General features: G+C 42.9%; 1 long non-coding RNA gene across 1 annotated transcript; it reads left to right on the top strand.

Annotated features, from left to right (window-relative positions):
* Positions 1–12,797: 12,797 nt before the first annotated feature.
* Positions 12,798–71,220, top strand: LOC310679461. The gene is made up of 3 exons (XR_014512278.1): positions 12,798–12,834; positions 23,802–23,931; positions 71,061–71,220. It is a non-coding gene; the product is annotated as an uncharacterized lncRNA (long non-coding RNA).
* The last annotated feature ends 869 nt before the right edge of the window (positions 71,221–72,089 follow it).

The following is a 72,089-nucleotide window of genomic DNA, read 5'->3' as shown; positions in this document are numbered from 1 at the left end:
TCTGTGACTCATCCTTTTGGAGAGCACTGGCTGCAAATAACAATGAAGCTGCGATGGTACCTCTCTGCACATGGCATGTGAGAGAGGTTCGCAGCCAAGAGGCAAGAAGTCTTTCCACTTGGATGGGAACAAGGGAAATGGACCTCCCTGCAAAGCTGGACTGAAGGTCATTTCAATATCCTTTTTCCGCTGAAGTTCCCTAAGCTGCTGCTCCTGTCCTTCCTTGGCTGACCTTTGGAACACAAAAATCAAGTTGCTTCCTGTTCTTAAAGTCTCAGCACTTGCTGAGTTAGTCAGTCTAGACTGGGTGTGTGTATAAGGTGAATCTGGACCTGGTTCAGCCAGGACTATCTCAATTTTTTGTTTCCATCAAAAAATAAAATAAAATAAAAGCTCTCAGTTCCATTCCTGTATTTGCTGACATATTTCTTTTCTTTCTTTCTTTTTTCATTTTGGTCTTTCTGTTTAAATGATTGTGCTGAAATAAGTAGCCTATGCAACATGGGGCATGTTTGCTCTCTGAGCAAAATCTGAAAGTGGTCTGGGTGATGCAGAGATGAACAATCTGAAGCCCTTCATCCATTGCTGGACTACAGCTCTCATCACTGCTGAACATTGGTCCTGCTGGCTGGAGTCCAAAAACATCTGGAGGGTCCAGGCTCCCCAAGGCTGGTATAAAGGAAATAGCCACTGTGTACCAAAACCTTCCCAGTAGTGATGTATGGAAGTGAGAGCTGGACCATAAAAAAGGCTGATCGCCGAAGAATTGACGCTTTTGAATTATGGTGCTGGAGGAAACTCTTGAGAGTCCCATGGACTGCAAGAAGATCAAATGCATCCATTCTTAAGGAAATCAGCCCTGAGTGCTCACTGGAAGGACAGATCGTGAAGCTGAGGCTCCAATACTTTGGCCACCTCATGAGAAGAGAAGACTCACTGGAAAAGACCCTGATGTTGGGAAAGATGGAGGGCACAAGGGGAAGGGGACAACAGAGGACAAGATGGTTGGACGGTGTTCTCGAAGCTACAAACATGAATCTGACCAAACTGCGGGTGGCAGTGGAAGACAGGAGTGCCTGGCGTGCTCTGGTCCATGGGGTCACAAAGAGTCGGACATGACTGAACGACTAAACAACAACAACCAAAATCTTCAGAACTGTTCCTGACTGTATATGCTGCTGCAAACTAAAGAGATCAGCACCTAACATTTTTTCTTAAAAGTATGGAGTGGTGCCTGACCTTCATTTAAACCTGGATCCTGTGGGAAAGAAGGAGGGTTTCATCTCTGAGTGACACACAACTGCTTCATTGTCTACAGCAGCTTGGACATTAATTCTGTGTATACTTTTTCAAACATTCTCCAACATTTAATACGAAAAGAAAATGCATTTGAAATTTAATAGAGGGGAGAGAAAATTTCAGTAAAATTCTTGAGCTCTGAGTGCAGCGTTTTTGTGATTTGCTTGCTTTTGAGGTGGTTGAGAGATGTTTGTGATTGTCCCTTTAAAAATTCTACAAATCATCTTATATGTGGCCTGCACAATGCCGGCTTCCTGGGTGTTCGTACTTCAAGCCCAGGGGAAGGCACCATGAGACAAGTCCCACTATGAGGTGGGGGTTGAGGTTCAGGCCAGGAAGTATTGCCAGCCAGGGAGGTTGCAGACTGCTGGAGAAATGTTTCCTGGAAAGTAAAACAGGCACACCACCCTCAGCCACCTCATAATAGCTTTGGGCCATTAATTTCAATGGATCTGCTCTATGAAGAACTAGCATTGTCTACAAACTTTAATGTTTAAATGTTCTCTCATGTGAATGCTCAACCACTCTAGCTAGAATGTTGTATTTACATGCTAGAAGTGTGTGTGCAGAAGTTATTTGTTTTTAATATCATGACTGACTATTCAAACATTTGTGTCCCCATCTGCATTCTGAAGTGGTACAGTCCAGCAAGGGAGCATCATATTGGTCATGTGCCTTAGCTCACAGTCTCCATTGGCTAGAATTTTTTTTTAAAAAATAACCTTGGGATACAGACATTAAGAGGTAAAAGGTAAAGGACCCCTGGATGGTTAAGTCCAGTCATAGGCGAATATGGTGTTACAGTGCTCATCTCACTTTCAGGCCAAGGGAGCTGGCGTTTGTCCACAGACAGCTTTCTGGGTCATGTGGCCAGCATGACTAAACCTCTTCTGGCGCAACAGAACACCGTAATGGAAACCAGAGCGCATGGAAACACTGTTTAACTTCCTGCCAAAGTGGTACCTATCTATCTACTTGCACTGGCGAGCTTTCAAACTGCTAGGCTGGCAGGAGCTAGGGCAGAGCAATGGGAGCACACCCCATTGTGGGGATTCGAACCACCAACCTTCTGACTGGCAAGCCCAAGAGGCTCAGTGGTTTAGACCATGGCACCACCTGCGCCTATCTGATTGCCTTAATCATAGAAAGTTGAAGTCCAATTTATATGCCGAAACCAGTGCGCTTAAAATGTGGGTCAATCTCAGTGTGTCTGTGGGGATTCCTGTATTCAGTTCATGTGGTCATGCTTCACCAGGATATATATATATTTCCTGTGCTCACTCATCTCACATGTACAAAGTTACCACTCAACATATTCCTTGGGTAGCGTTATTGTGCTGCGGTGAATAAAGGTTGATGCTGGGCATATGGTGGATCAAGCACATGACCACTCAAAAATGTACTGCATTCCGCAGGGATCCTCTCAACCTACATTCTCAACATGCCCAACTAAATTGTGTGAACTGGCCTTTGAGAAATCTGCTTTTCTGTTTTCGTTATTAGCGACTTGACAATACGTTGGGCTGCCGGTGTGGGATCCAATCCTCCAGGGTGCATTCCCGATCAAACAGTTCAGATAACACAAAGACTTGTGTGCCGTTGATTTCTCAGGGACACCCTTGAAGTCCTGAAACCTCAGAACTCTCTAAGTACAACACTGCTATGCATGGACACACTTTCTACTAATCTCAGCACATAAACACTCGGGGGCTCCAGACGCTTGGAGAAATAAACACACTGACTCAGTATTAATATTTTATTGCAACACACTAAAGTTAAACCTCGCTGATCCAGAGTGACCTGCAACCACTCAAGAAAATGTTTCTTTTCTTTTTTAAATAATTTAGCTCTTTATGAGGGAACAACATAAAGCGGAAATGGTCCCCTGCATGGCAGACATAATGCAGATAAGCAATGCAGCCTTAGCCCCAGCAAAGTCGCTTGTTTACGGGGATGTTACTTTCAGCGAGTTCATGGAGGACAGCTTGCAAATGTTGGGTCCAGGGATGCAGTCTTGTATTGCCAAACAACGTGTTTTCTGATGCAGTAAGGAGAGAGTATTGCTACACGTTTAAAGGGTTTCGTTCAATCAAATATTGCCAGCTTGTCATTAGGGCTAGCTTATAGTAAAAGGAAGTTGGATGTAAATTAATGACCAATATCATTCAAAAACAACACCAATAATGTTCCTTTGCATGCTCCTTCCTTTCAGCTTGGAGCTGGATCAAAAAGGGGGTTCTTTCACAGATGAAAGGTTTGCACTTTGAACTGCCTATGAACTGCCCTTTCCACAAGCACTGCAAGCAGAAGGTGGGTACCTGGCCCCAGAGGACACTGCCCCTCCTTTGAGTAGTCACCCCTCCCTCTGAATTTTCACAGGTGTCAAACTGTAATGGCTGTTGATTTGTTCTATTTTTAGAACAATGTATTTATATGCTCTCCTTGTGCATTTTCTATGACCCTGGCTGTAGCTCCTTCTCCCCTTGCTTCCTCTAGTGTTTTTACAATTCCCTCGCTGTAATTGATGGCCTCTCGGTACTTTCCAGCTCTGTCATTCTGGAACTCTTGCCTAACAAGACACACAACTGGCCACACATTGGAAAATATCTCATTTATGTTAATCTCCAGCAGGTTCATTTAATATTGTGTGCAGCGAACAGCACCAGGGAACAGAGCTGGGTCCAGAGACGGCCCAAGGTATATATTGGCACCGTAACAGAGATATTAAATGTTACACACATACAAAACTACTGCTTCCCCCAGCATAGAAACTATTTTCCACCAGCTATTTTCCACCAGCAGCAGTCTTTTGCATGGACAAATGTTTCCTAAGTACTGTGCTTAGATCTTTAATCACTTCTCCTTTACAGCTAAGTGACATCTTGACTTCAGGTTGGCTGGAGCAAAAGGTCAGGCCAATAACCCTCCCACTTCATGGAAAGTTCGAATGGCAACTCTCCATGGTGTGTGTGTGTTTTACATTGTGGCATGCAACCAGACGTGGGTGAAGTAGCTCTCCAAAAGGCAGGTATTCTCCACCCCAACCCCAATATCTTGGGCCAATCAGATGGGCAGGCAGAAGAGGGCCACAGGTAGTTTTAGGGTAGCACAACCGGTTCAGCAACACTGGGCACTGGCGCCACAGGGGACGCTGCAACAATGATGTATAATGGAACGTGAGAGTCAGGGGACACTGGATTCTAGCATCACACAGGTTTCCACCAAAATTTGAGAACCCAAAGTCTGTCACTGAGAGGGTGGAGTTTGTCTGGGTCTCAAGCTCAAAGCAGGCCTCAAATTTAGACGCTTGTTATTTTTTTAGCATTTGATAATCCCTATGCACATATCTCTGTTATTCATGTTGTCCCTATGGATGGCTTGCATATTCTGGGTATCTGTGCATATAGACTCTGGGGAATCAGAGACAATGAACAAATCTGAGCCAAAAATTAATGGTGTGGAGATTTGTTTTAACATTAGATTCTAACATGCAATCTTCCTGTTCCATTGCCTCTTGCTTCTTGTGCTTGACATCTCAGTGAGCCCCAAGCCATGATTGCTTCAGGCTCCCAGCATGTTCTCATGAGCCAGTGTTTCCTCTGGTGCCTCCCATAGCAAAATGTCATTGTAGGCAACCAACCACCTAGCTGGCCCAGAGTAAAAGAAACTGTGATCCTACAAAGTGGGGCATCTACATGGGTGGCTGAACATTTGGGGGGGAAAGGTGGTGGTAAAAATGTTGGGCTTCCTATACCCTGTGTTTTGAATGTTCCACATGAAATCAGTGCTAGGCAAACAGTAGCATGAAGGCCATTCCATTATTTGGGGTAGGCAAGACCTCTCTGCCCCAAATTAAACCTCTGTATCTGAGTTTCAACCATTGCTTCATATTTAAAAGTGAGCCGGTCCTATTCTGGCCCACAGAGAATTTAATGGAATTCAGTGCAAGAAAGCAACCAAGATATGTACATTGTCCACAGCAAGGAACACATAGAAAATTAAACCGTAGGCTCCAGTTGTGATCCTGTGCCAAAGAGTACTTAAGCATAAGAGTTAATCCAGCCCTGGAGGAATGCAATCCCTCTCCTAAGAGTCTGCATCTGCAATGGTCAGTGGGGATTCTCCACACTGACTTCAGTTGGCATCGCATCAGGCCTGAAATGAACTTTGCCTGCAGGAGTGTCTTTTTGAGTCATTCTGGATATAATCATATCACGCAGAACACAGAGACATCAAATCTCTATTTGGCTGTGAAAGTACAGAAAGATGCCTTCTGAGTCCAGCTATGCCGGGAGAGTTCCCAAATAATTTTTAGAAATCCTCCAGTGTCTCACCAGTAGTTGGCAGACACACCAGTTATTTGCATGGACAAATGTTTCCTAAGTAGTGTGCTTTATCTCTTTAATCTCCTATCCTGTACAGCTAAGTAACATTTGGACATCAAGTTGGCCAAGGTGAAAGCTCAGTCCAATAACCTTTTTGCACATTCCTGCATCCAGGAGATGAACCTGAAGGGTGAAAAAATGTAGCTTATTCCTGGTAACTGGGTGAACCTTTGCCACTTCTGGCTTACCTTCCCAGTTTTGTTTGTTTGTGTTTTAAATCAGCCCTTTAAAGAATTATTTCAATTTCCCTTCCTTTGTAATTTATGTTCTTTTATTTTGTTTGGTTTTAATGACTGCTAAGCGCTCTGACATATGCACATGAAGAGAGCTACAGAAGTGTACAACACTGATTGATTGCTGGCTGACTGGGGGGTAAGGAAGAAGAGGAAATAGCTTGTTCTAGACTGGGACTGTTCCTATAGTGATGCCACAAGGGGCAGCAGAGAACACTCATGAGAAGTGTGATGGATAGCATTACTGTTATCGGTACCAAAATTCTAACAGGGTGTTCTTACAACTAGGGAAGAAGAGTAAGTAGAATTTTAATGCAAACTTTTAGGAGTTAGCTAAAATCAGAATGGTGTGGCTTCGATTGTACTTCGGATTCATGTAGTGAAGAATATTTACACGTTGCTCATTTTGGGCACAAAGTAAAGGTAAGAGCAGCTGTGCTTCTAAAATTGCTCTCTGCTTCTTCATTCAAACCCAGTGAAGGCTCAAAGGAAACTGGATGTTTTCATTAACAGTGGAAACATGTACTGATCGTTGTTGATGTATACCACACGGGGCCACTGATATCTCCTGAATGATTTCTGGAAAAGGTAGCTTTTTCTCTTTTTTTAAATGGAGGGTGAGTTCACTCTCTCTGCAGTGCTGCTGCTGATTTTTCACAGCTGTCTGATACACAACTCTCTCACACACGCAGTTCAGTAGGCCTTAATGGGATGGCGGGGCCTATCACCATATCCAGAGCCCTGCCACACATGGCAGTTGGGGTGGAAAGTGGTGGGTGGGGGCAGGCAGATTGGTTTGGGTCCAACGCTGTCACGTGGCTGTAGCAGGCTTCCACTGTGTTTTTAATGAATAGCTATGCTGAATATCTCTGTACGTCTGCATTCACTTATGATCCTTCCAGACCTGTTAAGCATAACAGTATTTGCACCTTTCCCCAGAATGAGGTGCCTTCTTTATAGGCATGCATGCAGATCTGAAATGAGGGTGAGGATTAGAATAATGGCTGTTAATGTCACAAAGACACAGATGTTTTCCATAGGCAGGAGAAAGCTGGGCTATAGTATTCTTGTATGCGGTTTCAAGGAGGAAGGGTCTTCGGTCCAGGAGAAAACTTACTGATTCTGACACTGAATTTGATGCTATCACAAGTAAGGTCGTGCAGACCAGCAGAACCATGGACCATTATTATACAATATGTGTGTGAGTGCCCTTTGTTCTGTCCTTGTAACAACGTGCCCTCTTTTACTCCATTGGAACACCCCAACCCTCACTAGCTCGCTTCCTTGCATGATTTTGCTGTTTCTGTACAGCAGAAATACACCGCAATGCAAATATTTCAAAGGGGAAATCATAGAGGCCAAAGCAAGTAACCTCTCTTAGCATATGCTAGGTATCCAACCCAAGAAGCAGCCCAGCATGTGTAAACCTGAGAGACAAAGCAGTGCAGCATCAGAACTGGAGCAGAAAAAGTAGTCAAGCAGTATAAGTGACAGAAACAAAGCCAATGCTTCAGTTTCAGCCAGTGGACATAACCAAGGGAGCACCTGCTATTCCCCCCCCCCCCACTTTCTTAACGTTTGAAGTCAGTGCACTTATTGCAGGGCTGGGAAACATGTCTATCCCAAGGGCCACCTTCCCTTCTGGGGCAACCTTCTGGGGACCACCACATGCCAGTGGTGGACAGATGAGAAAGTGGGAGGAGCAAGTAATGTAAATTTACCTTTGCACAACAGGCTAGTTTGCGTGCACATACACACACACAGAAAGAGAGAGAGAGAGAGAGAGGAGGAGGAGGAGAGAGAGAGAGAGATCCTAATCCTTCCAGACAAGCAAGAGGAATTATCAGAATTAAAGGACAAACTGCAGCCAGGCTAAAGCATTCCAAAGAGTGCAAAGCAGGGTCTGAGAGGGGTGTGGCCTGGGGAGACGGGGTGTGGCTGGGAACAGTCCCCAAAGCCAGATGAAAAGGCCTGGAGGGCCACCCCTCCTCCATCCCCCAAGCCTTGAGGTTTCACATCCTTGATTTATTGTCTGTTTTCTGTGCAATGGAAACCTTACTTCCTTTGCCCAAAATGTACCCTGAGAGTGCTAGTTTTTTGTGCAAGCAACAACCTAAGAAACCTATTGTCCTCGCCTCGATTGTAGCTGTGGTTCCCCCAGGCCCTCCACCCACTTACCCACCCACATGCCTTTGGGCCTACTGTAGCGTAGACCTTTGCTGCAAAGGCTGCACATGCCTTTGTGCCTGGAGAAAGCTGATTACATATACTCCGGTACGGTTGCCAGATTTTGCAAGCGGGTGGGTGGGGGGAGCTTCTGCATTCCAGGCAGTAGGGAATGGAGCCCTCCTCCCACCAGCCTGATCCCTTTCCTGCTACTCCTCCACCCCAATTGCAGCTAAATGGTAGGCTTGTTCTTCTCACAGGGGTCCCCTCTCCCTTTGTAAACATGAAATTCCTTAAACAAATATGGCAAGAGACATATATTTTTAAAGGCCTGTGTTTATTAAAAGAGAGCAAGCCAATCCTTGTGTTTATGTGCAGTAGGGTGTGTCAACTTCAGAGCCAACCTCGCTAATGAAATTCATGTGTTTCCACCTTCCAGCTGTAAGGGGGAAGGAAGGGAGAAGGAGGAGAAGGAGAACCCCCAACTAACCCCCAACATTATGTGGTTATATGACAAGCGGGAAGGTTTTTGTCGTCATTTTGCTCAGAAAGCATCAGGGGGAAGAGATGGAGCAGCGAAGCAGGGCTTGGAGAAGTAAGTGAACTAGAGCAACAGAGGGAAATATTCTCCTCTTCAATTAGAGTAATTAAAAAGTAGTAAAAATAAGCCACCCGAGAGAGAGTCTAGCCAAAACACAGCCTTAATGCACAGTTATGGTTTCGAAGAGTCTGCTGTGGGCCCTCCACCACGTGTTGGCACAAGTCCCTTGCGTCTGCCTCTGACATTAAACAGACACCACCGCAAGAATAAGGACGGGGCAGCGGTTGGATCTCGGGCAGGTATGCAGCCTAACCAAAAGCGGAGCAGCTGAGGCGTGCAGCGTTCATCGCAGAGGCCTGCCAAATGCCACTTACTTTACTGAGGCATTGTAGCGCCAAGCTGAAGTTTAAGTTTAGCAGCCACATCAAGTATTTTCAAGGAATGGTTTTGGAGGCCCTCTTCAACTCAGAGGAGCTGACGGCAGGAGAGTATGAAAACCCCTTTTGAGTGCCCCAGCACCCACGCCTCAAATATTTTGTGAGCTAAGGCTTAGGGGTATAAGTGTATATCCGTGGGGGTGAAAGAAGAATCCAGTTCTTGCTCATTTTCAGTCAAAGCACATGCTAGTTTGAAATTGCCCACTGCCCAGCACGGAGACACAGCTAAAAATAAGTGTATGTGTATGTAGCTATGTAGTTTGTCTGTATGTAATTGGCCAAGCTAGTTTCAAAGTGTCAGCTCTCCTGAATAGGGGCTAATTGCTACCTTTCCATGTTCACTCTTATATCAGTAGGAATTTGTGAGAAGAAATAATTGTGAGTGACATTTTGTCGATAAATGTCTCCAGGGTTCTGCTACCCACCAGAGTCTTGCGGGTTCCTCCATAAAGGCCTAGGACACACTATATTGTTCTGGATGTTGTTGGTTCCATATAGAGAAACCATGTCACACACTGCCTAAATCACATGGTTTAAAAATCTCTAAATGCTACTGCTACACATAAAGCATAGGAGATATTCAGCCTGAAGTCAGTTTAATGATCCCAAGATCTCTTGCGCAGCACTGCCAGTGCAACCAGCGTTGGCTCCAGACCTCAAGCTGAGGCCATGCATCCCAATTTAACACACGGCAGTCTTCTTTTTGAAGGGCTTTCCACTCCAAGCCCAGTTTAAAAATAAACAACCATAACCATAAGAAGTTTCTCATCAACTGTTAGCATGTGAATGGCAGACTGAACAGGCACAAAGACATGGTAAGAGGTATTGTGTTTCTATTTTAAGTTATAGTAATTATTTCTAGATTTGCATCTATCCATGTAAATTTGCACATGCCAAATTTTATGCAAATCTTTGACCTCTATTGTCTTCTTCTTTTGAAGATGTGTAAAGGGCTACTCTAACTTGAACCCGAGTTCAGTCTTGCAGTATATGAAGGGGAAATATAATGTCCAATCTGAAGAGTGCTCTCTCCTTCCTTCTGAATATTGACCTATCCTTATACCTGGATTTACAAAAGAGTAATTCTAAGTTACAGGCAGTACCTTTCAGACTTTGGTATCTTGTTTTAGAAAGTAAGGAATGGTTTAGCGCATACTGAGACCCTCCTTTTTCTAACGGTTTACAAGTACGCTGACAACATTGCTGGTTTCTTTTACAGGCAAGAAAAGGGCAGTTCCATTGACTGTAGATTTGCTGAGGAGGTGGGACATTACCCCGAACCTTATATGCCTGGACTTCTTTTAGTTCCCTCTTCTACACATGCATTTTCTCTCTTCACTTCCATTTGTTACTCCTGCTCTTAAACTTTAGAACATCCTCTCTGAAGGATGTGCTATACACTGTGTTGAGCTACATATAGGCTACCATGAATTTTAAACGTTTTCTGGAATAACTATCCATCTAGACTAGGTATCCATCTAGACTTGGTATCCATTGAAGGATACCAAGGCTATGCACTGCCTCCACAGTGGGAGGCAGTAATGCTTCTGAATACCAGTTGCTGGAAACCACAGGAGGGGAGAGCACTTTGTGCTTGGTTCCTGCTTTCAGATTTCGCACAGGCATCTGAAGGAGCGTCTCCACCCCCATCGTTCAGCTCGGACACTGAGATCCAGCGCCAAGGGCTTCTGGCAGTTCCCTCATTGCGAGAAGTGAGGCTACAGGGAACCAGACAGAGGGTCTTCTTGGTAGTGACGCCCACCCTGTGGAACACCCTCCCTTCAGATGTGAAGGAAATAAGCTGCTGTCCTATTTTTAAAAGACATCTGAAGGCAGCCCTGTTAAGGGAAGTTTTTAATATTTAACGCTGTACTGTTTTTAACACCTGATTGGGAGCCGCCCAGAGTGGCTGGGGAAACTCATCTAGATGGGCGGGGTATAAATTAATAATAATAATAATAATAATAATAATTGTTGTTGTTGTTGTTATCTTGGTGGACACTGTGACAGTATGCTGGACTAGATGGGCCATTGGCCTGATTCAGCAGGTTCTCCTTATATCTGTTTATCTATCTCATCTATCATCTATCTATCTATCTATCATCTATCTATCTATCTATCATCTATCTATCTATCTATCTATCATCTATCATCTGTCTATCTATCATATATCTATCATCTATCTATCTATCTATCTATCTATCTATCTATCATCTATCTATCTATCTATCTATCTATCTATCTATCTATCTATCTCTATCTATCTATCTATCTATCTATCTATCTATCTATCTATCATCTATCTATCATCATCTAAAATTGTGTTCAGGGGAGGTGGGAAACAAATTGATTTTCTACTGAATATCTGCCATATGCATAATTTTCTCTTTTCTTACCTAGTTCTCATTGGGGCAGGGACATGAGATAAAATAAATATTAGCCTTGCATAGTTGACCTTTCCAATTTATTATTAGAGACTTTAAAATATACTAACTGTCTTATTTGTATTATTAGCAGCTTGGAAAATATGCAGGCCCCATAGACTCCTGCAAGAAGCTGAATGGTCATGCAGCCACTAAATATTAATTCTTGATTGCTTTATAAACAGATCACATTCGATGCTTGTTTAGCTTGAGCGAGAGCACAGAAGGGCAGCAGAGTTCAGAAGCAAGAGGTGCAGAGCATGGCCCAGATGGAAAAGGAACACGATCTCTTCAAGTGTTGTTACCTTTATTCACTCACCGTATTGAAACTTGCCAGGAAAACCAGAATTGTGGATGGGCCTATATTGTGTGCACATTACCCAGAGATATAAACATGCTCCATAAGTTTCACACAATGATTATTGTGCTTAGTGGCATAAGGTAGTTACTTGTTAAAATGGCATCCCAAAATTCTCCAGGCTATTTGTAGGTGGCTATTTGTAGGTGGTGAAATTGTGTGATGCTGGGGGGGGGGGGGGATTTAACTGAATATTCTTTGGAGGCAGAAATTTCCAACAGATTGTGTGAGGGTGAAAAAGAAACAAACTTATCACAGTCCTGTGACATCACAGTCCTCCTCAGAGAAGAGCTAGGAGGATACGGCCTCAGACCAGTCCTAGGACAGGCTCCATCTGTGGGCAAGGGCCCAGGATCATGTGACAAGGCTGAGAAAGGGCTGTCCGGAAATGTCTGATGGAAACCTGCCCCATCCAGAGAAGTGCCTGACTACAGGCAAGGACTCCTCAAGGAAACCTCTGGAAAGAAGGGATAGGAGGCTGAATTTGGGGTGTGCTTCCAGCAGCTCCAGCAAAAAGCCCCCCAGTACCTGGCTGGAACAGCTGCTGATGCAGCTCTGTACATTGTCTATGTACCACCTCTGTGCCCTGCCTGTTATTGGATCCCCTGCCTATGCCAAATGTAGCCTTGAACTTATCTGACTTTGCTTCTCACCTGACTCTTTGTTGTGGACTTTGCATGCTCAAACTGGCACTTGGACCAGCCCTGGGTACTGCTTTGGTTGTTGCCCCATTGGTGGTGCTTCTGGCAAGGCTCCTGTTTATTCAGTGAGAATAATAGGACACCAGCAGAGAAAATTCAGTGTGTAACTTAATGGTTAATTCTGTTCTCAGTGTCAGTCAACTACCCAAGAGGGTGTGTGGGTGTGGGTGTTGCTTAGCATGAAGCTCATTGAGATAGCACATGCTGTGTGCAAGGCCTGTTCATTATGAACTGGATTGTTCAGCTTCTTCAGTAATCAAGGCTTTTCCCTCTGGACTCCATTTGTGTTATGTAAGTGAGTTTTTTTTTTAACAATGTGTGCAACAACACTCTTCTGCTCATGTTCCCCAGGAACTGGTATCCCAAGGCACATTGTCTCTGATGCTGCAGGTAATATATAGTCACAATGACTAGTAACCATTGAATTTGTCTAATCCCAAGAGCATAATCCACCGTATACATTTTAATATATATATTTTTAGCAATATTATTGCTAAAGCAACTCTTTTTCTTTTTTAAGGCAAGGAGATTTGTGCCTTTGGCATGCGAGTTAAAGCAATAGCTTTTCAAGGAACAATAAAACCTTTGAGTTGGCCAGAAATATAGCTGCTTCTGAAGCATTATCACATGTGTTCTGAGACATGGAAAGGAGAGGGAGAATGTTCTCTCTAAGTGCTCCCCTGCCTCCATTGATCTGTTTCAGTTGTGTGACCACTCAAACTAACAATTTCACCTTTGGCTGGCTGAGTATTATATTGGCTTCTGCTCTGTGCTCTGAATTCAGCACCCACTGACCGGTGATGAGGGTGTGCATCTGGCGCTGGGAGAGGCTGCAGCACATTAATTGCTGCAAACTCATTATAATGCATATTTATTTTATATCAGCTGTAGGGCTCTCTGCTTGGAAAGTGCAGCAGCGGTATGCCAAAGGCTGGCATGCGATCGTGGGATAATTGAGCAATTAACTTATGCCACCCCTTCAGTATAAACGTGGCCTTTCTCCATCGCTGCAGAAACGGCAGTCATCAAATCACTTATCCTGGAGCACCCTCTTCAACTGTGCCAGAGCAAGTGGTTTGAGGATTACAGCCAAGTTTCAAATATTTCCAAGCACTTCATGTTCAGTCTTAACAGGAGAGCTGCTCCCGCCTCTCCTTGGTGCTTTCTCCAACTTCCAAGTGCATTAGCTGCTTAATAGCTATTAACACACAATGGTAGTGGGGGTGGGGAGGGGAGAAGAATATTGGTTTCTACGATGGGGGAGCTGTATCGGTGCATTTGATAAGGAGTCTAAATTAAACCAGAGGAGAAGAGCTATAATATTTAAAAATGGCAAGCAAAATAATATATAATTTACAGAAAATGACAGGGTAATGTCAAGGCTATTTTTAAATTGACAGTAAATTAGAATTCACAGAAACCCTCCAATAGGTTTAGCAGATGGCCTGGATCCTCAAATCCAAAACCCACACACTTCATTTCCTAGTACGCTAAGAACAAAATAATAGTAGGCAGCCTTTTGTAACTTGGGCTGAGATTTCAGAACATTTCGTGCTATTAAACTACACGGAAGTTAACTTTTTAGCTAGACTGCAGTGTGCTGGGTATATAAAACTGGCTTCCAGTGTAATCTAGCTGGTTGGGAAAAGAAATGTGGTCTTTGGAACAACCATTAGTTGCATCCATTGGATCAAGGTTGAGAATAAAGGTGGTAAAATTTAACTCTTTAAGACAAATGAATTTTTCATCATGATTATCAAGGCAGTTCTACCAGAAAGAGCTGGTGTTGTTTTCAGAACTTATTTTTGTAATATGCTATGATATACTTATTTAATTTCAGAAGCGTGTCTTTCCTGCATTTTTTCAGCAAGAACCAAAAATTGGATATAAAGGGGGTGGGGGGGAATGATCAATGACTCAACCAAGACCAGGTGGGATTGTTAAATTTTAATCTTCGGTTTGAAGGTGTCAACAATTTTCTAAAAGAGCATGGAGGATGGAATATCCAACCTCTACTCTTCTCTTTTCCTGTCGTGAGATCATCCTAAACACGACAGTATAAGATGCTCTTTGGCAATATTCATTTTGTTATATTGAATGCTCAACAAGCATGTGGGTGCCCCTGAAATGTTTAAGGCATAAGCAGTAAGAGGTTAAAAATAGAAGGCGAAGCTTTTTTCTTCAGCATAGGCTCCAACTCTATGGGGCCCCACCACAAAGTATGCAGGGTTAGGGGCTGAGTCCTTCCAATCTTGAGGAGCCAGGCCCCGCTAGGCCTCACTGTGGTGGTGGAGGGCCTCCCCAGGCCTCACGGCCTCCTCCCTATGTGTGTGTGTTGCACATGTTATGTCACATACACACAACAAGCCCCCCCCCCATGTCCCACAGGTCTCGGCACCTCTGCTCTGCATGGAGATGAAGTAATGATAAAATATGGATGACTGTGATTTGGATGACTATGCTTTCTAGGTAAGTTTGACCTACCTCTCTCACACACACATGCGTAAATTTTGAATGTGACCACTGAGGAAGCCTCTTAAGTGTTCACAGCAGTGCACATGGAGGAAACATGCTTTGGTAGCTGTACCTCCATTATGATACCACACATCCTGGCCACATGCTCAAGCCAACATGCAGTTGCCTGAGTCTGAAGGTGTTCACTTTCATTGCATGCAACATTCACATCCTCATCATGGAAACCATTCATGTGGTGATGAATGGACCTTTTGAATGCAGTTGATTGTGCATTGGCTTAGGAGTGTGGCCAGCCTAGACAGGGCAGAGCTAACTCACACATGTGCCATTCACAAATCCCTGAAGAAAGCATATGCCTATTGGCAATCAGACTGGAAAGTGTGCAGAAACACTAGTGGTGGAAGCACTGCTTTTCTGGTAATTCTTATATAAACAGTTTGGAGATAGAGTTCCAAATCTTACTCCTCCCTGAAAGGGGGGACTGGGATTGTGTGTGCCTCTTCTCTGGAACTGGTTCCCTCATGCTGCAGATGAAGGGAATTCAGCAAAAGGCAAAATGAGGCAGTGTGAGGGTAGATGTGGCAAAGGTGTGCCTGTCTTAGAGCAGTGTTGGACAGTGGCAACCAACGGAGTGTATTCCAGATGTTGCTGGACTCCAGCTCCCACAAAATCCAGCCAACATGGCCTTCCATTCCAACAGCATCTGGTGGGCAGCACGTTGTCTCTTCCTGATGTAGATGTAAGCAATTTATAACTTGAGCAGGAACACGGAATATCTAGTTTAAAGCTTGGAGGAGGTGTGAGATTTCATAAAATCCGAGAAACACTGCCCTGTGTTCGTATTTCAAGGGAATTGTCCTATTCCAACTTCATTTGCAGTTATGATTCCCATTTGCAAAGAGATACATCCAGTAAGCCACACACACGTATGTGGGCTGCTTTGGATAGTGACAGAAACCTGGCTTCTCAGCATATGTGGGCTTCTCCATACTTTAGGAGGGCTGTAGCGAGAGTTGCCTGGAGAATGCTGATTCCACTCCTGCTTTAGCCTTTTATTTTGGTTGGCTGGCTGGGATTGTTTTCACTCTCTGCCAGGTGCAGAGTTGAATGGCAGGCCACACTCAATAGCTTCTCTTTTGCAAATCCACCCACGGTACAGATTTCTGTGTTTATCACACTTGGTGACATGTAGCTTGAAGAATTCCCCACCACCACCCCAGTCTCTTTAGCTGAGTGTTTCTTTCAAAGCGAATGTGGTTGCAGTTGGGGGAATTTAGGTGGACAAGTTTGAAAGCAGAGGATGGAAAAGTCAAGAACAGTTATCCAGAACTTTGTAGACAGCAAGATGGGGAGAGCTGGTTCCAAAATCCTGTGTAAACTACAATGTATAATGTTATATATGTAATAAGTGAAAGGGGAGGCATTTCAGTGCATGGATAAAGACAAAAAGAGTCTTGATTTTTCTATATAAAATGAAAGCCATGTTAGTCTTCTCTAATAATGAGATGTTCAATGGCACATTGACACTAACTGTTAATAATGTTGTGAGTTGGTAGTGAGGTTGGGGGTGGGAGGGAAGGCTGTATTTCTGAGTTCTTTCCAATTTCTGGATCCAGAATTTCTGGAATAGCCAGGAAGTTTATTGGTAATAATTCATGTATGGTCGTTAAGGTAAATCAGGAAGTGGTTCTGTGCCAGAGTACAAATCAGTGATCCCACTCTACTTCCTCAGTTGTCGGTTAGTTGCACGTCGAGGTCCCCAAGACACCCCCCCAAAGAAAAACACAATTGACACTTAATTTTTGTTTAAGGTTTTTGGCATAATTTTGGCCACAACTTTATTCAAATTACAGCAATGTGAGTGGTTGTTTAGGCATTGGTAGCACTAACTGACCCCGCACGGAGACAGCTCTGACATTCGCACCCCCCGTGAAGTCAGCAAGGGTAAGTCATCTGGGGAGAGAGACGGGACTGGGAAACATGCCTCACCTCTTCCCAGAATGCTCCCAGGGGCTTGCGTGGCCCTAGCCCCTTGCCAGGGGGTTTTGGACAAAAGCATGGGGAGCCCCCTGGGTTCCTTTAACGGAAAACCCTTGAAGCAGCAGCAGCATTTTGGAGGGGCAGGCACAGCCGAATCCATACCCCTCCACCAACCAATTCCAAGACCAATGCCTAACCGCAAACCTTACAAGTTGTGATGATTTGCTACGCAGTAGGCAAAAACCAAGTGGCACACACTAATCAGCCAAATGGACAAAAGTCCTACCGGGCCCCTGCCCCAAAGCAGACGACCCCATGACAGGCATAGCAAGGTCAAGCAAACAGCCTAAAATTAGGGAAGGGAGGGCGGGTAATCTGAAGTAAGCAGCGAAAAGAGGAAGTTCTTTGCTGCGAGCATTGTATTTAACAAATAGGGCTGTCAATCAACAAAGGGCTGGCGTGGTAACTTGAAGTTACCTGGGCACGCCCCCTGCTGGCTCCCGATTGGGTGCCGGCCAGAGGGTGGAGCGCCAGCCAGGTAAACTGGGAAAGCAGGGGGCGGCTGCCCCCTGCAAGGGGCGGTGCTCGGGCTCCCGCCCACAACCACTCCCCTCCCTTCCAGGGAGGAGAGTCTTTAACAAATAGGGCTGTCAATCAACAAATGGCAACATCTAGATTTCCCCAGTAACAGCCCGCCCCTGCTTAAAGGATGGCCAAACCATTTGCCTAGTAACAGTGAGGTGTCTTGTCAGCCCCGTCCGCAGCATGTGCTCTCCATGAGGGAGAACACACTTTAGAAAGACCAACAGCTGAGGTGTGGAAACTAGAAGCTAGAAGCTGCAGGCTGGGCGGCTGAGAAGTAAAGCCATGCCTGATTTCTGCCTGAATCCAAGGCGGTGACTATGGGAGAAGCAAGAACTTATTGGAGTGTTAATGCTGTGGGCTCCTCCATCGTAGGCTCAGGTTGTTCATATGAGTAAATATATCCTACAAGAAATACATCCTATATCATAAAGACACCACAGTCTCTTATTCCAAGGAAACTGAACCTTGGGTAAGTGCCTGGAACCTCTTCAAGTTAGAACCCCTAACATATCAGACACTGGCCAGGTTTGAACCATGTTACCAAGCCACATTCCTTGCACAAAAAAGACAGGCTCTGTGGCCAAGGTCAGTGGTGTCCCCACAGTAACTCCATTCAAGAATATGTGGAGACATGGTGAGGCAATTGCTCTTTAAAGAGCAGGCAGAAGGCTTCCTCTCAGACTCTCAACACTGAGCACCGCAGTGCAGAGATTAGGGAGATAGAGCATTTCTCTTTAAAGATGAGAAGAGTAAAAGGCAGCATTTCCCTCCACCCCACTGCAGAGCTGGTATTGATATTAAACGATGTTTCCCAACATTGCAATCATGTTTGCTTTGTTCCAGGAAACTCTGACTTCTTAATCTTCACAGATCATTCTGTGAAAAGTGAAAAGCAACGTTGCCCTTCCACCCCCACCCCCACCATCCCGGCGGTGTGACTTTGTAGAGCATGCAGAGACAGCATGAGATAGCTGTGGGTGTGCCTGTGAGAGAGAGAGAATGGGAAAAAGAATGGATAGTGTGTTTCTCTGAGTGTGCCTACATGTGATGGTGTGGAAGAGAGAGAGTTGTGTGCCTCCATATAAGATGGGTTTGCTGCATGTGGGGAGAGTGTGCATGAGTGGTATGTATGAATGGTAAATGTGTGTGTGTTGTTTGTGGCCTGGGTAAGCATATATTGGCCACGCCCGCCATTGCCATGTGGCCCCCAGAAGGGTGGCTGACCATCAATGTGGCCCTTTGTCACAAAGCTCCAAAATTAAGGTTGTTGAGCCTAAAAAAAGAAAAATGAGGAGACTGATTAGTGTAATATTGGCTTATAACATCATGGTATATATTACATAAAGGGTTACTTACATTTGTCCTAGTCTTGCCCTCCATTTACTTAGCAATACGATATAGTCCAGCAGAAGACTTTAAGACACACAAACACACAAACATTATGTCTCTAGCCCTCTGCTTTTGATTATGCATTGCATCACAGGTGAAATTTGGGTTAAAGATAATTGTAAATATGGTATTGATATTAAATGATGTTTTCCCAACATTGCAATAATGCTTGTTTTGTTTGCAGGAGAGTTTATTACTTTTTGATCAATAGTGTGTGAGATTTGTGAGGGAAATTAGCATAGTGAATATCAATTAGGAGGAAAATCAATGGCATTCAGACAAATAAGTGACTTGAAAAAGTCCCATAGGCATGCACATACTCTCAGAGATTCTTTAAAGCAAAATGCATTTCATTTTGAATTCCAGAATGGGGCGGGGAAGGGAAAAGAGAATGATATTGGATGGGAAGGGAACAGCCGCTGATGGAGCTACAAATGTACAGCTAGGGGAATGTATTACCACTTAGTGTTTCTAATTACTTCAGTGCATAGCTCCTTTTCTCTCTCTACTTCAGGGATAGTTTCTCTGTTTCAGGGGGCTGATCTCGGGATCCAATCTCAGAGACCAGGGGTGGCCAATACAGCGCCCTCTATGGTTAAAGTAAAGGGTAAAGGGTAAAGGGACCCCTGACCATTAGGTCCAGTCGTGACCGACTCTGGGGTTGCGGCGCTCATCTCGCTTTATTGGTCGAGGGAGCCGGCGTACAGCTTCAAGGTCATGTGGCCAGCATGACTAAGCCGCTTCTGGCGAATCAGAGCAGCACATGGAAACGCCATTTACCTTCCTGCTGGAGCAGTACCTATTTATCTACTTGCACTTTGAAGTGCTTTCGAACTGCTAGGTTGGCAGGAGCAGGGACCGAGCAACAGGAGCTCACCCCGTCACGGGGATTCGAACTGCCAACCTTCTGATCAGCAAGTCCTAGGCTCTGTGGTTTAACCCACAGCTCCACCCGCGTCCCACGGCCTCTATGGTTACTAGACTATAATTCCCACCATCCCCAACCATTGGCCATGGCTAGGGTTATGGCTGATGAGAGCTGCTATCTAATACCATATGGAGGCATCACATTGGCTGCCCCCACCACAGGGACCCACTTTTTAACAGGGTGGTTGTTAAGTCACACCAGTTGGTCTCTCTAGTTGGTCCATGCTGGCTGGGACTGATGGGATTTGTATTCCAATAACAGCTTCAAGTTCTCCAGCTCTGCTCTAGGAATTGAAGCTTGAGAAAGAGAAAGGTGTGCCACCTGGTATGGCATACTGTCTTAAGACCTGCATGCCCCATAGTTCCTTAGTGCATGCTGGTACTTCCTATGGACAGGAAGGAGGAGACAACATGGTGTGGATTTTGATTGGTAGCAGGGAAAAGTATCACAATAAATCAGGAACAATGAGATCTCATGGATATGATTTATAGGAGCCAGTAAACAATTTAGGCCTCTGATAATCAAAACACTGATCCTGGACCATAAAGACTAAAGTCATTTGTCAAAATTTGCAGGTCTCTGAATTTTGTAGTTCATTTCGCCAGCAAAATATTGCATATAAAAATGCACACACTAGGGTAAAGTGTGCAATAAGTGCATATATTCGTGAAAGCAACATACAAAAATGTGTTATAGTAGAGAAACCTGCTGAACAGAAGTGTGCCTATTAGGTTAAATTGCATATTAAAATGCTTATCTTTGAAGTTTGTACTAAAATGCTGATGAATTTTCATGACAACTTGTTTTAGTAAAAAACAAATTGCAAACTGATCTCGAAATATGGAGAACAGATCTTGATTGAAAAATGAGAATCTGAGAAAAACAAAAATTGACAGATTCACCCATTCCTAGTCTAAAAGACACTTGTGTAAAATTTATATATGCAATGTCATACTTTCTTGCCTATCTACAGATACATCTCTGCAAGCCAGGAAGGTAAGGCGCTTAAACAAAGGGAAGTAAAAACAGCTCAAGGATCCCAATCATTCCCAAACTTTTCAAAACTGAAAATGTATTTGTGTGTGTGTCAATTGTTCAAAACAGGCAATGGTGTGTGTGTGTGTTGAAACAAGTTTGTACTGTCTTGGGCCCAGATCAGTGATGTGTGGACATTTCTAATCACTAAACTTATGGCTGTTTTTAATCTCTTGTTCTCAAGAACTAGTACACTTCTAGACCTGCCTCTTTGACATAGCAACCAAGTTGGTTTTCCTTCTGTAGATCTATGCTGTGGTGGTTCTAACAGCCTGGATGTTGGTTGTTGATCATGAATTTTTCAATGCCTCTAATCTCACAGGTGTATCAGCTGAGCTTCACACTCATTCAGCTGATGGACCTCACACCCCTCAATGTGCAATGGCCCATATGCGCCAATGTGTGACATCTCCCAGTACTCTGTTTGCCACTAGTAGTCATCAAACTCAGAAACAGGCTGTGCATGCACCATACATCGAATGTACATTTTAAACCCCACCCAAAACCAAGAATCATAGGAACTGTAGTTTATTCTTCACAGAGTTACAGTTCTCAGCACCCTTAAATACTACAGTTCCCAGGATTGGGTACATGCACTTTAAATGTATGGTGGGTACACAGTCAAAGTTTCTTCAGCGTAGTTCCTGCAAAGCAGGGATGGGGAGCATGTGACTCTCTGGGTGTTGCTGGATTGCACCTCCCACCCTCCCCGACCATTGGCAATGCTGGCTGGGGCTGATGAGGGCTGGATGCTGACAACACATGCTGTAGAAGAAAGAAGAAGCCCATCCTTTGCTTATAGCTCATATAGAGGTTTGTGTTCCGGTTATTCGTGGCATTTGAAAAGCTCTCCTGCAGTCCTGTTCTGGAATCAATGTTTAGAATAATAGCCCTGCTTGCCTCTGAATTGAGCTGGTTAATAACCATTGCTGGGGAAATCAATCAGTTCTATGATATCTTATTACTTACGCTAATTTAATCACAGGGAATGGATCATTGCCTCAGTTCAGAGGGCAGAATCTGTGTGGGTGGGTGGAAGGGTAAGGAGAAAAAGGAAACAGGGGAGTGAAGACTCCATCAGTTGGAGGGCAATATTGACAAATGAAAGATAAAAGGAGTTGGCTAGTGGGCAGAGGGGAGAGGCAGAGGGGCGGGGGAGAGAAGGATATTTCCCACCATTGCACTATATTGTTACAGTCAGATATCCCCCTCTTTTCTGTTTGTCTCAGCTTTAGTTCTTGAAAAAAAGCATTGGAAGATTATGAAAGATAATAGGCTGCTGTGGACTGGGGTTGCCCATTTTTCAACCAGCCACTGTAGCTTTGTCTCTAACAGCAGTTTGAGCAGGGGATCGGGTTTAGCTATGAAAAGCTTCATCTGCCGATTTCAGCTGGTGAAACGTCGGCTAAAGGGACAGAAGCAGACCAGCAGGCTGTTGTTGCATGTTGGCTGGTTGGCAACCTTTTTGTGGGCTTGTCTCTTTGCACATGACACAATAGGAAGGATGGCGGTGGGGAGGGGAGGGGAAGAGACTTTCATCATCACTACTGATGCTGAATTTAATATATGTATCTGTTCAATAGGGACGCGGGTGGCGCTGTGGGTAAAAGCCTCAGTGCCTAGGGCTTGCCGATCGAAAGGTCGGTGGTTCGAATCCCCGCGGCGGGGTGCGCTCCCGTTGTTCGGTCCCAGCGCCTGCCAACCTAGCAGTTCGAAAGCACTCCCAGGTGCAAGTAGATAAATAGAGACCGCTTACTAGCGGGAAGGTAAACGGCGTTTCCGTGTGCGGCTCTGGCTTGCCAGAGCAGCGATGTCACGCTGGCCACGTGACCCGGAAGTGTCTCCGGACAGCGCTGGCCCCCGGCCTCTTGAGTGAGATGGGCGCACAACCCTAGAGTCTGTCAAGACTGGCCCGTACGGGCAGGGGTACCTTTACCTTTTTATCTGTTCAATAGATACTAGCTAGTAGCCACAACCCAAAGGAATACCTCCTGTGTTTGTGCTGCTGTTTTTACTGGTTAGTTTTATGATTTTATTTTAATCTTCCATTGTACCTGTTTTAATTTTGTGACCTACCCTAGAACCATTTCACGATGCCTGGGCTCCAAGTATAAATAATAAATATTTTATTTATATAACAGAATTTATTTTATTTAGATACAGTCGTGCCTCAGAAGTTCAACAGAATCCATTCCAGAAGTCCGTTCGACTTCCAAAACATTCAGAAACCAAGGCGCAGCTTCCGATTGGCTGCAGGAAGCTCCTGCAGCCAATCGGAACCCACGGAACCCACGTCGGAGCTTCGGGTTCCAAAGAATGTTTGCAAACTGGAACACCCACTTCTGGGTTTGAGACATTCGGAAGCCAAAACTTTCGACTCACAAGGCATTTGACTGTGTAGTCAACCTTTTTTTAAAAAAGATGGTTACTTTTAAAAACTTCAAAAACATTGTGAGAAGCATTGACAACTCACAAGTAAAAGTGGCCTGGCCTGTTATTGTGAATTTAATAGCATATTTGGCAATCACAGAGTGGCCAGATGCAAGAAAGGAGAGGACTCCCATACCTTTCAGAGCAGTTGTAGCTTGTCATGCAATCCACACCCAAAATCCCTCCTCAAAACTGTGTAGAAGTCTCTTTTAACCAACTCTGCATTACAAGGATGTCTGCGGATGTGACATGAAGACAGGCAACACTAACCCTGCCATGTAGGACTCCCTTGCAGATGACCACAGTGCCTGGAGGCAGACAGTCAGGCTGTGTACCAGAGAGAAGAAACACACTGGTGCGTCTGTAATAGGAAAACTGGATGCCTTCATCTACCCCAACTGCAACAAAACATCTCTCTCCATATTGGTCTCTACAGCTACAGCTCTCCCACAGTTTGACTTTAACCCCAAAGGCACATTCTTCCATTGTATCCTGAGGTCAACAGATGCCAACAAATGCAACTGGAGGAGGAAGCAGTGGTGAGGGCAGAGGGTGAAGAAAGAGCTGTGAGTAGATGGACCCTTTTTTAATCCTTTGGACCCCTTGGAAAATGTAACAGCCCTGCTGTATCTGGAACTGGGTGGGGAGAGTGAAGCTGATTGGGACACAGGTATGGGCAGCCTGAGGAAGTACCAACTACCTTGCAATTTTGCCAAAAAAGCTACCCTAATAGAGTGAACATTAGGGTGATGTCTGTTGTTTCCAAGAACTCTTCTTGTTGAGCCTAGGGCTTGCCAATCAGAAGGTCGGTGGTTCGAATCCCCGCGATGGAGTGAGCTCCTGTTGCTCGCTCCCAGCTCCTGCCCACCTAGCAGTTCAAAAGTACGTCAAAGTGCAAGTAGATAAATAGGTATCGCTTTGGCGGGAAGGTAAACAGCGTTTCCGTGCGCTGCTCTGGTTCGACAGAAGCAGCTTAGTCATGCGGGCCACATGACCCAGAAGCTGTCTGCGGACAAATGCTGGCTCCCTTGGCCTATAGAGTGAGATGAGTGCTGCAACCCCAGAGTTGTCCGCGACTGGACCTAATGGTCAGAGGTACCTTTACCTTTACTGCTGTTTCCAAGAACTCTTCTTGTGTGACTTTGTGGAATAGCTGAGTGTTTGTTTAGACCCAGAGTCAGAACCCAGTGGCTGAGAGGGAGGGTGTGCCCAAAGGAAAATGAATTGATATTGATTTGAATAAATTAGTAGCTTTGTGTAAGTGTAGGGTTTTTATATGTAATTTTTGTTTTTAAAAAATTAAGTTGTCTCTTGTTGCTTCAGTTTTCTGTGCACTGCTTAGAGATGTTTCTAATATATTAAGCAGGATAGAAATTACACAATTAATCAATCACCTACTGGAGATACAGGACCACCTGTCCTCTTCTTCATCTAGCCCCTGTACAGAATTAGCCCATGAAGCTTTTCATGGCATGAAGATAAATGAGAAGTTTAACCTGCTCATAGCTGCAAAGTGAGTAGCTACAGAGCCAGATTCAAAAGTTGGCAACTTTGCTGGGAGATGTCTGAGGAGTATTATCTGCTCAGCCATGAAATATGTTGGGTCCTATTGCTTGGCACAGGATTACAAACCCATTAAGCTTCTCTGAGTTTCAACCTCCCCCCAAAAACATACCCTTGGACTGCAGTGCATATGAAGGAGCAGACAGCACTGTCTTTAAAAAATAAATCTTAGGACTAGGGACATCTTCCTGCAAACAGATGCTATATGGAAGCTCCTCTGGAGTTTTACCTGCGAATGCAAAAGAGCAATTACTCTTAAGTCCTTGTGGTCTCTAGACCCCATTAACTCCCCCTTTCAAAACAGAAAAAATGTGATACCCCAAAGCTAAACAGCTGTGGAAAAATAAAACTGCTGCAAAAGCAGGAAGCAGAGAAAATCAATGAAGATAACTTGCTTAAGGAGCCCAACCTGCTCTGCATAGCTCAGAGTACTTCTCCAGAGGAAGTGGTTTTGAGAGGGGAGAGTGTCTTTCATTCGAATTCTGCTGCTGTTTTTTACCTCCTCCCGCCCCTTGCAACCATCAAAGGAAACTTTTTCAAGAGTGATTCTACGGAGCTGAGCAAAGCATGTCCTTGTGCTCCTGTGCCTTGCCTGGGCTATAGGCCAGGACTCTTTGATCCCTCTCATTTGGTTGTTGCTTCTTTATTATTTTGCTGACACCTTGAAGCCTTTGTTTTCTCTTCTCCCCCCTTTGCTTTGTACTGGTTTTGCAGTCATAAAGAGCTGTAACAACTTTGATGTCGTTAACCCTTGACTGATCTGCTTCTGTCTTACTCCTATAAAAGGCCTAACCTTTGTTTCAGGCATTTTGACTTCACTCTCTTTGTAAATGTGGGCCTTACTCTTTACTTTGGATGGCCTGAAAGCATAAAGTACTTCTTAGCTCATTCGCAAGGTTACCTCCTGGCTAAGTTGTGAACTTAGATACTTTATCTTCCCCCACAATGACCCTTACAGGAACATGTGGGGGGACTGGTGCATCAAGTTTTTTATTTTTACATACTCTGAGGACAAAGAAGCAGGACTAAACATCCACACTTGGATGGGGTAACTGTAGTGCTCCAGAAATTGTTGGGCGCCAGCTTCCATTAGCTCCAGGCAACATGGTCAGGGGTGATGGGAACTGGAGTCCAACAACATATTTGGCAGTACAGTGGTACCTCGGTTTATGAACTTAATCCGTTCCGGAAGTCTGTTCTTAAACCAAATCCATTCTTAAACCTAGGCACACTTTCACTAATGAGACCTCCCGCCACCAGTGCCCTTCCACTGTTCAGATTCTGTTCTTAGACCAAGGTAAAGTTTTCAAACCAAGACACTATTTCCGGTTTTGCGGAGTTTGTAAACCAAATCATTCTTAAACTGGGCTGTTCTTAAACCGAGGTACCACTGTATTGTTTTTCATAAATTTGCATATTAGGCAAAATGGTATATAATCAAATGCATTATTAGAAGTTCACTGATGAATTGTCTTAAGACTTTTTGAAATAATTATCCACAAACATGTGGTAATGTGGAGAACTGAATTTGAGATTCGAAAAATGAGAAACTGAGGGGAAACAAAACTTATATTTTTTTTAAAAAATGATATTTTATTAAGTTTTACAATCAATAAACACACAATACAGATAGACAAATACAAAGAAAAAACAAAAACAATACAATAACATACAAACAATACAACAACAAATATGAAAAAGAAAATATGAAAATTAAAGAAAAGGTTAAAATCAATCATTGTGTCCTTGTATTTTTTAACATTAACCTGGATCTGCGACTTCCCCAGACCTTCCCACTCTGTATTCCAGATCTTATATTCTGACAGTAAATTCCTTCCCTCTAACTTATCTTGAATTCAACACAACAACACTTTCTTCAAATATACTCTATGCAACTATAATATGAGTCCAAAATAGTAAATGCTCAGATCTTTTCCTGCCTGTTTTTCCTTGGAAATTCTGTTTTTAAAAGCTGAAAGGATACTTTTGCATTTCTTTTGTTAAAGGGTTTCACTGTGGTGAAAAAAATGCTCTAAGTGTCCATGTACCACTTGGATAGGATATGGGAAGGGGGGGGGGAGGAGGCCTTGATGATAAAATTGCTCTATAGCGCAACAGAAACAATAAAAGTAGTGCTAGTAAAACTCCATCAAAAATTCAGGATTCTGTAAGTCTCCAACAAGTAATCAATGGACTGATATAAATCAGCTTTCGGCAGCTCTGAATTGCTCTCCTAAATAGCCCTGTTATTAGGTATTCATTTTACATTTCCAATAAGCTTCTACTCTGCAGTTAAAGCTGCCTCTACTCTCCCTAAAGGAAGGGAATTGAGGCTGTGTTGTTTGTGAGAAGGATTTGGAGTTGAGTTTCAAAAGCAGAGAGCCTTGGGACATTGTAAATCATATGCCAATTTTCTCCCAAAGAAAGGCAAAGGATCTTTGCCACCTGAGCTCCAATTGATCACTGGAGCTAGGCTTTTAAACCCACCAAAAAGTTCCAAGAGAACACGTGGGCAGCTTGACTTTAATGCTAACTTATTAGCAAGTTTGTTAAGATCACAACACAACCAAGTGAGGGCCTAGCTCTCTCTGACACTTGTGATTATCAACAGGATGGTGTCACCAGGTTGTCATACTTTTTACCAGCTGCTTATTGCCAGCACAATTTCTTCTTTCAACCGAAGGCATTGGTCCTCGAGAAGATCTGCCCAACTCATTCATGTCCATCCTTCCAACGCGCCATGTGCCAAACACAACTATGTGTTGTTGTTTTTCTCAAAGCTTTTTGGAACGTCTTGGCCCTAGATTCTCTCTCAACCAGAACCCAGTGAAAACTATGATACTGATTGATGTGAAAGGTCCCAGAGCTGGCAGGCGTGAGATATACAAACACAGAGCTGAAGGACATCCCACTTGTAATGTCTCTACAGGAGGACAAATGCTTGGAGTCTATTGTTGAAGAAGATTGCTTTTCATCAAGATGACAGGGTGCAGCTGCTTTGGCTTCTTGGAAGCTGTTCCATTTCCTCTTGGACACAAACTCCCCAGGGGGTTCCTGCACACTGATCTGACATCGATAGCTGTGCTGACTTAAGGCCAAGCAACATGCTTTCCAATTAATGGAGGTTCCCCCCGCCCCATAATTATGACAAATGTGTCTGTCTATTGTCAGTGACATCAACGGAGCCAGAGCAGTAAGAACCAGTCCGGCAGGAGACTGTCATTGTTAGCCAGAGTGATGGATGAGAATGACTTCTGGGTAGTAGCTAGCTATATTGCAAGCTCAGTAGGGCTAGGGCTAGTGCAGAGCCTAGGGAAAGAGGGGTGAGTGAGGAGGGAGTGAGCCTGGCCTTTTTGTATTTGAAGAGCTGACACCTAGACAAAAAGCAGAATCTGTCAGTTTGGGGTTTGAGTAGGAACTACAGTACATTTCCTATTCCTTTTTGATAAAGTGAGTTGATGTTTTATAGCAGTATTCCAGCTGCATGAACTGGAGGTTTCCATGGGGCTTTTTGTTAAAAAAATGTTGGGCTGTGTTCCTGCCCAATATACCTGAAGAATATACATGGCATTTGGCCCCTTAAAATGCTCACTGCTGCTGTATACATGCATAGGTTGCTTAGACATGTGGTCACTCCCAGCCATCAACACAGCTCACAAGAAATTGCTTGGGTTGGACAGCCCACAAGAATAGCTTTCCATTATATGTGAAGGGATGTCCAGAGCAAAATAGGACGTGTCCTACTTTACACAATCCTCTATTTGAACTCTGCTTGAGGGTCTGCCCAGACAAGGAAAGAGAGCAGGGTCCTTGAATTTGCTTGTCAACAGAATGGGTGGCACTGCAGTCTAAATCACTGAGCCTCTTGGTACTGCCGGTCAAAGTTGGCAGTTTGAATCAGCGCAATGGGATGAGCTCCCGTTGCTCAGTCCCAGCTCCTGCCAACCTAGCAGTTCGAAAGCACACCAGTGCAAGTAGATAAATAAGTACCACTGTGGTGGGAAGGTAAATGGCATTTCTATGTGCCCTGGTTTCCATCACGGTGTTCCGTTGCACCAGTAGCTGTTTAGTCATGCTGGCCACATGACCCGGAAAGCTGTCCGTGGACAAATGCTAGCTCCCTTGGCCTGAAAAGTGAGATGAGCTCTGCACCCCATCGTTGCCTTTGACTGGACTTAACTGTCCAAGGGTCATTTACCTTTTTTACCTACTTGGAGGGCAAGCTGAGCAGTCACACAAGTCACCTGATTACTTTTACATCTCACCATAGTGGGAATTTCTATTTAAGATACAGTAATTCGTTCAAAAAATGAGCTGATCCATAATAATAATAATAATAATAATAATAATAATAATAATAATGATAAAAAAATATCACCACCCATCTGGCTGGGTTTCCCCAGTCACTCTGGGCAGCTTCCAACAAAATATTAAAAATACAATAAAACATCAGACATTAAAAACTTCCCTAAACAGGACTGCCTTCAGATGTCTTCTAAAAGTCAGATAGTTGTTTATTTCCTTGACATCTGATGGGAGGGCGTTTCACAGGGCGGGCACCACTACTGAGAAGGCCCTCTGCCTTCTGTAACTTCACTTCTCACAGTGAGGGAACTGCCAGAAGGCCCTCAGAGCTGGACCTCAGTGTCCAGGCTGAACGATGGGGGTGGAGACACTCCTTCAGGAATACTGAATATAAATTAGAATATGCCAAGTTTATGCAAATATGTGACTTCCTTTGTCCTCTTTTTTGGTGTTGTATAAGTGGCCAGCCTTTCCCAGGAATATCTCTCACATATACTAAATAAGGACCACATGGGTATCTCACCTGTGGCTTTTCAATTTTACTTGACTAGAACTCCCATCTTACCTGATGGGAGTTGGAGTCCTCATGAAAGCAACAACTGTAGGGCCATAGTTTAGATTCCTCTGCCTTCTATCATGGTTTATATATTTTAAAATCAACATTAAACTATTGATTGTCATGTGAAGCACACACCACTTGGATAATGTTATAATAATCGCCCAATTGCTGATAACGCACAAATAAAACAAAACCAGACCAAAAAGTTCACTCTAAGGCTGGATCTATGAACACTTTAGCATTTAAAGACTTTTAATAGTTAAAAAACACACCAAACCACTATTTCTGACTTCCTGGTTTTGCCTGAGGAGAAGCAGGAAGTTCCATAAATCACAGAAAGATACTTCTGGCAAGATTACTAGGCTCCTTTTGCTTACGTTTGGCATTTGGATTGTCTGGAAAAGGTTCAGAGAAGAACCGGGAATTGTAACCTTCTCCAAGCCTAGTTTGAACTTTCAGCCACAAAAGGTTGAAACTGTAACTGCTATAAATGACTTGGAGGCCTCCTCTAGCTCCTTTTCACCCACGTATGAAGAACAAAATATGAGTGGTTTATATTTGAGTTGAACATAGTACAGTACTCCTGAAACAGTCAAGAAGAAGGAGGGAGGGAAGGCGGCGGCGGGGGGGGGGGGGAGAGAACTAGGTAGACCCAAACAAAGCACAAACAGTTGTTGCAAGCTTCTTTAACATTCTGCCAACAAAACCCTTATCTGACCTATATCACTTTCTGGTTTTTGCAAGGCTAATGAATTGTTTTCTAACAGAGTTCATTGTTTGTGCACCAATAGTCTCCCAGGCTGAGATTGGCAACTATCAAGTTTTTGAAATATATAGTGTAACGTAAGCAGAGTTTCTTCTAGAAAATGTTTTATTGAAATACATGAGTTTATCCTAACAAAACATTCTGAGTTAATCTAACACACACACACACACACACACACACACAGAGAGAGAGAGAGAGAGAGAGAGGAGAGCCATATATATGAAAATGATCTTTTGTTATGGAAAATGCCAAATCAAATGTGTCTTTCAAATGAGCATTTAGAAAGGATAGGAACTTTGCTTTTGCACCTCTCATGCTGTCCTTTACTTATTGTTTTTTAAAAATGAAGTCAAGCTAGACTGTAACATCAATTTGAATTATAGTTGTATCACTGGTTTTTGTTTCTGAATGATAAATATTTTTTCCTGTTTGAAACCAAAGCCCCGGGTTCTAGTTTCAACATTTCCAAATTCAGTTTGAGAGCATTCCCCATGTTTTGGGTTTCAGAAGCCCACATTTTTTCATTACAATTCAGACTGGAAAGCAATGGTGCTTTCCAACTCTCTGCGGGGTTCTGAACAGACTGCATGCATGGATTATGTGTGGATAGTTTAATCCAGAGGTGCGGAACCCTTTTCAGCCCGAGGGCAGCATTGTCCTGTGACCTTTCAGGAGCTGCATTATAGAGGTCAGTGGGACCAGAGGGAAAAGTAGACAGAGCAACAAATTTGACTCTTCTCTTTGTTCAGTAGCACTCCCATCTCTCATATAGAAAAATTGCATTAAAATTTCACTGGTTTGCTATTTAAACACACAAAGTGTGTGTGTGTGTGCATTTCAAGGATTTGCCATTTAAATGCTACAATCCAAACTGCAACCAATTCATCTTCCAGTCACAACACCTCCTCTTCTAACTAGCAAAAATCAGGTTCCCCTCCCACTCTCCCTCCTGCTCTACACACAAACCGCATCAAAATTTCAATGGTTTTAGTTGCTTCAAGTTACTCATGCTTGTGGTGAAGTTTTGTGCTGTTTGCTTGCCTGTGATGGTTTCTGTGAAGTTCCCCGCTACTTCCTTGATTTGGACGGGACTTGTGAGTGTCAATGGGATCCAAAATGGTGATGATCAGTGTGTCTTCCAGAGGTGACAGATGTCCAACGAAGGAGGAAGACTGGCCAAGAATGCTTCACAGCAGCCATTAAAAATATGGTAGGAGGTTGGTGGGCCTGTTCTGGCCTTCTGGCTTCCTCTTCCCTTTCCCAGTTTTAGTCACTAGGTGGCACTGGACTTAATTATTAGGTGGTACTGGAGTAATGATTTTCTTGTTATATTCCTTCTGAAGGAAGACAATAACCCGCTCTGCATATCTGAAGTCATGACATAGATTGCTTTTCTCCTCCTAGCCAAATGGAGTTCAAGTGCTACACCATGAACACAGACTGTACATGAGAACCAAGGAACATAGGAATCTGCCTTATACTGAATCAAGCCATTAATCTACCTAGCTCAGCACTGGCTTTTCTGAGTTTCAGGCAGGAGTCTTTTCCAAGCCTACCTGGAGATGCTGGGGATTTTGAACCTGGGTCCTTTTGCATATGCACAACAATTACAATTGTCATGGACTGGTTGAACGCAGAAGAGTTTAGGGAGGCACCATCAGCGACAAAGGCTCAGAGTGAGGGGATTGGTGGTGGGATGATGATGAGGGGTCAGAGGAAGGAGAGAGAGCAGACAGGGAGGAGGAGGTATTGGAAGCTGCAGAGGCAACATGGTTTAGTGAGCAGGAAGAGACTGGCAGAGAGCAGTCTAGAATCAGAGGCAGAAGTGGAGGCTGAAGAGGAGGGGGGCCCAGAGGCACAGATGAGGCAGGCTGCTGAAGAAGCCAGGGGTTCTTGCTGTGACCAGCTCCCCCGCCCCTCCATCACCCAGAACCCTCAAAGTTATGAAGACAGCAGAGCAGAGTTAGGCAAAATGAATGAACCTCAGATTGCTTGAAAAGGAACCAAAGGAGGAGAGCTGTGGGAAGGCAGGGAAATCCAGTCCTCACAACTGCCTCATTAGGGCAAGATCCACTGGGAATAGTTGTTGTGCTCACTGGGCCTGAACTGTTTTGTTTCTTTGAATAAAGAGTTAACTTTACTGACACCTTGTGGGTTATGGCTGCCTTGCTCCTGACAGCAGCAATATAGTCCATCTCCAGAATTTCCCAAGTTACACATCCACCCATTTGAAAGGGGTTCAAAAGCATGCTGGCTAAGCTGCAATCTTGAAGTATGGTGAAGAATTCAGAAGATTACTTTACCAGAGGCATGGATTGTCTACCCTAGGTTTACTTGACCCACCTGATGTGCCACAAGTGGTTGTGTGAATCAGTCATTTCACTGGTACTAGCATAGCAACAACCCTTTCATAAGTAACCCTGTACATGAAATTCTTGGCTAAGGAAGTAGACAGACAATAGGGTCTAGTACCTGTCACACCTTGACTTGTTGAGTGCTAACACAGCCCCGGGGGATCCGAAAGCTGTCATTACAAGACATTAGCATGAGAAAAGGAGCACCCCTTCTGTTTTGGCATGTCATACCCCGGTGACAGGGAGCACAAATACAGTCAGGAGCATAGAACAGTGTGACTCAGTGTTGCCTTTGACAGTGTTGGGCACCAAGGCTGTCACTCTTTTGACATGGGCCCGCCCTCCCCACTACCCACGCTGGTGTTCGAAAAACAGCAGCTCGCCCACCACTTTCATTTCCACACAATGTGTCAATAATTACTTGTCAGGGCTTTTGCTCATAGACCTAGGAATGGTGAATAAATGCTCATTATGCTGGGGGAAGTGGGGAGAGGGGAGAGAGAGAACTGTTGCAAGCTTTACTATAAATCTTGTGTTACAAATGCTCACAATAGGGGCTATTGACACAGCAGCAAACACTCGCATTAACTTGTAAAGTCATGCTGCCGTAAAGAGGGTTTGACAAACTAACTTGCAGCTGAGGAGTTTGTTGACCTGTTCCTCGCCTGCCTTGCCAACCAAACTAGGCCCTGTCTGTAGTAAAATCCAGGAGGAGGTGCCTGCTATTTAAACAGCCCTGTTGTCTCTCTGAGGCGACATCCTTATCCCCTGCTGCATAGGAGCTTTGGAAATAATTCTTCACAAAATGTAATGGTGTAACAAGAACAAAGTAGAGCAACAACTCAGGACTGGGCTTCAAACTTAAAATAGGAGTAGATGAATACATAAACTCAAGATAAGCTTCTTCCTTTTTTAATGGAAGGGACTGTCCTAGCAGAAATTTGGTGCTGAAATGGCCTTGGCAATCGCTTAATATCTGGCACTTATCTCATAAATTACAAGGTCACAATTCAGCACAGAGTAAAGCGGTCTTAAGCCCGTTCATTTTCTGCCCACAGAGTTGACGGTGGAAGTTCCCCTCTCCAGGACTTCCCTGTGCTGCAGTGCCTCAGTGGCAACAAAAGTTCCCTATAATAACAGCAACTTATTGCTCTGGTGGTTGAGTTTGGAAATTGTTGGTTAAGGGAAAACATTTCACACACGTCAAGATTTTCTCAGGAACCGTGAGAACAAAAAAAATGAAAACAGAACAACTTTGGCATCTGAGACACATCCTGGCTTCCGCGGGTCAAACTGGACATAGCTTGGTCAGCTGTGACTATTGTTCATGTGTCTTTTCCATTCACATATATAGAGGGTTTCAATGGGTCTAATTTTTTACATCAAAAGGGATATAAAGGTGAGGGGAACAGAACACATAGCCTAGCACCTCCCAAAGTACCTCTCACCCACCTGGCTCTTACACCTGAAAATAGTTGGACTGGGAGAAAACGATGTGAAGTGATGTGCTGTGGAAAAAATAAGAGCAAAGAGGGTTGTGTCATCTGAGTATTCCCTTTTGCCATAATATTCAGTCTCAACATCCTGCTTTATGTGTAAATAAGGGTGTTGGAGAACTCCAACACAATCAGAAATGGGAATGAAAACTGGAATGGAATAAATCCAGTGACTGTAATTGGCATTCACTGTTATTGCTGCATTCAGTCTGTAAATGATATATAATTTATTATGGTCCCATTCCTACCATTGGCATTGTGTTTCCTTTGCATTGAAATGAATGGAGTGGAATAATACAATGCCAATTTAAATTATGTAATTAATTAATTACGTAAAGTACATAAGTTATGCAAGTTACATGCTTTTGCCACAGCAGATAGCGAGACAAATAGCATAGCTGTTGGTGGAAGATGAACTGCAGTGGAAGAGAACCAGTTCTGCATGCAATAAACACAAGGTGGAATGTAAAACTTTGTGTTTGTACATCCTTATGTGTGAATGAGGAACTCTTATAATAAATGACAAACTTAACCATCTAGTTTGGCTCTCAGAGCCAACTTTCAGTTTTCCAGGATGACTAGGTGTCTGCATATCTGTTAATATAACATTAACAGTTAAAGCCAAGATAAAACAAAGTAAGCACAAAATATGACAGGAATGTGGGAAATTCAACAGTAGGGAACTACCAATAGGAACAGCAAACCACAAATGCCAAATTCAGAGTCTCCAAAGCTGAAAAGCACTGTCTTTGCCCTGCATCTAAAGATCTGTAGAAAGGGGGTGGGAATGAACCTTCCTTAACACCTGCCCCACCACTGAGAAAACATGTCTTGGGTAGCCCTTTGCCATAACACTGATTAAAGAGGGACCTTGAGGAGGATCTCCAAGGAAACTTTCTGCTAAAACTTATTCCTTCATCTTTTATAAATAGGCTCCTAACATCACAATCCTGCATAATGTAAATGGGTGAGGAACCTCAGAGCTTTTGTTGTATGTTACTGGCTTTTGTATTTTTTATATAGGCATACAATCAATGACTGCACAGGGAGTAAAAGGAAAGAGTTGAGTGATTTGCAACATTTAGTATCCACTTCTGTGTTTTTTTTTTAATAAACTTATTCTCTTTTGCCTATGGTTCTATTGCCTTTTTACAGTTCCTTGCTGTTGCCTTTTGCTTGTTTAACTCACGCTGATTTACTTTTTGATTGCCATTTTGTAGGTATTCCCCAATGTTTGTTTTAAACCCCATCCCATTTTCTGGCTTGTTTTCTTTCCCCCATTCACATTAAACACACACTCCCGCCCTCCCCGCTTCAACTTTCATTCAGCCCAGCCAGTATAAACGTAGCAAATTTCACATTTCATGTTTGTCCTTAGCCAGTTTCCAATGCATTTCATTTTCCAGTGGTAATGTAATCCCTTAAACTCAAGCACTATTCATTAAATATATATATATATTGTTTAAATTGTAATTTTGGGTGCATATTCTGAATGTCCTTAAGTTTTGGAAACAGCTTATTTTAACAAAACCTAAACATTGGCCCCATATCACTGGATAATATTGCCTTAGCCAAGCCTAACACTGCTTGGCAAGTAAACCTCCCACTGTGTTGGCATAATAATGATTTATGTACAACATGCCATGGCTTAAACTATGATTGTGTAAACTTGTGTGGAAACCACAAGTTTAAATCACACACATTTACAAGGTATTTGTTTTTGTAAATGTTCATTTAAACCGAACAGCAACATTATCAGAGGCAATGCACTGAAGCCACATATTCACAACTGCTGCTCTCTTTACCAGAGCCAATTCTGTACCCAAGATGTTGCCAAGCCACATTTGGATTGGATCTGGAGTCAAGCCATAGCTCTAGTCCATGTGTGTGCCATGTCCTGCCGTCTTTGCCGTTTCTTCCTCCAACTGGCATTTCTTAATGGAATGGCAACTGAAAAGATTTATATACATTGCAATTTTCCTGCAGCCCATTTGCCAGTGAGAATCTTGGTTAGAAGTGGTGAACAAGTCTGCTCTTCTGCTCTTCTCTGTCCATGATCAATTAAGCAGAGGACTGTGGAATCCAGAATATCGACACATACATGTAGTTTATTTTCTGTGTTTTTATTTCAACAATTTGTATGCTGCTTAACCACAGTCATCTCAAAGTGGTGTATAGGAGACCCAATACAATGAGACCAAAAACAAGGTTGTTGTTGTTGTTTAGTTGTGCCTGACTCTTCGTGACCCCATGGACCAGAGCACGCCAGGCACTCCTGTCTTCCAATGGCCTCCCACAGTTTGGTCAAACTCATGTTGGTAGCTTTGAGAACACTGTCCAACCATCTCATCCTCTGTTGTCCCCTTTTCCTTGTGCCCTCCATCTTTCCCAACATCAGGGTCTTTTCCAGGGAGTCTTCTCTTCTCATGAGGTGGCCAAAGTATTGGAGCCTCAGCTTCACGATCTGTCCTTCCAGTGAGCACTCAGTGCTGATTTAATAATAAGGTAACATTATAAAATTAGAGCGCCGTTAGAAAGGTTGCTGGAATAAAATGTTTTTACTATTTTTTGTTAAGAGCTGCCCAGAGTGGATGGGACGATTCAGCCAGATGGGCATCATCATCATAAATGAATCTATGAAAAAAAAGTTTAGTAAGCACAGGAAATTCACCAGAGAGGGTCCTGTCTGACCTCAGCTAGAAGGGAGTTCTACATAATTGGGTCCAGAATATTGACTGCAAGGCTCCTTATAGAGATGAGCTGTGCATCTGAGCCATCATTATATGGGATCAGGAAGAGCCTGAGATATCCTGGGCCCAAGTTCTTCAGGACATTGTTAATTAATACCAGAGACTTGAACCTGGCCTGGTAGTGCAAGTTTTTGAATTTTAAGCAGAAATAGATACAGAACAGGAAAAATGATTTAGCTGGGACAAGGAGTAGAAAATAGGAACTGTCCCTAGTAATAATGACATTTGCAGCATACGGAATCTTATTTGCATGAAGACAAAATCATATTGTGAAAAGCATGTGGGCTGAGACTTGTTCAGAAGACCAACGATGAGAAGTGAATGCAGCTGGTTCCCCATGAATGGCATCTTGGAAGTCTTGCTTGAAGGCTGTAGACAGAGAGGTCATCCTGACTGTGAGGATTTGAAAAGCAATGGGAAACGATAGGCTTACCATAATCACAAATGCTTCAAGGTGTTCCTTGAGCCTGTCAACAGCGTTAACTTCTGCTTTTCTTCACTGCAAACCGTTGGACATTTCCTGCAATGAGCAGTCATTTGTAAATGTTATGGCGAACAGAAACGGAAATGAAGACTCAATTTCCTACAAAGCTCAAATTCAGTTTAAACCATGGTGCATCGCTTCCATTTATACAGCAGAGGTTAACATGATACTATATGTAATAGAAGTAAATCAACTTGATGGATAAATGAATACAGCATTCAGACTGCATTAATTAATTAAATGTTTGGGGTGGTCTTTAGCATTGTATCACACCATTATGGCATGCAGCATATCATTTATTACTAGAAGTGAACTCAAGAGTGGAGTTATTATTTGGTTATATTTTATTAATATTTATTTAAAATATTTCTTGGTCATTCTGTTTCCAGGATGATTCGCAACAATAAAATACATATAAAAAACCAGTTATAGTAATAATCACAATTAAATCACATCAAATTTCATCCCACTGAATTTTAACCTTAAGTTTGGTATTAACTATTATTATTATTAGCATTTATTTATTGCTTTCTGCAAAAAAGGTCTCAAATTGACCCATAAAACACAAACAGCATAAACAACCAGCTAAAACCCAGATCCAATAAGCAAAATCCCTGAAGTGTTTATTCAACAATACTATAAACAGAACAATTCTTTTTCATTCCATTTGAGCGCCACAAAAAGTCTGAAAGCATACCAGTGATTCAGATAAACTACCCAAAGCCTGGGCCAACAGAACATCTTAACTTGCTACCTGAAAACTGACTGTGATGGTGCCCAGTGTGTTTTCCTGAGGGGAGTGTTCCACAAATGCTCTCCACAAATCTCCACAAATGATTGTGTGAACAAAAAGGTAAGGATGGGGGAGAAGTTATATTCAGTTCACACTGAAAGGTGAACTTACCTGAATCATAGAATTATAGAGTTGGAAGGGATCCCAAGAGTCATCTAGTCCACCTCGCTGCAATGCGGGAATCTCAATTAAAACATCCATGGCAGATGACCAGCCAACCTTTGCTTAAAAACCTCCAAGGAAGGAGAATTCACCACCTTCGAGGGAGTCCATTCCCCTGTTGAACAGCTCTTATTGTCAGGAAGTTCTTCCTGATGTTTAGTCAGAATCTCATTTCTTGTAACTTGAAGTCATTGATTCGAGTCCTTCCCTCCAGTTTTGGAGAAAACATCTTCCATGTGACAGCCCTTTCAATATTTGAACATGGCTATCCTATCTCCTCTCAGTCTCTCCTTATACAGCCTAAACATATCCAACTCTCCCAACCATTCCCCATAAGGCTTGATTCCCAGACCCTTGAATTCCAGACCCTTGAATTCCAACTTATCAATATCCTTCTTAAATTGTGGTGTCCAGAACTGGATCCAGTACTCCAGGTGTTGTTTGATCAAGGCAGAATAAAGCAGTACTATTACTGCCCTTGATCCAGGTTAGAATAACTGTTGTTGTTGTTGTTGTTTTCTGCTGCATCACACTGTTGACTTATGTTAAGCTTGAGTTATACTACGACCCCTAGATCCTTTTGAGATTTATTAATGTCAAACCAGGCGTCCCCCATCTTATATTTGCACAGCTGGTTCTTCCTGCCTATGTGCAGAACCTTACATTTGTCTCTACTGAAATTCATTATATTAGTTTTTGTCCAGGTCTCCAATCTGTTAAGGTCACTGTGAATCCTATTCCTGTCTTCTGTGGCATTCTCTACCCTTCTCACTGTAGATTTGATGAGCATCCTCTCAATTCCTGCCTCCAAGTCATTTATAAATACATTGCACAACAACACAACTAGAACAGAACCATTAAGTGAGCCCTCTTTGGGTTCAGCCAGTCAACCAACTACAAATCATGCTTTCCAAAAGAAGATGTGAACCGAAACACACAAATCCTTTGAAATTTGCACTTCTCTGAATTTAGCAATACAGTTTTCCAGCCAAGTAAGGTGTAAAAAAATTGTGTATACTAGGGTAAAGTGTGCATATTATTTAGATAAGATACAAAAATGCATTATAAGGAAACCCTTACATCTTACATGGGAGTTTGGTTCCAAGGGCAACAATTATACACACATATTAGGTAAATTGTGTTACCCTTGGAGCTACCCCATCACTAGCCAGCCTCCCTTCTATAAAGAGAGAGAGCATTCTTACCATGAGCAGAGCCAGCACGTTAAGCTGGCTTTGCCTGAGAAGCAAGGCTAAGAGCTTAAAATGTCTTTTGTGCTGAGTAACCTCAAGCAGACATGGCACAAAACCAGCTTTTAGGCTTTTGGCTTTGATTCCTGTGCAAAGTCTGCTGGGTGCACCCTACATGTAGCACAGTGGTGCTGGGAGTGGTTGGGATGCTCCAGGGAGATCTTGCACAAAGTCAGGTTGCCCCACAAGATCTTGCAAGAGCATCCCCACTACAGTGGTACCTCGGGTTACAGACGCTTCAGGTTACAGATTCCGCTAACCCAGAAATTGTTGGAAATCTGCCCCCCCGGGAAGGCTGCCTCCTTCCCAAGCACCAGGACTTCTCTCCAGTGTTCACCCACTGGCTGAAAATACTCCCTCAGTCCACGGGGACTGATATTAAGCGACCCCCTCCCTCATGAGAGGAGCACACTCGTCTTCTGGCATTTCATGACAGAAGACAGTCAGAAAGTAGTTTAACACTCTGCTTTTATTCACAGACTGTACAAAATACACAGAGCTCTTATAGCCATGTCTGCTCAACAGAAATAGTACCTCGGGTTAAGAATTTCCTTCAGGATGAGAACAGAAATCGCACATTGGCGGCGCAGCGGCAGTGGGAGGCCCCATTAGCTAAAGTTCAGGTTAAGAACAGTTTCAGGTTAAGAATGGACCTTCAGAATGAATTAAGTTCTTAACCCGAGGTACCACTGTCCTGCCATAGTCAACACACTATATTTGTTTGTTTGTTTTTAACTAGGAAAGTAGCTGTTATTGACACCACTTCTGACTTGGTCTGCCCTACGCTAGGACTGCTTTTTAAATGAAGTGAGAGTGTATGCCGTGATCCTGTATGTTTATGCCATTTAGGCTGACTTTCCCTTGTCTACCTGAATTAGATGTTGTCAGTCCAAATCACACTGTGGGCCTGAACTGGAGAAGGGCTGCAAAAGCACAACAAAGCTGCTGTCCTCCTGGGTTCAATTTCAGGAGTGTTCCTCCATTGACTTCAGTGGGAATAAGTGCATGTTGCTGGGAGCAGAACTCTGCAGTTATATAAATGCATATTGTTAACAATAATGGACACGTGTCTGAGAACTGGCAGAGTGAAAACATGTGGAAGCAGGGGGGCAGGGGAGCAGATCTCTAGTTCACCATGGATGTGTGAACTTGCCCCCAAGTTCCTAGATCTCCATGGTCATCAATCTCATGCTGTTACATGTGAATAAAAACAGGAAGACTAAAGAACAAGATTGGGAGAGATGGACTGGAGGAGAACCATAATCCCTTCTTAGTTTTCACCAGCATCAGCATCCTATGAGTCAGTGGCACATGACTGAGTCCTTAGAGTCCATCTGCGGAACCAGGACGATAAGCAGAACATGTTGTTGCCCTGAGAAGAGGATGCTTTCAGCATCTTTTCTGCCCTTATCTCTTCTTATTTATGGCTCCACTGGGAGAAGAATGACCTTCTATCTTTTTCCATGGTGGGTAGATTTTGTTTTGAAAACACCCTCTTCAGAACTGACTCCACAGCCAATCGTGGTCTAGTTTATAGAGTCTTAACTTGTCACAACTACAGCCGAATGTGCAATGCAGACTTGCTGTTGTTGTTTAACTTTGAAAGAGATGATGAGTCCCATAACCCTGAAAGAGTTGGTTAACCTCTCCATTGCTTGATATTTCATGTATTTTGTTGTTCTGTGAACATATTTGTCCAAGTTAGTTCTAACCGCCATGGAAACAAAAACCACAAGTTTTTAAAGCACTGTCTTTGAGGCATGCCATTGATTTAAGGAGCTGTGTGTGTTTATAAGGTTATTTCGGAACAAGCTTTAGGCTGAAGATTATATATATATATATATATATATGTAGGATTTGTGCAGAAATGTTTCCTTCTGGAATCATCAACTGGTGCAATGCTGACATAAAGTTTGTTGGTTTGGAGAGAAAGAAAGAGAGATATTTGCCTAGACAAAGAGGCTCTGGGAAGGTTTCTATAAGTATGAACAGATACCCCAAAGTAAAAGTTAACAAGAGAATACAGTGTGTGAACCCTTCACCCCCTCTCTCAGTTCTTTCCTGTCTACTGTCACCCAGGAATACCAATCATTTCTGACCTGAGAAGGGGGTTAAATGAAAATATGTGTGGAGGGATGGGTAGCAGCACTGTGGCTTGTAAAACCAGGGTTCCCAATAGTATGGAATGAGTCTTCTGAGCACAGTGTATCAGTGTATTATGAGTGCACACAGGGCCGGGCCAGCCATTGGGTGGGTTGAGGATGCTACCTCAAGTGGCAGAAGCCCCCAAGGCAGCACTCCAGGTACCCTGCCTGCCTTGCCACCTCCACCAGTGGCAGAGAAGTAGCATCAGCATTTTGGGTGAGATAGTGTCCATTTCGGCTGATATCCAACTCGAAATCAGCATGATCTCACCAAAAATTGGCACCAATGGCAGTGGGACTTCTTAGAGGGGTTTTTTAAAAAATGTATTTGTGGAGTATGAATTGATTCAACAAATTAATAAATTTCCATTTGCTTTTAAAAAAGGGCTTCTGCTTAAGAGGATTATTTTATTCCACTATGTAACTTTCCATTTTTTTGTTGTTAGTTGTTTTGCAGAAGGGAGTTCTATCTTGTCGGTGTCAGCTCTTATTCAAACTGTATGCAGCTAGGAAAAAGGCAGAGGTGATTATTCTGCACTTTGGGAACAATTGAGAGCAAATTGAAGCAAACCAAGATAATAGCTGGAACACATGGTGTTCCTTTCACCTGTGCTGCTCCATCGTCTCTCCCCCACCGCCAAATGGGACCCAAGAGCTTTGAAATCTCAATGCATTTTGCCTGATCAGACTCTTCACGTACATATATAAATGCATGTGGTTCAGTTTGTGTTCCACACAAAAGCAGGCAAGGTAGAAATGTTTCATTTAATTAAAATTGATTTTAAAATTCCCTTGATCAATATCAAGTTAAAATTCATCCCTGCAGCAACAGGAATGGCAAATCTCTGATGGAGATTTTAAGGGTGGCACTTTTGGTGTTCAGGAGTGAATTCAAAGGTTGGATGGGCCCCTTTCCTTTGGCTCAAGGAGCCATGCTGTTTGGTAGGATTGCCACCAAAATTGTGCCTCACACACAATGTTATTCTGTAGGCTGTGCTGTCACGAGTGGAATATCCTCATATTACCTAAGTAATTTTCCAGGGAGGCAGTCTTTCAGGTAGCCTGGCCCTGAGTTGTTCAGGGTTTTATATGTTAACAACAAGACATTGAAATAGCATTTGTGCCTAGCAAACACAGCCCAGCATGGAGCTTCTTCCTTATGGTGTGATCCTACATCACTGTAGGTTATGTTGCCAGATGATTATATGGGTCTTTGCCACTTGACCAGCAGGATGTAGACCACAAAGAAGTGGCTCTGATAGTCTCTCTCTCTCTCTCTCTCTCTCTCTCTCTCTCTCTCTCTGTGTGTGTGTGTAGCTGACATAATTGATTAATCTAACTGATTAATCTGTTTTCACCTTCACCGATTGCAAATGATATATGGATAGGACATTTATTGGAAGGCTTTACCAGCATTTGAAAGGCTTCTTGTCTCACATCAACCATACAATGCAGGCAAGATGTTATTCTAGTCCTGAAATAACAAATGAATAATTTTGAGTTTTGGCAAAGGCTAATCTTTTTGCTTGCTCGGGGTGTTGCATCAGCTTGATAACCGTACCAGGAACAGAAGAGGATCCACCTGACTCCCTTGACGTAATCTGGCAGAGAAGCTACAAATTCCTCGGGTGAGAAAGTCTTGCCATTACTCACAGTGCTGCACATTTTTATTAGGCCCAGCTAGAAGATATAACTAACACTCTTTTGATCATGAAGCTTCACAGTGTTGCCTGTTGGCCTGTCTCCTGTTCAGTCAAGCATGGATCCACTCCGCCAAGGATTTGTTCATAAATTGCTGTCCTCCATGTTTTACATAACTTCTTTTTCTTACTTCAGTACAGCTGAATGCAATTTATTGGGAAAGAAAAAGTTACAAAGTGTTTGAATACAATGTGTAGTTCTGATCACAGTTACCTTGCAAGATGCTGTTTTAACCTTTGCCACAGTCTCCTTAAATTACAGTGGTACCTCGGGTTACAGAGGCTTCAGGTTACTGAGGATTCAGGTTACAGACTCTGCTAACCCAGAAATAGTACCTTGGGTTTAGAATGCTTCAGGATGAGAACAGAAATCGCGCTACAGCAGCAGGAGGCCCCATTAGCTAAAGTGGTACCTCAGGTTAAGAACAGTTTCAGGTTAAGAACGGACCTCCAGAACGAATTAAGTTCTTAACCAGAGGTACCACTGTAAAATGTATTAGCTTTTTTAAAAAATCATTCTTTTTTTTCTTTTTTTTCTTTTCTTTTCTTTTCTTTTCTTTTCACCTTTCCAATGGGAAATGGCTAATGACTGCACACAAGGTTTTCACTTCATTCTACTTTAAATGTTGAAATAAGACATTTATGTGCCAGAACAGTGGCTAGGCTATGGGCCCAAGAACTCCATGCAGAATCAGTGGTAGACCACTTACTTTGTTTGTGCTGCACAGTTGTATATTTTATGGGGGTTCTGTTGTTGAACTTGTTTATATTTCAATATACGTTTTTATTTTTACAAATAGTATGACGTTAACTTGTTCTAAGCTGTCCTGAGAAGTACATTGGTGGGCTTGGACTTTTTATATACATTAATTTTAGAAAGATTCCAAAAATGCATGAGCAGACATTTGGACTAGCCTCCCTGATGTGCCTGGTGGATCTGCCACCAACATCTCTGTGTTGCATGCTTGTGAAAACGAAGCTTAAGAGCTCACAGACAGAAGCATGTAGATATTTTCCACACAAAGGCGATCGTGTTTGGACCAGGGTCCAAACCTGCACAGAGAAGGGTATATTGGTATGCTCAGATGCAACTTTCATGCAAACAGTGAGGGTGTGGTCACCAGATGCATTGGGAACAGAGCCACATGACCAGAATGCATTAAGAGAATTGTCTGAACTCCCCTCATCCCACTCCCCTCCCCTGTCTGAGTAGGTGATATAATACTGGGCCAGCATTGATCCATACTTTATGAATCAGCTCAGATATAGGCAAGTAACTGCTCATGTAAGTGGTTACCTGGCTTGTGTCAGTATAATGTTGGTGAAGCTTATGTGGAGATTCAGCAAAGAATTCATTGTCCCCAGGATATGCTATTCTTCAAAGCTGCTGTTGAATCTTCTGTGAGCATGTTATTTAGCTGTAACTAGTAGAACTCTTTCGTGGGCAGCTATTCAACCATTTCAGACTCAAGGCAAGTGTCTGTATATAAAATATGGCATGACTTTTAGCATAAGACAGTTTCTTGCATCCTGAAAATAATAAGATAATAATAACCAGCAGATTCTGAACACAGATGAGTTCACTTGGTGAAACAAAAGAAAGGGTGATCTGTAAGATGTCCAACACTACCTGGTCATATGCATGTTTGTGGGGTTGGCACAAGAGGATGTCAGAAATGGGCATTTGCTGTGGCAGCAAGTCTGGCAAAAGGCCCAATGCCCCACCAGTGCCTCCATTATTACTAGTATATAAATCGTCCAAGAAAATCAAAGGTGGCATAAGAAAAGGCTTTTCCTCTCCCAGCTAAGACAATTGCCTTTCCAGTGGCCCCTGGAGCAAATGCTGACAGGCTGGATCAAAAATATGTTGGAGGCAGAGGTGTGTAGTCTGCTCCAAAAGTTATCATGGATGAAGTTTGACAAAGAGAAGCAACAAAGTATAAAACCAGTCAGCCTCCTCGGTTACCAAATACCAGTGTTTGGCTTGTTGACACTAAGAACACTTATACTGAGTCAGACCCATTGGTCCATGTATCTCACTATTGCCTGCAATGTCTGGCAGAAGTTCTCCGGGGTTTAAAACCGGAAATATTCCCAGTCTACCTTGAGATTCTGGGGATTGAACCTGGACCTTCTTCATGGGCGACAGATGCTCTACCACTGAACTATGGTCTTTCCCTTTCTATAGTTTTTCTGAAGCTGTGCGGAAAATACCCAGTATGCAAGGATTAAGTGGGTGTTCGGTTGCTTCTTCACTCATCTGTCCAGTTGTCTCAACTGAAATTGAATTGCCGGTGCTTACTATTTATCTCAGAGATCCTGCGTTAGTCCATTCCAACAGAGAACACAGCAGAAGCTTATGCTCTACACCATGGCTTTTCATGTGAACCCAAATCATTTCAGCTTGTGGTAGCATTCAGCTATGGCAAAATGTGCCCCATGTAATTTAGTGATCAGGAACCTCCCACCCCAGCTGCTGTCCTAGGAGCATGATTGAAAAGAGTTGAACAATGCCATCTTTTTATGGCTGAGGCACTGGTTAAGTCAAAAATAGGAGCAGTGCCAGTTGAGTCATCAATGCACCACTTCCTGAGTCACAGATTTTGTCCCACTTACTACATGGAAATTAACCTCAAATTGCAATCCATTGACAAGGCCTGGTAGTGATTTATTGAATACGGGTTTTGAACATTGAGACATTCCTCTTTGAGAATGACAAAAATCTGCATTCTCTCCCACTAGCCCTGCATTTTAAGTGTACCTCCCAGAGTTTATGCATCTGGCTAAGATGAAACTCCACAATGGGATTATCACTAGGTATTGCTCATCTTGGAGCCTATCTTGACACAACTTACCAAATGGTTGATGAGATGGGAAATAATTACTTTTATTGAGCAGTTCTGCTACACACATACACAGGGTGTGACTCTCCATTGAAATGAACATGGCGCTCTGCTTTACAGGAGCTTCATTTTGTGCTCTGGACTGAGCCACCAGTTTATTTCCTTGCAGGAGGCTAATGCTTGCAGCTTGGCATATAGGATTGGTATCCAATAACATGGTCATAATAAGCCTTATGGCACTGGAGTTTTGCATGGTCACCGGGTCTCTGGAGGTCTGCTGTTGGGAGTTCTCTTGTGGCTTCTTTTTGGCTCTCCTGACCCCTGTGGGCACCCGTGGGCAGGAGAGAGGTTGAAAAAGTTCCTCCCCTGCATCCAAAATCAATACCTTTTAGAAAGAAATGAGAGAGAATGCATGAAGCCACTAACCAACTTTTCCACGAAGTTAGGCGGCTTCCAAAAGTGCCTCTTTTGAAGTTCTGCTTCCCCTAATTCTGAGGGGTCTGGAACTCAATGGCCCACCCACATCTGCCCTGCTGCACGCTCCCTAGGACTGGGTAGAGTGCCTCAGGAGAGACACTGCTGTGAGGATGTGGGTGGGCCGCAGCAGCATTTTGAGAATGTCTTTCAGATCCTGGAAACATGATTCCACAAGCCAGCTGAGGAAGCCCATGGAGCACCCTGCCTGCCCTCAATGGAAAGTGGGCTTGTTGAAGGTTTCCTGTCTGAAACTTGGCTGGAGAAAAGAAAGAAATGGTGGAGGGGGGTGGAATAAAAATATTCACTCTTGTAGCTGGAGTGAAGTGTGCTTCTTCCTCTTCTCCAAGTGAATGAGAAACTGCTCTGGAGGAACTGTACTGCATGGCTTCATTTCCTCTTCATGTGAGCAAATCATTCATTGACTCAGCATGAGGCCAGGCCAATGGGATGGTTTTTAATGCTCTCTTGAAGCCACCATAGTAATATCTTTCCACTTCTATTGCAAAGTGATTATATCTCAACCTTTCTGTAATTGGTATTCTACAACTTTTTTTAAGAAAGGGAATGGCTGTGTTAATAATAATAATAATAATAATAATAATAATAATAATAATACTCTGCCCATCTGGCTGGGTTTCCCCAGCCACTCTGGGCAGCTTAGAGCATATCTAAAAACATAATAAAAACATCAAGCATTAAAAACCTCCCGATACAGGGCTGCCTTCAGATGTCTTCTAAAAATTATGTAATTCTTTATATCCTTGACATCTGAAGGGAGGGTGTCACAGGGAAGGTGCCACTACCAAGAAGGCCCTCTACATTGTTCACTGTAACTTCACTTCTCACAGTGGTGGAGCCAGCAAAAGACCCTCAGAGGAGGAGCTCAGTGTCCAGGCTGAACGATGGGGGTGGAGATGCTCCTTCAGGTATCCCTGGCAGAAGCCATTTAGGGCTTTAAATGTCAGCAACCACACTTTGAATTGTGCTTGGAAATGTACTGGGATACAGTGAAGTGTCAATACATTACAGTACAGGCCCTATTCAGGGGTGCTCTGAGAAATAAGGATTTGCTACTTTGAAAACTTGGGTTAACAGCTGAGGACTGCTTTTTTCACTAAGAATTCTAACTTAACCTCCCTCTTTGAGCTCTGCAAGCAAATCCACTTTAAATAAAGGAAGGTACAGTGGTACCTCTGGTTGCGAACGGGATCCATTCCAGAGGCCCATTCACAACATGAAAAGAGCGCAACCCACAGCAGCACGTCCGCGCACGTGCGGGTTGTGATTTGCTGCTTCTGCGCATGCGCGTGATGTAATTTTGCGCTTCTGCGCATGCGCGAGTGGCGAAACCCAGAAGTAACCCTTTCCGGTACTTCTGGGTCGCCGTGGGACGTAACTTGAAAGAATGTAACATGAAACGGATGTAACATGAGGGTGACCTTGGGCCAGTCATTGTCTCTCAGCCTACTCTACCACACAGGTTTGTTGTGGGGGTTAAATGAGGAGGATAAGAACCATGTACCCCACCTTGAGCTCCTTAGAGGAAAATGTGGGATATAAATGCAATAAAATGAATGGATGAACGAACGAACGAACGAATGAATGAATGAATAGTGAAAGACACATACTGCTGAGGAGCTCCATACTCAAGTTAACACAGCCCACTGAAAACAATCTCATAGGCATGCTTCATTGAAAGCCCAAGGCTGAAGGTTCATGATGCTGTACGTTCACTGAAGCTAAGCAGGTCTTCATGATTTCTACCTTGATGGAAACACTCTGCGTGCCACTGACTTCATGGAACAGAGCTTGCATGCAGAAGGTACCAGAATCTATCCCCAAAATTTCCAAGCGACAGGATCTAAGAACCCGGGTCACTGTTGCCAGTCAGTGTAGACAACGCTAAGCTAGATGGCCAGCCTTTGTATAAGGCCCCTTCTTAGCTTTCCCTACCTTGACCATTCCGAAGCCCACTAAAGCATCACAGAGACTCACATGTTTTCTTCCATCGAAAATGTTTATTTGACCCCTCTGTAACCTTTGCCTTGGCGCATGTAGCCTTCTGGCATAAGGTCACACAACAGTGAGGGGGTGGCTGGGTGGTGTTGGGGGGGAGAGAAAACCTTTAGACATCTGTTCTGGTTCCTCGGCCAAAATCTGGAGGGAAGACTGTGCCAGTTCGGCAGCCGTTCCTACAGCTTTGCAGTCAGCTTGTGCACCGTGCCAGCGTTAATAATGTGGACTTCCTGCTGTGGGGCTGGCACTGGCAGCTTCCTAATTAGAATCTTCTAAAAGTGGTGAAGACTGAACTGGTCATTTCCCCCGCTTTCCCCCCATTTTTGGCACAATGTTTCATTAGTATTTTTGTTTTGGCCATGGGTAGAGGAGGGGACTGGGGTTTTTATTTTGTCTTTCAAATGCACAGAGGGAGAGAGCAGGATTAAATGATCCAAGGACTTAATAGGTTGAACTATTATAAAGGCCAACTCGCCTTGGGGGTGCATAGATATGACTGCTTGAATTTCACAGCTCATACATTTTCCTGAAAATGCTTGGCAGCAAGATCTCTACACCCAAACATCCACATAGAGTAGACCACACCTGCTGAGTGAGTGTTCCACAAGAAAGGAGCAAAACTGTAAGCAAGGCCTACCATTGCTTGGGAGTGAGACCTATTGCTCTCAGCAGAACTTACCTCTTCAGTAATCATAGAATAAAAGAATCATAGAGTTGTAGAGTTGGAAGACCCCAAGAGTCATCTAGCCCAACTCCCTGCAATGCAGGAATCTCAACTAAAGCATACATGACAGATGGCCATCCAAGCTCTGCTTAAAAACCTCCAAGGAAGGAGAGTTCACAACCTCCTTAAGGAGTCCATTCCACTGTTGAACAGCTCTTATTTTCAGAAAGTTCTTCCTGATGTTTAGTCAGAATCCCCTTTCTTGTAACATTAATCCATTGTTTTGAATCCCACTTTCTGGAGCAGGAGAAAACAAACCTGCTCCATCTTCCACATGACAGCCCTTGAGATAGTTGAAGATGGTTATCATATCTCCCCTCATCTCCTCTTTTACAGGCTAAGCATATCTAGCTCCCTCAACCATTCCTCATAAAGCTTGGTTTCCAGACCCTTGATCATCTTGGTCCCCCTCCTCTGCACACATTCCAGCTTGCCAATATACTTCTTAATGTGGCACGCAGAACTGGACACAGTACTTTAGGTGTTGTCTGAGCAAGGCAGAACAGAGTGGGACTATTACCTCCCTTGACAGGGACACTATGCTTCTGTTGATCCAGCCTAGAATAGCATTAGCTTTTTCTGCTGCTGCATCACACTGTTGATTCCTGTTACGCTTGTGGTCTACTAAGACCCCTAGATGCTTTTCACATGTACTACTGGCATGCCAGATGTCCCCCATCTTATATTTGTGCAGCTGGTTCTTCCTGCTAGTTGTTTAAAAAACCATATCCAGATGATGGTTTGGTCCAGAGCCCTGTGTTAACTTCTTATACTGTATATTAAAGGGAGTGGGAATTTAATGTGGTGTGTCATACACAGAGATAATTACAAAGTAGATTACTGAAAATTAGTGTAACCAATGCATGTGCATTTAGTTGCAATGAGTTTTGAACTCAACTTTGTGTATTCAGTGCCCACTAATACAATTTTCTGGGCCCTGTACAAAAGTTGAACTCCCTCTGACTCCAGGGCCAAAATCCAAGTGTTCCATCTTAACTGGCATGTGTGTATTGCTGATCAGTAACCCCATGTTCGGCCTCTAGCTGGGGAAATGGAAATAGCCAGCTATTGGCAATCTTCCTCACCCTTTTCCTTAAATAGAAGTCCTTGGCATTGTCATGCTTTCTGACTGGTAATGCATTGTGATTGATATTACAGACTGTGTCCAAAGTGCAGAATAATACGAGTCTTCTAGCTGGCATGTTCTTTTCACAGAAGCATATGCAATTCAATTGACTAGCTGTCAGGGTAAGGGGAACTGCTACCTCTTGATACTTCCCATAAGTCAGGAAATACAATGTAATCATTAAGCTATTTCAGTATGTGGCTGTTTGACTCTCATAAAGTAAGGTAACACTGACTTTATTTCCCTAGTCATCTGCTAATGAAGGGTATTATACATATTGTATGCCTGTGTACATAACTGCGGAATGTCCCTCTCAAGTTACATTACCTGACAGGGGAGAAAAAAAGTTCCCCCCTCAAGACAGCAAATAAGTCACTTGTTCCAAACCTTCTGGTACCTGTACAATATCTCCAATTTGACCTCTGCTGTATTCATCATGGCACATTATGAACACAAAGTCATTTACACTGAGATTTGGTACAAGTCGCCTGCATGTGAAGTTATTCAATGCTGAATCATGAAAGCATTAGGGAAGGATGGGAATGAGAACTGTGCACATATTGCCACCAAGTCCTATTATGAGACAAGTTGTTTGGGTCTGAGTTATTTGTTCCTGTCATTTTCAAATAACTCAGGTTTTATTTTAGGTAACTCCTCCCAAATATTGATTTTATATATTTGAGAGTTGTTGACCTGTTTCTTTTTTCTTTATCAGCATCGTAACATGGTTTCTCAAGGCAGGAAACAATATGAAAAACAAAATATACATTACACCTCCAAATTAAGGCTCTGTTGAAAACTCCTGTTGGAGCACTTTTGGCAAATTTGAGAGAGGGAAGATTTATGTAAACCATCCCAGCCTTAGATTTTTTCACTGACATCATGTTTCATAGTCCTGCTTCTGACCAATGGATTTTTGGTCACTGGTAGAGGATACCCTCTCTCCAAATCCCCCTTAGATTAAAGGTAGGAAGTGCTGCCCCCCCCAATGATAGATTAATGGCAATGCTAAGTCATGATGCTTCTTCTGTGATGTCCCCACCATGTGAAGGAGAGAGTGGGCATGAACATTTTGCTCCTGCATACCCACCCACCATTTCCATGTGTTCTACTTGAACAGGCTCCCTTTGTAATTTAGGACACTGGGCCTCCAAGGTTTCAAATTACATGGTGAACCTTCTCAAGGTAGCAAAGTCTCCCTGTTGCATAATTCAAACCCCAACACATGAGTTGAAATTGAGATTGGATGGGGCCCAATGGGCTCATACAATGGTAATCTTGATGCGGAGAGAATGGCTAAAGTGGACAGGATTGACATCCTGATTAGCACTGTCTTTAAGCCAGATCATCTGCAATATAAGAACAATGCTTCCTACCCTCTCAGAAAAATCCTAGATGGAAAAGAAATGGCAGGCAACCAAAATTTCAGGAAGCACCAAGAGGGAGGAGAACCTTTGACATTATGCTTTCACATTCTGCCAACCTCATGCCATGAGGAATATATGGTGAGGTTGGGGGAAGCACTTCAGTTCACCCCAGAAACAAGCAATAAAAACTGCATCCTTCACAATTAAGAACACAAAAACAAATGAATAACCTTCTGGATCAGACCTGTTGTCCAATTAGTCCCGCATCCTGGTCTCACAGTCGCTGATCAGATGCTTGTCGGAAACCAGCAAGCAGGATTTGAGTAAAAGAGCACTCTCCCCTCCTGGAGTTTCCAGCAACTAAAATCCAGAAGCATTATTGCCTCCAACCATGGAGGCAGAGGCTAGCCAATTCCATGAGACACGGAGATGACAATCCAGTCTTTGGTCACAGCCTCCCACCAATATTCTGCTGTATGTAAGAATGTCATCTACAGTCAATCCTTTGCCAGCAACCTTTCCATGTACATTAAACTGTGCTTGTATAGAACTATATGCACCCAGTAGTATGCTCAGGGCAAGGGCAGAATTGGGCCCTTGATCTTTCACTCAAATGCAGCCCTCCCCCTGGTTATTTATTTTAGTAGGTTGAGAAGTAATCTTCTAGGGTAAGGGATTGTGCGGGAAATGCCAGTTAATGGTTAGCAGCATCTTCAAAAAGACATTTTGTTTTCTTTGGTCCCTTTCCATTTTTCTGAGATTTATTTTCTGTTCCTTATCTGGACTGTCCTTGGAAACTAAGTGAAGAAATGCAAAACATACTAATATAGTAACTGATTTACTGAGTCATATGAATGATCCATCCACTCCATCTTGTCTACAGCACTAACCAGTTCTGAGAGCATTAGGGTTTTTTTGTGTTTTTGTTTCTAAAATAAAATATAAAACAGCACAGGCAAGCTAAAATCTCTGTTCAGGCTTTTGAGATGTTGGCCTCCTATATCACTAGTTTATTTTAAGGACATTTTTGGAAAGCAGATGCATGCCCTGGCTATTTTAAGGCATTCGCCATATTCAGTGAATGTACCCTTCATCAATATCCATATGTTGTCTTTAGTTTCAGGAAAGTCTTCTCTAACCTGGTGTCTTTTGAGCGGGGAGCAGGGCAAAGCTGAATGTAGCTCAAACCAACTAGCCCCATCTGCTGGTATCCAGGTACACGGAGTGAATGCCTGCAGGGAAAGAGCCTTCACAAATAGGTGCGATGGTATGTACAAAGGTTTCTAAGCAACCTGGACCTCTGATCATGCAAGTTCCAGATTGCACACAGGACTTTGTGTGTACAGGTACGCGTGCTAAAACTCCCTCCGTGCAAATTTCAGTGTGTGCTACATTGCCAGTCAGCACAGCTTCAGTCTCCCCCTACCCCATGCATTGACTTGAGGTGTTCTTCTGAAAAGAGTCGTTTATATTGGGGCAGCAAATGGGGTGCCCTCCGGATTTTGCTGGACCACATTCCCTGCATCTCTGGCTTTGTTTTGACTGTGGTTCCAGCACCGTGTTGTCTACCCTTGATTTTTATAGTACTTTCAAATGTTCTAAGTGTTGCGCACTTTGGTCACCTGGTTAAAATCCTTACAACAACATTTTAAATTAGTAAATTAGCCTTGTCATCCCACAAATTGCAACATGGAGGTGAGATTTGAAATGGGGACTCGGCTTTTTAGCCACTGACAGCACCAGCTCTCATAGGCAACTTCATAGCCTAACAAAGAGCACACTTTTCTGCTTTGCACAGAAGCAATTGGTTCTTCTTAGCAGGGTTCATTGTCAATGTTTAAGACAGGGTGCCTCCAGATGTTGTTGGACTACAACTCCCATCAGCCTCAAGCAGCAGGGCCAGTGGTGAGGGATGACGTTAGCTGTAATGCAACAATGTCTTGATGGCTTTGCATTGGCTTTTCCTGATTGGCAAATAAAAGTCCTGGAGCAGAGAATGCATAGGAGAAGGTCTCCTTTCCATCAACATCTATTCAACTGCAAATGCAAGTTCCTACTCCTGTGCAGATGGAACTCATTATCATATTTACCTTGTGATTTGAATAGCATACATTTCTAAGGAAGGGACTAAAGCGGCAATCCTAACCCCACTTACCTGGGAATAAGTCCCATTAAAATCAATGGACTTACTTCTGAATTGTAATGGCAAGGCTTGCAGCCTAAGTTATAGTGAGAGATGAATTGCTAGCTGCTCTAAAGACAGCAGCCAGCATCTCCTCCCCATCCCTACCCTAGAATATCCACTGTTACAAAATGGACAATGCCATGTCATCAGGCCCTGAGTTTCTTGTCCCTCTTCAACTGTCAGTTGCAGGTGTGGGGAAACCTGTTCACATCATGTCACACCTTTTGCATTACTAGATGTTACCATGGAGAAAAGAGGATGAGCTGAGATGTCCGTATTCATGCAATGAGCAAAACATCGAGTTTGGGTCCATTTAGGCTTAAGTGTCTATCCTAAAGCATTCTGAGCAGAGCATTAAGCTTTGAATTTTCAAGCAGGTTTCTCTCCAAAGAAGAAGTGATCATCATGCATGCCAGGGAAGACACTATCTTTTCTGCCATTCTCAGCCTTCTTGTCAACATTTCAATGATCACACACCCCTGCCTTCTAACCAGACTGCTCTTGCACGGCAGATACTATGAGAGCTACAAGGAGCCACCTCTAGCAGGGAAGCAGCAGGCATATAACATATGCTAGATATCTGTGGGCAGTCAAGGCTGATGAAGCATAAGAGAGGGGCTGTGGTAAGAAAGGGGCAAGGACTCTCTGCTAGCTGGCTGGATGCCATATCCTAGGCTATGTTAACAGCTTGTTGATGTTCCCTGCAGGGCTTGTGGGTCAAATCCATAGGTCAAGGGAATGAGGGAACAGCATTTGTTATGGATGTGGAAGGTAAGTAAAGTTAGATAAATGTAACTGGCACAAGACAAAAGATAAGATCGAGGCTGAAGAGGGGCAAGAGGAAGGACATTCAGCTCCAGACTTTACCTTGTCTGGGAACAGCCATATGTCCAGTTTCTACCTGGGTTTCTACTCACACTGTGTTGAAACTCACTGTACTAATTAAAAGCAAACTTGCCCAATGGCACAAGATGTTGGGCAGCAGCTGATTCATGACCTAGTCAAAGCCACAGGGAAGAGGGAAGAGGATTTTCTTTTGAGCCAGGATCCATGGGCATATGGCTGACCACGTGTTTCAGGGATAGATCCATATGCTCCACTTCAGAGCCCATATGCTCCGAGTAGTCCTTTTGTCACAATGTGCCAGTGACCCTTGTTCTCCTTTGCCTGCAATTACCGTTGCTCATTCTATAAACGATAATGGAGGAAGATGATGAAATACTACAATTCAATACATACCCTTGCTTTCTTTTTAAACAAACTAAAAATCCCCTTGTCAAGGTAGCTCACATTATTGTGATCTCCCTTTTATGCAGAGCCAGAGAAGAGATCTACTTTGCGGCAAATGACAGGCCAGTCTAGTTTCTTATTTTGCTAGTTGTTGAACTGCTATCTGCACATTAAGGAGAATGGGTATATTTCATTGGTTCTGACCACTTAACAAGCAAATATAGAAAGCCTCCACATGGTCTGAATCCAGATTCAAACACTCTTGGTATCTAGAATACTAGTACCCAAACCACTCTTTAAAGAGAGTCAGGGTTGCCAAAATAACAGAATTTACTTGGCCCAGGGAAATTGGGCCAGTGTTTCATTATATACCTTTAGGCACCAGGCAAAAATGTTTCTCTTCAACCAGCCTTTGGCTGGTTAACACCCTATGCCTTTTTAAATGTGTATGTGGGAGGAGATGGGGGTTATTGTTTTGTTTTTGTTTCTATTATGTATTTTGTGGTTTTGTCTTGTATTCTTATGTTGTGAACCACCCTGTGATCTTCAGTTGAAGAGTGGTATATCAATGTAAAGCAAGTGGTTGGTTCAATACCTTTTGCTATCAGATATCATGGTCAAGATAGTGGCCCCATTCTATGTACTTCAGCACTGGAACCAAAGCATGGTTCTCCACTTAGGCTGGGGGAGAAATTCATATCAGTTCACATTTAAAAGCCAGCCTACCTAATTTGCATTTCCTGAAACAATACAAAAAGTGAATTTCACCTTTCTCTGAAATTCTCCAACTAGGTAATGTTTACAAAAATGCATATACTTTGGCATATAAATGCACATGATGGTGAAAATAACATACAGATTTTTTGCCTGTATTAGGCATAAAATGCTTTGCAAAAATGTACATATTAGAAGAAATCTGTACTAAAGTGCTGGTGAATTTTTATGAGGTTTTTTTATTAAATCAAACTGATGTAAAAAATGTGGAGAAATCTGTACTAAGGCACTGATAAATTTTCTTGAGGGTTTCTTTTGTAATTAAAAAAATATATCATAGCATGCCCACATAATTACATTGCTGTGGTTTAAGTGTGGAGGCTACTTCAACCCATCAATAGCTATCAGAGGCTACTAGCCATGAGGACAATGTTCTGCCTTCACTGTCAGAGGCAATATGCCTCTGAATGCCAGTTGCTGGAAATCACAAGTGTGGAGAGTGTTGTTGCAGTCAGGTCCTTCCCACAGGCCTCTGGTTGACCCATTTGAGGACAAGATGCTGAACTAGATGGGCCTTTGGTCTGATCCAGCAGGCCTCTTCCTATATTTTTATGCTCATCACTCATACCTCTTTGCTAATTCCAAGTACGGAAAACGTTATCCCTGCTGCTCTGCTTTCATCTCCTGCAATGTCAGGCCTTCAGCGCCGTGAAAAATGGGCTCGCATCCTACTGTGAATTTAAATACTCCCAACCTAGGAATAAATGGATCTCATGGCTCATTTATCTTTCAGCCTTTAATTAATAGTGGTTAATTGTAGTTATGAACTGTGGCATTCCAGTCTCTGTCAACCATACATTTTATTTAATATATTCTCATGAAGATGGTGTTAGCTTGTAGGAGAATATTGTTGAAAACAACCGGTTGTCCACAAATCTGTATTCTCTCTGTTTAAATGGCTTCGGGTAGAAAATGGAAACGATGCGTATTTTCAAAAGTTGTAGAAAAAGATGGGAATCTGGGCTTAAGGGACCGGCCAGTTAATCCAGTTGTTTTTTTTCCAACCCAGCCAGCTACTTTGTGGGTCCTGTAAATCTGAGTTAATATAACATAGTGGATAAAAGACTCAGCAGTGAACCAGAAAGGTTCTGCTTCACATTTTGTTTCTATTATTACGTGAATGTGTGTAGGCTCTCCATACTGTTGAGAACACAACTACACAAAGCTTCTGATCATGTGCAACACCTATGCACATTCCATAGGGCTTAAACACTGGTCTGCAGGGCGAGTGGGTTTCCATTTCATTTCATTTCCATTTCAAGCAGGAAGAATGCAGTACTAAACCTCCAGTCAACAGCCAGTAGTGACTCAGGCCAAATAAATGATGACTTCTGGTTTAAAAAGCTATTGATTGACTCTCGAGTTCTGACCACATATTCATGGTCTAAGCCCATACTGGGCTTGCAGATTTTCATGTTATCTTCAGCCACACGTCCTTGGCCATTTAACCTGCACAACACAAGAGCTGAACCCGCACACCAATACAGTACAGTATTGCTCAAATTGTAGCAGGGATTAGTAGGATGTTTTGAAATGGAGACGCTCCCAGGATGCCCACCGTCCAAATTTCTCTCAGATTTGGAGTTCTGAATGAACTGCCTTGTTTCAAAAATGGAAATGATGCACTGTGAAGTCTCCAAACTTCATAAAGCAGGGCATATAAGTAGGGGCTTAATGTGTCCAAATGCAGATTACATTAAAATTTTGTGTGTGCAGAATACACTGTGGCACACCTGCAGTCATGTGCCTTGATAAAACACTGGCCAAGATGCAAAACTGGAGTGATTGTACATATGGCTGATTGAATATTCTGTCTGTGTGCTGTTTCCCTAATTCCCAGAAGTGCATGTGTGCAGCAATGAAAGGATCGATCTATTTCCGGTTTGTCTCCATTATACATGGGTCCATTCATAAGTTCACTGTTTCCTTTTTCTGCATTTAAAACACACACACACACACACACACACATGAAAATGTGTGTTTTGGTGCATAATCAATCAATCAATCATCACCTTTTACATATACATATAGCAAAGCAATTTTACAGGCAATTGCATTTTTGTGTGCATTTAACCTGAAAATGTGCATTTTAATGCATTTCATCCTAAAATGTGCATTCTTGTATGCTTTTTAACATTTTTATTTTAATGCATGTTGGTGTGGGTTTTTTTGTGCTAAGTCCTGTATCATAAAATTCAGAGTAATATGAAACCCCCGGAGAGGAGTGCATTGCAATCCATGTACTGTATTAGTCTGGGAAGTGCGAATCAAGTTAGTTTGGTTAAAAAATGCAGTCTAAATGAAATCCTTGAGCAAATTTTTACCAACTGCAATGTGTGCATCGGTAAAACAGCACATGAAAAGAAGCTTGATGGAAAGACAAGGATTATCACATCAATATTCTTTTTTTGGCAGTGTTTTTATCTATGTTCATATGCACATATATCAGTAATGCAGAGGCAGAAAAATGCATGTAAACTTAAATCTGTGACAAATGATGTGTGCTTTAATCCTGAGATTAATTTTAGAAGTTCTGTTAATTAATCTGTGCAACACATGGCACAGAGAGCCAGAGAAACAATAAAGGAAGTGTTCTTGCCACTTCATTTTTGCTGTTGAATAAAACAATAGAAAAACATCCACCCGCAAATTGCTATTGCTTATAGTACTTGATTTATGTGAAAATGTAGCCCTTGAATTTTTTGGTCCCACCACACAGCCCCAGCACCACCACTGCCCTGACTCAGCACCATCCACACAAGCAACAGCAACACCAGTGTTAGCAAGGGATGGACAAATCAGTCAATTTTGGTTCTCTCTGTCCCCCCCCCCCCAACCTTGACTTAGTTTTCCACATTTCCACAAATGCACCAGCATTTTAGTTCAAATGTCTCCTTATAAACACATTTTGTATATATGTTTGTATATACTTATAGAGTCATACTTCTGGTTACGCGTGCTTCGGGTTACGAGCTCCGCTAACACAGAAGTAGCTGCTCCCGGTTGCGAACTTTGCCCTGGGATGTGAGAGGAAATTGCGTGCCAGATGCACGCACGTAGTGGGAACCCCCATTAGTGAAAGTGCACCTCAGGATAAGAACAGTTTCAGCTTAAGAACGGTTTGTAACCAGAGGTACCACTGTATCTGTATATAACTAACATACATATATTTGCAAGCAATTTTCACCAATATAGTACATTTCTGAATCCTATTTTCACTAATAAATGTGCTTTCATACATATCACCCCCCACCCTTACTTACGTATTTTTTGTACATACTATTTTGGGGAGAATTGCATTGCAAAATTCAGCCAAATGCGAATTCCAAGGGATAATTGTGTTTCAGTTCACATATTGCTTTGAGAAGAGTGGATAAGGCAGTTTTTCACTAAAAAAACACTTGACACGTGAATTAGGAGTAGCAGGTATTGAATGTATGTGCACACTGCATGATCTAAGGCCTCTTTCCTGTGAGATTTCCTCTTGGGCTCGTCTACAGTGGCCAACCATTGTTTTTTTAACAGAAAGCTGCATCCAGTTAGCTTGGTGTAGTGGTCTGAAATTACAGCACAGAAGAACCATTCAGAATTGGACTTGAAAACATAGTCCCTGTAAAAATTCAATTGTTCATGGAAGAGCCAATTGCTCTGGCAGAGCAGTGTTGAAAAACTGAAATCATTCGTTCATGCTATGGTGGCAAACCTTGACACAGTATAAACAAACCAGTTTCCGCTTGGGAATAGCTTTATCATCAAAGATACAGGCCTACTTCTGCATTGTTAAACAGCAACATTTGTCCTGGCCAGTAATATTGCAAGGTGGAAGAAACAGTTTTTGATCTCTGGTATCAGGCCTGGCCTCCACATATTACCAGGAACAACACAAGCATCCTCCAGTAATCAGTTCTGAAGAACCTGTATGGGTCTAAAAGTACAGCAAAGGGTATTACTTGCATCTGTAGGGTTCTTGAATTGGTCTCCTAATGGGTGTAGGAGTCCTACTGAAGCATCCAAATATAGGAGTCCCCTCTAGTGGTATGCCCAGTTCCCTGCATGTCCCAGGTGAAGCTTCTTCTGCCTATCCCCATAGCTACAAACAGGTTTTTCTCTCCCATGTTTGTGGAATCCTGGAGACTCCTGGTCAGACTCAGCTCTGTGCAAGGGCTGCTAAAGCTTCCTTTCCTCGTCTTCCTGTGCTTTTTGTCTCCCTGGTTTCGGATACCCTCCACTCTTTCCATGGCAGTGCTTTTAGAACATAGCTAGGACAACAGTGGCTCATTGAAGCCAGGACACCGGTGGCTCTGTATCACTTCTGGCCTTGCCATGCTTGCTTCTAGTCAAGCCAAATGTGTACCTAAAAGCCAGACTCCTAACAATGGACTCTGTAGCAGCTATGAAGTCTAGACCCATGCTTCAGTGGTGTATTTGCACGAGAAAATTGTTGTAGTGCCAAACTTTAGGGCTAGCTACACAACAACATTAGCCAGAAATTAACCAATTTGTGAATTTGTAGGTGTATCCTCAATAATAGTTTGATATATCACATTTGTCCCTCACAGTAACACAGTTCTAGATCTGGGAGATCAGAAGATAGCACCATGTCCCAATTTCTCATCCAATTCCACCTATGTAAAGTACGAATAATGTTTATTGATCACACAGAAATATTATGAAAGCAGACTTGGTGAATAATTTCATAGAAATGCTAAATAGTTGATCTGTATTTCTGTTTTTCTATTTGGTTCACCATACATCCAGATCAATTGGATGAAAGCAATAGAAATTTCAAGGAGATTCCTGCAGTGAATCTGAACTCTTTATTCTGAATTAATAATCCACTGTCAAGTTGTTGTTTTTTAATGGATTGAGGAAGAAACACTGTGTAGTATTTTGTATTTTGACTTTTGAACCCAAAATCAAAGTTTAAATGTGTTCTCCTCAGAGGCATCAGGCCACTTTTATGTCTCTTAAATAAATAAAACTATGGTGCTCCCCCTTTATTTCTTCAGATGGATGAATCAAACTAACCAAAACATTATAGTGAGGTTTGAAGTGGGCTTTAAACAAAAATAAGTATGCAATAAATAAAACCTTGGCTTGTTTGTTTTTAAGAATATTATTGTACAAGATAGAATGGCATGACATCATGGCAACATTGCAATATTTGTGAAAGTACTAAGTTTAGCCGAAGTCATATGCTTGGCAGCAGGAGGATTCCAGATCTTTTGATGAGTGGGAATAGGCACATTTATAAAGCAAACTTTAGTGGTCCATAAAACTCTGGAGTAGCTTGCTAGACAGCAAATGCAGCAGGAAATTCAAAGATGCCAAACTAAATATTGTACTTCATTGTTCATGTGTTTGCTTCCTGAACAGCCTTCTCCAACTTTGGGTTCCCAGATGTTGTACTACCAACAGTGGTGCACTCCTTGTGGTGGTGTGACATTCACCAGGACGCGAAGGGGTGGGACAAAGCAGTTGTTCCAGAGCCCCCAGAGTTTAGGTCAAAACTTTATTATTTGAATTGTAAAAGGAGATTAGTCCCATTTATTGAGTTTCTGCCTGTTCCCAACCCACCAGCCATTCTCTCTGCCTGCACAAAATCTCTGTATTAATTCCCTAACACATATAGTCACAGGCTCTCCAGTAGTAAGGCTGGGGGGAGGGCAATATTGGACTAGGTGAACCATTGGTCTGATTCTATATAAGGCAGCTTCCCATGCATGTTGTTACATTGTGCATACTGGCAGACTCCAAAACTGAGGGCAGTGCCAATGCCAATGGAAAGAAAAGGAGACCTGAAGAGGTCCCCAACAAAGCTATCTCTGGGCTGCACGACTTGAGACTACCACTGGAAGTCAGATGATTGACTGCCTAGCTAGCTAGCTATATCACTCATCATGGCAAAAGTTTCTAGCTTAGCCTACCCCATAGCTTGTTTTCTATGGGTAGGGGATTTGTTTTTGTATGGAAGAACATTTGATCAAATGAGCACCCCCTGGCAAGTATACAGCCTAAATCAACTCAGTGAGAACTAGGTGTGTTGGTACGACTGACATAAGTTATGGAGTGCCATCTAAAGGCCAGGGGAATCAAGTCATAACTCACAGCTGTTTATCTTCACCTTCTCAATAATTTCCCCACATTTTGAGGCCAAAGGAGGTTGTTAAGAAAACAGAAGCCATTTCTTGTACATAACATATTCTCTACAATTGCATTCTTGCACCAAACCTATGAACTTGTGTTGAATTAGAAGAAGCCATTAAGACTATGAGCCAAGGAAGAAAGCTTTTCTTCCTGACCTTTTGGCAATCATTCCGGAACCTAAAACTTGCTATTTTAATTATCGCTGTTGCTATCTCCTTAATTCGTGTAGCACTGAACTCTATGAAATAAAGAACACCCAGCCAAGAGGAGAGAGAGTTCTAGCTGACGTTCAGGGCATTTTTCTGAAATTCGGCTGCTGCCCTTGATGATGTGTGGCAGTTCGTGCCTTGGGTGGATTAAAGGTATTTGCTCGAGATAAATCCCGTTATTGTCCTTATAATTTAATTAATTCTTCACCTTCATCCAGAAAGAACTCTTAAATTTTTACATTGCAGTTTTTTATTTCAAGTCACTCATGGGTTTTTTTGCCCATTGCTCTCTGAAGAGTCATGTTAACATAAGATGATTCCTATTTCTGAACATCCACACACCCTTGTCCCTGCCTCTATTACTTCATCATTGCTGCGGTTGGTAACCTTAACTTTTATGTCACTTTCCCACATAAGCTTCCGAAAGCATTTCATCACAGCACAGAAACCACAGTACTTTTAACAATAAGACCTATCAAAGCATAATTACAATCGTAATCTACCATACGCTCATTCAAAGCATAATTAATAGAGCAATTCAGTCAAAGCGTAATTAATTACAGCATCTCCAAAATGACAAATCTACAATTTATTTCAATAATAAATGTAATTATAATAGCGTGTCATCATGCAATCCCAGTTCCTAAAATTAACAATGTCAATTACCAATAATTCCATATCAATAATCACCATATATGGAGATGATTGTGTGATCCTGCCTGATTATTGCACATAAAGCAGTCCTGATAAGCAGAGGTGCTCTATTCCTGGAGAGGTCTTTTCCAGCCTCCCCACTTCACATCCTGAAACCACATCCTGACTGCTTTCTAGCGAGTCAGACTATTGCTCCATCCATCCAGCTCATCATTATCAACATTGACTGGCAACAGCTCTCCAGGTTTTCGGACAGGAGGTTTTATCTTGCAGCCTGACCTAGAGATGCCAGAAATTGAACTGGGACCTTCTGCATGCATTCTGCCACTGAACAGCAACCCTTCCTGAATCTGGCATACACTAGATACCTGCTCTCCTCTGCACACCCCTCTCCTACTCCCTTTTGCTCACATTTCAAACCAAGCAAGGCCCCAAATTCCTAACTGAACCCTTTCCCTCTCATTTTTGTGCTGCAGTGTGAGCTTAACCGTTTCTCGATGGAATGTTTTCATGGCATATCAGTCTCGGTGTTCCCTGAATTAACTTGCTCACTGAAGGGTAGAAGATGCTTATCTGGCCCGACAGTTTCAGTGTCAGTGGGATTGTTGATAGTCCCGTGAAACTACGGTGGGCGGGTGGCCATCCTTATTTATGTGGAATGGAGACATATGGCCAGAATAATCTGCTCTCTTTCCTCGGTAATTAAAACATCTGTGAGCGCAAAAAGACCAGAAGAAGACAAAAGCCCCTTGCAGTGCTAAATAATACAGGAGCACAAAACATGTACAGAATTGTGGGGGCTTTTCTTCTGCAAGAGTAGCTGAATCTCCAAAGACCAGTCCTGGTAACTTTCACCTCATATATGCCAGCCAGATCAGTGCATATAACCTCCTCTGCTAGTGGCAGCTCCTCTGTGCTAATAGTCACCATGGCATATTGCCTGCCTTCTCATGCTAGATCAGCTGACTCTTATGCTTGAAGCAAAAGCTGAGGTTGTCTTTGCCACTGCTGAGCACCCATGCAGACATATGGTATGAGATTCCAAGCTCTGCTTGTGACTAGTGAATTGAAGGAGGCAGCTATCACAGGCACAGACCTTAGAAAACCTGAAGCACAAGCATGGTCATCATGTGTTAACATTATTGAAGTCTAGTATTTATTTAAGCACCAGCCTATCATAAAATTTGGGGAAGTGAAAAATCCAGGAGATTATTACAGTCCAATCTATGAAATTCAGGAGGTGCAAAGTAAGTTAATTCAGACCAAATAAATTCCTTCTGTGTCTCTAGTCAGGATTCAGGAGTTAAACCCTCACATTAACTCTGTGCTTTGCATATTTCTTAATCAATCATCCATTTCCTTACTAAAACAGCAGTACATTCCATAAAAAAGACCTTTTTAGAATTGGCATTGAAAATCATTACTCTCTGGGAATCCATCCACAAACACATACCACTCAAACAATGGGCAATGTAGAGTGTTACTTCCCCCGCACCCCGCTTTCTTATTTTGGTATTTCCTACTCGTTTGATGAAGAAATTGAGCATTTCCCCATCTATAATTGTTTATTTTAGCCTCTTTAACTAGCACTAAGTCCTCTAAGGATAAAAGCATGAAAGAGAATGTTTACTTGTCAAAAGGAGAACAAAACAAAATTAACCACCAGTCAAATATATTTGTGTTACAGACCATTAAAGTCTTGGGCTTTGTCTGGCTCAAAGATTCAATTAAGCCCAATCCAGTTATAGGTGTAGCTCCTAATTAAAGTATTTGACATCTTCAAAGACATAAATATTTATGCGTGATAGCACCTTTATTTAACAGTAAACTAACTTACTCTAACAACATTTTTTTTTTTAAAGGATCAGGCTCCACTGGAGAGCTCATTTACATTTATCCACACGAAAGGCTCCGGGTTTAGCAGGTGTTATTTGATGCCATATACAGAAAGGCACAGAGTCAATACATGTCAACTCAAAAATAAGCCCCATTGTGTTCCAGGTGTACAGGGTTGCAACCAGAATCACCCACTTTTGTAGGCATAACAGACTGGTGATGTTGCTCAATTGGTTAGTGTGTGGTTCGATCCCCATAATGGAAAGATGCATATTCCTGCATTGTAGGGGTTCAGACTAGATGATCCTTAGGGTCACTTCCTACTCTATGATTCCATGTGATGTCCTGTTCTATGAGATGACAATATCTCCATAAGACTGAAGAAGAAGAGAAGAAGAAGAAGTTTGGATTTGATATCCCACTTAATCACTACCCGAAGGAGTCTCAAAGCGGCTAACATTCTCCTTTCCCTTCCTCCCCCACAACAAACATTCTGTGAGGTGAGTGGGGCTGAGAGACTTCAGAGAAGTGTGACTAGCCCAAGGTCACCCAGCAGCTACATATGGAGGAGTGGAGACGTGAACCCGGTTCCCCAGATTATGAGTCTACCGCTCTTATCCACTACACCACACTGGCTCTGAAAAAATATCCTTGTGGAGCTCCAATCAGCCTGTATTTTTTTGCATGGGCAGTTGCTACAATGGATTTGCTGGAGGCCCACAGATTTCCCATTCCTGGCATAGATGTGGAGAATTTTGTTTTCCCCTATCATGCTTGAGATTACTGCTAGGGAACTAGTCAGCACCTGCTGGCTCCCAGTATCATTCCACCCCACAGACGTCTTTGTGGTTGGGGTAAATTTAAAGAAGGGAGGAGTGGCAACATGGAGGGCTGGGGGTTCCCCAAATCTTGATGGTCTATGGCGGCTTTCATTAACTTTCCTGAGTTCAGGAAATCTTGGAAAACTGAGCAGAGGTGAGCTGCGGAGTCCTTGCCCACCACTGTTCTGAAGTCTGTGCTGAGATAGTACAATGCTTGCTAATCATGTTAGCCAACAGAGTTTTATTCATTCAGATGAACTCTTCTGTTAACAAAATTCTTGCTTAATTTCTTTACGGGGCTCCATTGCTTACTGTATTCCGGCATCTTAAACCCATGCTTTGGCTAGCTGTGGGAGGGTGGGGAGAAAAATGCATACCCTCCAACTTTTCTCTGATGAAAATCGTAAAGGTAAAGGTAAAGGGACCCCTGACAGTTAAATCCGGTCACGAATGTCTCTGGGTTTGGGCCCTCATCTTGCTTTACAGGCCAAGGGAGCCGGCATTTGTCCGCTTCTGCAGACAGTTTTTCCAGGTCATGTGGCCAGCATGATTAAGCTGCTTCTGGCGAAGCCAGAGCAGCACACGGAAACTGTGTTTACCTTCCTGCTGGAGTGGTACCTATTTATCTACTTACACTGCATGCTTTCAAACTGCTAGGTTGGCAGGAACTGGGACCGAACAACGGGAGCTCACCCCGTCACGGGGCCTCAAACCGCCAACCTTCCAATCGGCAAGTCCAAGTGGCACAGTGGTTTAAACCACAGCACCACCCACATCCTCTAATGAAAATAGGGGTGCCCTATTCCATAATAACAATAACAATAATTTATTATTTATACCTTACCCATCTGACTGGGTTGCCCCAGCCACTCTGGGAGGCTTTCATCATATATAAAAACATAATAAAACATTGAGCATTAAAAAAAGTCCTTATATAGGTCTGCCTTCAGATGTTTCCTAAAGATTGTATAGTTACTTATCTCCTTGGCTTGGGGGTCGCATAATTCCATGCCATTCAGCATTCATCCAATGAAAATAGGGACATCCTAAGGAAAAGTGGGACATTCTGGGATCAAATCAGAAACCAGGATGGCTTCTGTAAATCTGGAACTGCCCCTGGAAAACAGGGACACTTGGAGAGTCTGGAAATATATAAATGGAAAAGCCTGCTGCATAAAAAAAAGAAAAGCTTTCATGAAGAAAAATACACCCGAGCTTCTTTTATTTATTTAGGAATTGACATTTATTTTTCAAAACAGCAAATAATAACTTGAATCCCTGGATTGCAAGCAGGAAGAACATTGGTCATAAATACTTCAGTACAAGTGGTGCCAGGTGAGCCCTGTACATAGCTTTTCCATTTACCATTTTCCTTGCCGCCTCTCCCCTCCGCTCCATGAGTTTGCATGGCTGTTAAGAGAGAATCAAATCAAAGTCAACCACATCCCTCCCTCCGCGTGCCATTAACATCTTAAGAAAGGTTAACAGAACAAGGTTGCATCTTTTCTTTTGCACATGCCTTCTTCATTAACAGCAAAGCTGGAGAGAGAGGTGTAAACATGGATCCACTACAGGGCAAACTGATTCTGATGCCTTGCTCTTTCCCTCTCCAACAGTTGTACATTTGAGAGACCCCTGTGGAGATGTTTCTCAGGCAGCAAAATGGGGAACCAGCCCAGCTTTTAACCTGAGAAAAGCATTTATAACATTTGTTAACGAGAAAGGGAAAGAGACAAAAAAAAGAGCAACAACCCTATATTCACACTGCAGGCCTTCGTAGCTGGTTAGTGTTAACATTGCTTCTGCAGGCATAAGGGGAATTGTAGTAAGTCTTCCAAGAACAGAGAGCTAGTTTCATCTTGTTTGACACATTGTTTCCTGATAAGAGCTTCTGGGAAAATACTTCAGTTTTCTTGTCAGACAGAGCACGCTGAGTTGCCAAGAGAGACCCTGAACCCACAGGCTCCTGGCAAGAGGAAAAAAAAATGGAATCTGAGCTGGAGAGGCAGAGGGATTGGTTACAAGATGGAGAGAGGGAGGGTAGTGGCAGGTCTGTGAAATGTGGGCAAATGTTGGCATGGATAGAAATCAAATGAGCCCTTTTGGCAACGCTTGACAAAGGAAGGAAAGCTTAGGTTGAATTTTCTCCAGGATTCCTGGCTGCTCTTTTCTATGGGGGATCTTTCAGCATGAAGTTTTATTCTATCAATGACTACCTTGCTGCTCCTGAGACTGTCAACTCTTGAAATACTGCTGGGTGATCTGAAGGACATGAATGCAGGTTCTCATCCTGGTGACTGGAGGAGTGTGTGCCCTTGATGACAGCTGGTACAGAACTGTGGGGTGTGGGTGTGAATTTATACATTTCCTTGCATATTGCCATTTCATTAGAAAAATCAAAGTGGTTTGTAAGAAGAGTGTGTGTTTGTGTGTATTACACCACATCAAACACTAAGATCGCAGATCATCAACTAACTATTATAGATGGTATTCTTTTCAATTGTCTGCCAAGACCTGGTGCAAAGAAAGGTTTTCATCCGGATCGAACCAATGACACTAAAGGCTCAATGTCAATGTCAAATAAGCCTCACCAACTCAGGAGGTATAGATAAATATTAATTAATAGCATATAAAATGAGCATTGTTCTTCTTGCAATTTTGCTTCATCCCACCCAACACTCTTCATTTGGGGAGTGTACTTAGGGCATGTGTGGCAGCTCCAGCATGGTAAACCATGGCTTGTAGCACCATACTTGCTGACCAGCACATTCTTAGCTCATAAATCCATTACTACAAGTGGTGTGTGGGTGTGTGGCTGAGATAGCTTTTAAAAAGTGATTAGTCAAGTTCATGGAGGTCTGCCAATTGTTGTCAGTCGTGTTAAAAGGAGGTTCACCTCTGATTATCAGGTGCTGGGGGCAAGGAACAGAGGCTCTCTGCCTCTTGCTTAACTTATGGGATTCCCAGGAGTATTTACTTGACTAATCCTGGAAGCAGAATGCTGTACTAGAAGAACCTTTCATCTATTCTAGCACTGGCATGATTTGATGCTCTTATCTAACACAGCGTCTGATCCCGCCTCTTTGCCAGCAAAGACAACTCTCCCTTTGAAGCTTCCCCTCCAACCTGACTCACACTAGTTCATCAGAAATCTTCAGGCTTGGAGGAAAGTCACAAACCAGCCCTTCTCCCAGGCAACATGGAAGAAACAAATGCCCTTATGCGGCACTGCTTGCCTACTAGGGCAAGAAGCAAACTACTGCTGAGTCAATGCTACCAGCTTTTACTGCTGCTCTACCAGTAGTGGTTTGGGTCTGGGTGATAGAATACCAGCAGATGGCCCCCTGCCCCTGCCCCTGATCATATAACATCAACATATAGTCTACTTTCCAGGAACTGTTGCTCATAGGATGACATTAAAGGACAGAATGGAAAAAGTAGCAGTGTGTGTGTGTGCATCGAAGTACATAGGGATGTGTGTGAGAGAGGGGGCTCTCCGTAAGATCAGTTGCCAAACATTTACCATTTACTATGTCCTGCTATAATTTTTGGTTCTGCTTTTAAAAACAAAACAAAATCTCACTGAAAACTGGTAGTTTGAATTTATCCAGATTCCAGATCTCAGAAATGAATGCACATGTAGCCAACACAAACAGATTGAGTCCTGGATTACACAAACAGACATAGAATCCTGTTTATTTCAGCAATGGTAACAGACTTCTGCCAAATGCCAGTACTGGATTAAAAGCAGCCCACAGCTGTATATGATTCAGCACTTTGCATCATCAAGTCGGCTCTTTGATTTCAAAAATTAGGGCTAAGTCTACAGCCTCTATTCCACCTCCGCACATTCTGTAGCATTCATAAAATATAGTGGAAGGAAAGCACCAAACTGTGCTATGGGGCAATCTGTAGTCATTTAATGGGACATCCTTTCCATTTCCATTGAAGATGCCCAACAGCAGTGCATGGGGCAGTTTTCATTTTCCCATTCATTGCTAAGTGGGAATCAATTTTTTTTTACTGCATATATTGTGTAGCTTTCATTTAAAACACACCCTTCTGCTGCAGGTATTCACAAATTATCTTTAGCATGAGATGGCATAATTAGTTATGCTTGTTTATACGTAGAAAGGCTTCCCTTAAATTTATCTGAGAATTGGATCTGGCTGAATAGGCCACAACTTTGATCATTTTGGAGAAAATCTATTTGTTCCCTCCTGAAACATTACAGTGTTCATTTTACAGTTTAACTGTTATTTTTTTTTTTTTGCTATTCCTATTATATGGAATCTAAAGCCAGATGAAGCTTTAAGCTAACTGGTTGCTTATTAATTAGGCGGGCATGTTTCATTGACGTTCCATCTTTGTTGTCTCCTAGGCTGCTAACAGTAGGGCTATTGTGACTCACAGCAGTGGCCAAATTTCACTCTGGGGTGTAGGCACTGCTGCTGATGTCTCAATGTGCCCTGGCTCCTGAAAATTTCTTGATCATATTATTTCCTTTCCTCTGGGAAAGAAAAATAAAATGTTTAGAATGGACTAGATGATCTCCTGGGATCCCTTCAAACTCTACACTTCTGTTCTTCCATGCTTCTATGTCAGTTTCACATCCTTTTATTCACAAGTCAATTCCATCCCATTTATGCATCAATCGTCTGCCACTGTTGTTATTAATTTATTTATTTCACCCTAAAATATGCATTTAGTTTTGTGTGTGTGTGTGTGTGGTCCTGTAACGAACTCTCTCTGAAGGCAGCCCTGTTTAGGTAAGTTTTTAATGACTGATGTTTTAATGTATTTTTAATCTTTTGTTGGAAGCCACCCAGAGTGCCTGGGGAAACCCAGCCAGATGGGCAGGGTATAAATAAATAAATAAATAAATAACCTCTCTCTCTCTCTCTCTCTCTCTCTCTCTCTCTGTGTGTGTGTGTGTGTGTGTGTCTGTGTCTATTTCAAGGATTATAAGACAAATATAGTCCAAGTAGTCAGAATCGGTTTCCAGTTCCTATCTTCCTTAATGGAGGCAGCCCCCACAACATCGTGGGGATTGAAGGCAGAGAAAAACAAGAATGATAGAGGGTAATTCATTCTTGGAAATTCCTCCCACAGAAGGGTGGAACGGGCTTCACTCGCAGTCAGTCTCAGTACCTGGCTCTCGCTCTGGCATGGAATGCGGGGGGCAGGGAGGTGCTGAATATAAAAGCATTTCACCTGGCGAAAACCCTCCTATGCCACCATTATGAAGCAGAGGTTTTCCTGTTAACTGGATTTTTAATTGGCTTTAAAGTCAGGCACACTCTGAGAGAAGATGTTGTGAACTGTGAAATTACCCAGCTGCATTGCTCTGACATTTGGAAGTTAGGGTATTAATGATTTGGCCACCATCTCCAGATGCAAAATGTTAAAGATACAAAATGAGGTTGGGTGGCAGTATGGAATAAAACTTGTGATTAAAAGAACACTTAGCTGCGTGTGAGGTAAGAGATGGGGGGGCTATAATGCTGAAATTGATTATCTTGGAAAATTAGATCGGATACCGTCTCAACCCCCCTAAAAAAATAAAAATAAAACAGAGAAGAGATACAATTTAAGTGGACTTTGGCCAAAATGCAGTTGTAAAGTTGAAATGAATTTGGAACCTTGGATAAGGGAGGCATGGAGACATTGATGGTGATCAATTAAAATGAAAGTACTCCAAGATTTCCTACAGCGGAAGCTGGATCCCTCTTTCTTGGGCTGTGGAAATTTCTAGATGTTGACTGATTAGTGAGAAAGAGTGGACTGTTGGAGTATGTTTTCGTCCAGAAACACCAAGCAAGGTGAGAGTATGATGGGAGCTAATGAGAATTTTGAGAATTCTCTAGGATTATCGCCCCACCCCAGCTATGCTGAGAGACAAAAGCAATTGGAGGAATTTCAAGAAGGGGACAGCAGACAAAGGCCAAGAACTTTATAATTGGACATATTCAAACTGACACACACAAAG

The sequence above is a fragment of the Podarcis tiliguerta genome, assembly GCF_965153285.1.
Source record: "Podarcis tiliguerta genome assembly, chromosome: 6".
Classification (NCBI taxonomy): domain Eukaryota; kingdom Metazoa; phylum Chordata; class Lepidosauria; order Squamata; family Lacertidae; genus Podarcis; species Podarcis tiliguerta.
Note: the sequence above shows the minus strand (reverse complement) of the source record. Positions and strands in the feature narration are given on the sequence as shown.